The 72,089-nt window shown below is 43.4% G+C and overlaps 2 gene segments (V, D, J or C); both read left to right on the top strand.

The window, feature by feature from the left end:
* The first annotated feature begins 19,606 nt into the window (after positions 1-19,606).
* Positions 19,607-25,618, top strand: LOC131810989 (immunoglobulin lambda variable 5-37-like). The segment is given in 3 exon segments: positions 19,607-19,760; positions 19,911-20,326; positions 25,451-25,618. Coding segments are annotated over 3 exon segments (630 nt in total).
* A 22,847-nt stretch (positions 25,619-48,465) lies between these two features.
* LOC131810988 (probable non-functional immunoglobulin lambda variable 5-48) lies at positions 48,466-49,072 on the top strand. The segment is given in 2 exon segments: positions 48,466-48,511; positions 48,627-49,072. Coding segments are annotated over 2 exon segments (492 nt in total).
* The last annotated feature ends 23,017 nt before the right edge of the window (positions 49,073-72,089 follow it).

Here is a 72,089-nt window from a genome sequence, read left to right as displayed (position 1 = left end):
GATATTTAAAATTGTTTGATATTCTTGTTGGACAGACCTGTTGAGCATGATATCGTGTCCTTCCTCATCTCTTATTATAGTCTTTGGCTTAAAATCTAATGATCTGATATAAGTATTGCCACCCGAGCATGCTAAGTTGTTTTGATGTCTATTAGCATGGTAAGTTGTTTTCCACCCCCTCAATTTAAATCTGGAGGTATCTTTGGGTCTAAAATGATTTTCTTTTAGACCACATATTGGTGAGTTTTTGGTTGTGTTTTTGTTTTGTTTTTTATCCATTCTCATATCCTATGTCTTTCGATTGGGGCATTTAGCCCATTTACATTCAAGGTAACTATTGAAAGGGTACATTCAGAGTAACATTGAAAGATATGAATTTAGTGCTATTGTATTGCCTGTAAGGTGACTGTTACTATATATTGTCTCTGATCCTTTCTGGTCTACTACTTCTAGGTTCTTTATTTGCTTAGAGGACCCCTTTCAATATTTCCTTTAGGGCTGGGTTGTGGTTTACAAATTCTTTTAGGGTTTTTTTTTTTTTTTTGAAGATTTTATCTCTCCTTCTGTTTTCAATGATAGCCTAGCCGGGTATAGTATTCTTGGCTGCATGTTTTCTTCATTTAGTGCTCTGAATATACCATGCCAGTTCTTTCTGGCCTGCCAGGTCTCTGTGGGTAAGTCTGCTGCCAAAATAATATTTTTACCATTGTATGTTACAGACTTCTTATCCCAGACTTCTTTCAGGGTTTTCTCTTTGTCACTAAGACATGTAAGTTTTACTACTAGATGATGGGGTGTGGTCCTATTTTTATTGATTTTGAGGCAGGTTCTCTGTGACTCTTGGATTTGATGCTTGTTCCCTTTGCCATATTAAGGGAATTCTCTACAATAATTCTCTCCAATATGCCTTCTCTCCCCTTGTCTCTCCTCTTCTGGAATCCCATAATTCTAATATTGTTTTGTCTTATGGTATCACTTATTTCTTGAATTCTCTCCTCATGGCCCAGTATTTGTTTGTCTCTGTTTTGCTCAGCTTCTTTATTCTCCATCATTTAGTCTTCTATACCACTAATTCTCTCTTCTGCCTCATTTATCCTGGCAGTACGAGTCTTCATTTTTTATTGCACCTCATTAATATCTTTTTTGATTTCAGCTTGGTTAGATTTTAATTCTTTTATTTCTTCAGAAAAGGCTTTTATTTCTCCAGACAGGGTTTCCCTAATATCTTCTATGCCTTTTTCAAGTTCAGCTAGCACTTTGAGAATCTTCATTCTGAACTCCAGTCCAACATATTACCAAGGTCTGTATATATTAGGTCCTGAGCCTTCAGTACTGCCTCTTGGTTATTTTGTTTGTTTGTTTGTTTTTATTTTTGTGTGTGTGTGGTGAGATTTTCCATCTTGTCGTTTCATCTAGATAAGAATATATGAACGAGAGAATAAAATACTAAAAGGGTGACAAAGACCCCATAAAAAGTATGCTATCCGAATCAGAAGAGACCTAAAATCAGGGGCAGAAGAAAGGGGATAAAATAATTAAAAAAATACACACACACACACACACACATACATACATACATACACAATGGTGAATAAAATAGAGGCACCCACTTGATTTGGGGTGTATTTTGGTCTCTTAGAAGAAAATCCTCACAAAATTTTAAAGAAAGGAAAATTATATATATACAAAAATAAGGGTAAACATGATGAAGGATGGAATATGACTGTAAAGATGAAAATAAAAAGAACTCTAAAAAAGGAATTGATAAGATTAGTTGGTTGGTAAAAGAAAGAGAATTTGCTTAGGCTGGATACTAGAACAAAGCCTCATGCTAGATTTAGGGTATATTTTGATTAGAAGAAATTGTATGCAAAATTTTTTTTTTAAAGAAAACCTTATATGTATATATATATATTTAAAAAGTTAGATACAATGAAGGATGAAATATGACTCTAAGAATGAAGGTTTAAACAGTGTTTTTTTAGAAAGGTATTGTTAAGCCTTGCTGGTCTTGGAAACTCTTTATCTCTTCATCCATTTTGAATGTCAGTCTTGTTGGATAAAGTATTCTTGGCTTCATGTTCTTCTCATTTAGTGCCCTGAATATATCTTGCCAGCCCTTTCTGGCTTGCCAGGTCTCTGTGGACAGGTCTGACGTTATTATGATGGGCTTTCCTCTGTAAGTAAGGAGCCTCTTTGTCCTAGCGGCTTTCAAGAGATTGTATCTACAATTATGATTCCTCAGTTTGACTACGAGGTGGCTTCATGTTTTCTTGGAATCTATAATGTTGGGTGGAGATCATTCGGCCTCTAGTACATGAACACTCATTCCATTCGCGAGATTGGGAAAATTTTCATGAAGAACTTGTTCCACTATATCTTCTAGACTTCTTTCTTTCTCCTCCCCTTCAGGGATTCCAATAATTCTGATGTTGGAATGTTTCATGGCATCATTTATTTCCCTGATTCTGTTTTCATGGCTTCTAAGCTGTTTGTTCCAGGCTTCCTCCTGATCCTTTCTCTCTATCTGTTTGTCCTCCAGATCACTAATTCTATCTTCTGTCTCAGTTACTCTAGCGTTGAGAGAATTTAGATTAGATTGGAACTCATTGAGAGCATTGTGAACCTGATCCATGGTAGCTTTCAGCTCTTCCCTAATATTGAAAACATGATCTCTGGTCGTTTTCAGTTTGGCCCTAATCAATTCCATTTGGTCACCCATGGCTTTCTCCAACCTAGCTATTGCTTGGATAATTGTTAGCCTGAATTCTCTTTCCGACATATTGTCTATGTTGATAGCCGTTAGCTCTGTTGCAGAAGGCCCATCCTCTGTATTTTTCTTCTGTTGGGCATTCCTCCTCCTAGTCATTTTGGTGAGAGATGGCTGAACGGATGTAGCTGGATGTATCGACTGTGGTGCAGTTAAGGTGCACCCTGGAATGCTTCTGAGCAATCAGGGTTCCCCACCCAAATGGGAGAAAAAAGAAAATAAAAATAAAAAGAGAGAGAGAGAGAGAGAGAGGAAAGAAAGGTGAGATAAAAGAGAAGGTTCAGCCCAAATGGGCCCCAAGGTAAGATTTATGAAGTATACAAACAAAAACAGACAAACAAAAAGACTGATAAAAGTATATGACAAGAAAAATATATATATACATAAGCAAATAAAGGAAGAACCTCGTCAAAAAGAACCCCAAGTATAAGATTTATATACTATCAAGACAAACACAAAAACACTGGTGGAAGAAGAAGATGGGAGAGTGGTTATAAATTCTCAGTGTGGGTGAGGAAGGTTGTTTTGATTCTTCCTGGATTCATCTTGATATCTTTGTTAAAGGACTCAACTTTCCTAAGATAAAAGAGGATTAAATATTGATTTACCTATAGGGGTGGCATTGATTGGGGAAAGGGGATTACCTTGAAGTTTAACTCTATATGAATATTAGAAAATAAAAAGAAAAAAGAAAAAACTAGACTAAACTAAACTAAAATTTAGAAAAAAAATTTAAAAATGGAAAAGAAAAACACAGGTGTATGTATCAAAAAGTTCAGGTTAGAAGGTTATTATGGAATTTGATGTGCTGGATATCTCACTGTGATGGTAAATAGGTTAAAAAATTATCTATATTTAAAAAATGAACCAGAATAGTGGGAATGAGTTAAAAATACAAGTTGTCCTATGAAGTTAGTGGTGGTTATTCTCTTGTAGGCTTTTTTTTTTTCTTTTTCTTTTTCTTTCCTGGTTGGTTTTCTGGGGGAGGGGCCTGCCACGTGGGTTTTCAGTCAATGATGCTCCCTGAGTTAAGTCCTCCCGCCCCCCTCAAGGGGGTGGGCTCTGAGGAAACGGGATTTTTCAGCCTTTGTTTGTTCTCTGGAGGTTTTTATGTTTGTTCATTTTTTTTTCTTGCCTTGACCACTTTTGATGGTTTTTGTAGGTTTAGAGGAAAGCAAACTGCATCCTGACCTCCCTCTCAGAGAGAAGCCTCAGCCTGGTACCCTGTGGGTGCTGCAGAGCCCATATAAATTCCCCCTTGGCTGCTGGCAGAGCAGGTTCTGAGTCGCGGTCCCTGGGGATGCAGGATCTTCTGCTTGTACCCAAAACCACATCAGCGGCAGCTGTCTGGGCAGCTCCAGACTGCCAGAGAGGTTCCAAGCAGCGATTGCACACTGAGATTTTCCCGCTGACCTGGGCTGGGAGTGCCTGGTCTTTCTGGGTGTAAGAGCACTGGGCTTGCACGCACCTCTCTCAGGGGAGGGTGTGGGTCACGTGCACGTGTCAGGCTCTGATACAATGGCGCGGGTCGGAGAGCACCAGGCTGGGCTTCGAGCACCTCTCTCAGGGGAGCGTGAGGGGTGCACGCATCTCAGGCTCTGTAGCACAGCTTGGCATTCTGCTATCTGGTGAGGCTCCCAGCCCCTCACAGGAGCTCCGTGTGCATTCTCAGGTGTGCTGGCAGCTCAGGGACCAAGACCTGGTTTCTCTGCTGCACTCTCTCTGGCCCAGCACCAGGGGAGGCTCTCCTTGGCCTGAGGACTTAAGCCCCTGTCCCTAGCCACCCCGATTCCCACGACCACCCCCCCCCCCCCCCCCCCGATCCTTTGCTCTTTCTGAGTGCTTTCAACCAGTCTCCAAGTTAATGCTGGTCCCCAGATGCAGGGCACTCTCGTATTAGGGGTATTACTTTCCAATCGGTCGCCTCTGGTGGCTCCCTCCCCCTTTTGTTTATCTTCAGATATCAGTCTGAGGTTCCCACTCTGCTTTACCTGTCCACTGGCATCTTCTGCCCCTGTAGAGATCCAGACATGTATAATTCTGATCTCAGGCTGAATTTCATGGATGATCGGAATTGTTTGGTAGATAATCAGCTCACTTTAGTGTACAGGTTGAAATAGCGCCTCCTCCTACTTCCCTGCAACCTTGTCTCCAATCTGCGTATTTGTTTGTACTGCAAATGGAAACTGATTTAGGGAAATATCTATTTTTTTAATTTAAAAAATATTTTTTTCAATAGCAAAGAATCTAAGTAAAAATGCAAATAATCTGAACCGTCAAAGATGACATACAGATGGCAAACACACTTGAGAAAAGATGTTCAGCATCATATGTCAGTAGAGAATTGTAAAATAATACAGGAATGAAATAGTGCTACATACCCATTAAAATGGCCCAAATCCCCAAAACAGATGACATCAAAGGCTGTCCAGGACATAGAATGACAGGAACCCTCTTTCATTGGTTGGGAGAATACAGGTTGGTGCAGTCACTTTGGAAAAGGGCTTGGCTATTTCTTTAAAAGTAAAGATTTTCTATCCTGAACAATCCATCAACCATACCCCTTGGTATTTACCTAAAGGAGTTGAAAACAAGGTGAACAAAAAAACCTGCAGAGAGATGTTGACAGTGGCTTTATTCATAACTGTCCAAACCTGGAAGCAGCTAACTGAGATGAATTTCTGTAGGTGATGGAAGAACAAAATTGGGTGTGCCCAAATAATGGAATATTGATCAGCAATAAGAAAATCTGAGCCATCGAGTCTTGAAAAGATGTGGAGAACATTTAGATCCACATTGCTCAGTGAAAGAGCCAATCTGAAATGGCTGGACTCTGTATGACCCTAACCATTAAACATTCTCAAAAAAGAGAAGAGAAGAGAAGAGAAAAGAAGAGAAGAGAAGAGAAGGAAATCTAGGGATACCTGAGGGGCTTGGCTGGTTTTGTGTCCGACTCAGTTTTGTCTCGGATTATGATCCCAGGGTCATGGGATTGGGTCACGTGTGACCCATGAATCGGGCAGGTGAAGTGTGGCATTGTCCTTTTGCTCCCTGAACTGGGTTTTCTGGTGACACCTTTCCTCACCAAAATAGTGGAGATAGCACTGGAGCAGTGCAGACAGTCAGAGACAGACCTCAGTGAGGAGCCACAGCAGGGAATTCTGGGCTGAGTGTGGCCATGAGGCTGAAGCATAAAGAGGATGCAAGGCCTGCCTCCATGGATAGTGGCCAGGGGATCCACAGCAGTGGAGGTGAGGTGTTCTCTGCTCTGGGATCCAGATCCTTCATCCCAGATTGGGGTGGGGGGAGGCAGGACTGGGGCAGAAGAGCACTATGAGACTGTTCTCAGGCCATGGGGCTAGAAAAACATCCTCTGCCTGAATGAGGGCCGAGTGTCTAGCTCAGTGTTCAGTATGGTCCTCCAAGTCCACTCCCCATGACAGATACCAAGCAGAGGAAATGGAGTTGAGGGGCAGGGATCAGAATGCAGTGATCCTTCCACTGGGAGCTGAGGGGTATGAGAGAGAGCATGCTGCTATGCCTTCCTGTGGCTGGAGGTCCTGGGACGTGCAGATGGGGTGATATGTTTGGGTTTTTCTCCAACCTCACTTCTTCCTGACGCCCACTGTCCCAGGCACTTCAACCTGACCTTGGATGCTCCACGTTCATGCATCCTCGTGCCTCCTCCTGAGCCACCCTTGGGGTGTGAAGTTCTGCAAACATCACCAATGAACACTTCTTCACTGTCTTCACTCCCCTTTGCACATTTACACAGGAAAGACAAAGAGGGGCTGGTTTCACCTAAATTGATGCCCAGCTCATCACTTGGGAGTCTGAGGAGATGGTAGGGCATCCACTAACACACAAATTGCGGGCATGATTAAAGGATTGAACGGGGGAGCATGCCTGGACTAAGGGATTCTGCCTCCTGGACCCTTCTCACCCATTCTGTACATGGTGATACTGCCCAGGTTTATGTCCTAGGCTCTTGTCCCTCCTAAGTGTCCCCACCCACATTCAGAACGGCTCACCACACTTGGACACATGCCTTAAACGCGGTCACTGCTTGCTGGTACATAAGGTCAAGGTCCACCATTTCTGGGCTTGGAATTCAGTATTTCTACTTGTTTCTCAGATCTTTAATGCTTTTATGAACTGGGAAGTATCTCATTATGCAATGCTCCACTATGTAAACAGCAGCGCCACCTACAGGTACAGTCAAAGCAGAAACCCTCACTTCACACTATACTCTTCCTCCTTCTCTCCCCAAGTTCTTCCTGCATCACAGTCCTGAACATCTCCTGTGAGCACAACCACCTGCATCCCATCCTCCTGTTTTCCTGCCTCAGTTGTTCTTCCCTGACCACATGGTTTCTTCTGTTCTGTTGTGTCCATCCTTGTCTTCCCCTGTGCACAGTGTTAGCAGATGGTTTCTCCGTGTGTGAAATTGTCGCATCCCTTCACGGTTTGAGCATCTTCACACCCTGCTTTGATTTTTTTCTTCTATGAGCCCGTATAGAGAATGCAGTCACTCCTCTCTTGAGACCTTTATGAAGCCGTCCTGTGAGGAGATCCCAAATATCCCATGGGTGAGATAATCTCATTCTTTTATATGTTTCATGGTTGAAACATACTCTTACAATCTCAGAAGTGTTTATTTCTGGATTACCATTCCCTCCATGTTGTAAGCCTCTCAAATCACAGACGTGTATCCATGTTCTTTAAATCAAACCCAAGACAGTGTTTCACACAGTCATTCAGGTCACTATTGAACGCCAGTGGCACAGGTGTAGATAGTAACCTCGGGACACTGAGGACCCTGCAGGTGGACATGTAAGCAGCAGGGGGCACAACACATCTCTCTGGGCCCTGCCCTGGCACCCTCATAGCTGGGGAAGCCCCCTACCCTCAGGGATGGGCAGAGGCTGAGCTGTCCTCTGTACTCCCTGATGAAATCCAGCAGCCTGGTTCTTCGGGGCCTGGCAAAGGGTCCTATGCAGAGTTCTGTGTGTGTCCCCACAGCTTCTTCCTGCTCCCTTCACCCCCTCCTGGGTCTGACTCAGAGTAAGAAATGCCTTTGGATTCTTCTGTCCTCAGGTCCTGAATCAGTGATCACATGGACTCTGAGAGAGTCTGTTAAGGGGTGCAAATTTGCATAAACAAATTACTTTTCCTGTGGAGTGTAAGAAGTAAAAGACAATGCTGGGACAACCCAATCCAACCGTGGAAACTAGGGTCTGTGTCACCATCAACCAGGCCTAGAATATTCCCCTAATTTTCCTCCTCCATCTATGCTCAGATAGTGCCAAATAAGACTTTTGGATGAGCTCCCAGACATTATCAGTGCCAAGACGAAGAAACACCCAACTTCATTGCCCCATCACCCATGAGTGTCTGTATTAGCAGGCTCTCTGATTCAACCAGAGCTGATTCCCCAGGCCCTCGCTCTCTGCATCTCAGGGAACAACGGTCAGACTCACCTGCACCCAGAGCACTGGCTTCAGTGTAGGGATCTACTGTGTATACTGGTTCCAGCAGATGCTAGAAAGCCCTGCATGGTATCTCTGGTACTATTCAGGCTTAAGAATGAAGATGTGTGGAGAGACAACATGGCAGGGAAGTAGGAGGAGGCGCCCTTTCAACCTGTACCCTAAAGTGAGCTGATTACCTTCCAAAGAACTCCGCGATCACCCACAAAATCAGCCTGAGATCAGAATTATATATGTCTGGATCTCTACTGGAGCAGAAGACGCCAGTGGGCAGGTAAAGCGGAGTGGGAAAGTCCGACTGATATCGGAAGATAAACAAAAGGGGGAGGAAGCCACCAGAGGCGACCCATTAGAAAGTAACATCCCAGTACGAGAGTGCCCTGTGCCTGGGGACCAGCATTAACTCGGGAGTCCGGTAGAAAGCACTCTAAAAGAGCAAAGGATCACCGGGGGGAAATTGCGGGAATCGGGGTCGGGGATTAGGGTCGGGGCTTAAGTCCCCAGACACAGGACAGCCACCCCTGGCGCACAGCCAGAGAGAGTGCTGCAGAGAAACCAGGTTTCGGTCCCTGAACCACCAGTGCACCTGAAAGTGCGTGGCGTCCGGCTCCCGTGAGGGGCTGGGAGCCTCGCCAGCCAACAGAAGCACAGCCTTTTTGCAGTCCCCACGCGAGTGCCCTGCCATGCCATCAGAGTCCGAGTCGTGCCCCACGCCTTCCCCTCAGAGAGGTGCACACAGGTGCCAGCCGGGTGCTCTCAGAGGACCAGAAAGACCAGGCACTCCCAGCCTGAGCCAGTGAAAAAAATCTCAGTGTGCGATTGCTGCTTGGAACTTCTCTGGCAGTCTGGAGCTCCCAGACAGCCGCCGCTGCCAGGGTTTTCGGTACAAGCAAAAAATTCTGAGTTCCCAGGGACCGTGACTGGGAACCTGCTCTGCCAAAGGTCAAGGGGGGATTTATTTGGGCTCTGCAGCCAGACTGAGGCTTATCTCTGAGAGGGAGGTCAGGGTGCAGTTTGCTTTCCTCTAAACCTACAAAAACCATCAAAAACGGTCAAGGTGAGAGAGAAAAACAAAAGTGAACAAATATAAAAACCTCCAGAGAACAAAAGCCTGAAAAAACCAGTTTCCTCAGAGCCCACCCCCTTGAGGGGGGCGGGGGGACTTAACTGAGAGAACAACATTAACTGAAAACCCACGTGGCAGGCCCCTCACCCAGAAAACCAACCAGAAAAGGAAAAAAAAAAAAAAAAAGACGACAAGAGAACAACCCCCACTACTTCATAGGACAATTTTTATTATTAATTCGATCCTACTATTCTGGCTCATTTTTTTATATAGTTAATTTTTTATTATTAACATAATTTTTAACTTATTTACTGTCACAGTGAGATGTCCAGTACATCAAATTCCATAATAACATTCTAACCTGAACTTTTTGATAAATACACCTGTGTTTTCTTTTTGCATTTCTATTTTTTAAATTTCTTTTTAAAAAAATTTGTTTAGTTTAGTCTAGTTTAGTCCTTTTTAAATTTTTATTTTCTAATATTCATATAGAGTTAAACTTCAAGGTAATCCCCTTTCCACAATCAATGCCACCCCTATAGGTAAACCAATTTTTAATCCTTTTATCTTAGGAAAGTTGAGTCCTTTAACAAAGATATCAAGATGCATCCAGGAAGAATCAAAACAGCCTTCCTCACCCACATTGAGAATTTACAACCACTCTCCCATCTTTTTCTTCCACCAGTATTTCTGTGTTTTTGTGTTTGTCCTGATAGTATATAAATCTTACACTTGGGGTTCTTTTTGACGAGGTTCTTCCTTTATTTGCATATATATATATATATATGCAAATATATATATATATTTTTTTCTCTTGTCATATACTTTTATCAGTCTTTTTGTTTGTCTGTTTTTGTTTGTATACTTCATAAATCTTACCTTGGGGCCCATTTGGGCTGAACCTTCTCTTTTATCTCACCTTTCTTTCCTATCTCTCTCCCTCTCTCCTTTTTCCTTTTCCTTTTCTTTTTTCTCTCATATGGATGGGGAACCCAGATTGCTCAGAAGCATTCCAGGGTACACCTGGACTGTACCACAGTCGACACACCCAGCTACACCCGTTCAGCCATCTCTCACCAAAATGACTAGGAGGAGGAATGCCCAACAGAAGAAAAATACAGAGGATGGGCCTTCTGCAACAGAGCTAATGGCTATCAACATAGACAATATGTCGGAAAGAGAATTCAGGCTAACAATTATCCAAGCAATAGCTAGGTTGGAGAAAGCCATGGGTGACCAAAAGGAATTGATTAGGGCCAAACTGAAAACGACCAGAGATCATGTTTTCAATATTAGGGAAGAGCTGAAAGCTACCATGGATCAGGTTCACAATGCTCTCAATGAGTTCCAATCTAATCCAAATTCTCTCAACACTAGAGTAACTGAGACAGAAGATAGAATTAGTGATCTGGAGGACAAACAGATAGAGAGAAAGGATCAGGAGGAAGCCTGGAACAAACAGCTTAGAAGCCATGAAAACAGAATCAGGGAAATAAATGATGCCATGAAACATTCCAACATCAGAATTATTGGAATCCCTGAAGGGGAGGAGAAAGAAAGAAGTCTAGAAGATATAGTGGAACAAGTTCTTCATGAAAATTTTCCAGATCTCGTGAATGGAACCAGCATTCATGTACTAGAGGCCAAAAGTTTTCCCCCCAAGATTACAGATACTCAAAAGTCCTCGAGACACCTAATAGTAAGAATGAAGAATTATAATTGTAGGCAGAAACACTTGAAAGCAGGTAGGACAAAGAAGATCCTTACGTACAGAGGAAAACCCACCAGAATAACGTCAGACCTGTCCACAGAGACCTGGCAAGCCAGAAAGGGCTGGCAAGATATATTCAGGGCACTGAATGAGAAGAACATGCAGCCAAGGATACTTTATCCAGCAAGACTGACATTCAAAATGGAGGGAGAGATAAAGAGTTTCCAAGACCGGTAAGGCTTAAAGACTATGCAACCACCAAGCCGATACTGCAGGAAATATTAAGGGGGCTTCTTTAAAGGAGGAAAAAGCCCAAGAATAGCATTGAACAGAAATATACAGACAATCTACAGAAAGAAAGACTTCAAAGGTAACATGATGTCAATAAAAACGTATCTATCAATAATCACCCTCAATGTGAATGGCCTAAATGCACCCATAAAATGGCACAGAGTTGCAGACTGGATAAAATGATAGGACCCATTCATATATTGTCTACAAGAGACCCATTTTGAAGCTAAACATACACCCAGACTGAAAGTGAAGGGATGGAGAAGCATCTTTCATGCCAATGGGCCTCAAAAGAACGCTGGAAGAGCGATTGTCATATCAGACAAATTAGATTTTAAACTAAAGACTGTAGTCAGAGATACAGAAGGACACTACCTCATTCTTAAAGGGACTATCCACCAAGATGATCTAACAATTGTAAATATCTATGCCCCCAATATGGGAGCAGCCAATTACATAAGAAAACTGTTAATCAAGATAAAGAGTCATATTGATATGAATACACTAATCGTTGGAGATCTTAACACACCTCTCTCAGAAATAGACAGATCATCAAAGCAGAAAATCAGTAAAGAAACAAGAGCATTGAAGGACACATTGGACCAGATGGACCTCATAGATATATACAGAACATTCCACCCTAAAACAACAGAATACTCCTTCTTCTCAAGTGCACATGGAACCTTCTCCAGAATAGATCACATATTGGGTCACAGATCAGGACTCAACCGATACCAAAAGACTGAGATTATCCCCTGCACATTCTCAGATAACAACGCTTTGAAACTGGAGCTCAATCACAAGGAAAAGTTCAGAAGGAACTCAAACACCTGGAAGCTAAAGACCACCTTGCTTAAGAATGCTTGGATCAACCAGGAGATCACGGAAGAACTGAAACAATTCATGGAAACCAATGAGAATGAAGACACTTTGGTCCAAAACCTATGGGATACAGCAAAGGCGGTCCTAAGGGGGAAATACATAGCCATCCAAGCCACCCTCAAAAAAATTGAAAAATCCAGAACACACCAGCTGTCTCTACACCTTAAAGAACTGGAGAATCAACAACAAATCAAACCAACTCCACACATAAGAAGGGAAATCATCAAGATTAGACCTGAGATCGATGAGGTAGAAACCAGAGATACAATAGAACGTATCAATGAAACTAGAAGCTGGTTTTTTGAAAGAATCAATAAGATCGATAAACCAATGGCGATACTAATCCAAAAGAAAAGAGCTCAGATACATAAGCTCAAATACATAAAATTATGAATGAAAAGGGAGAGATCACAACGAACACCAAGGAAGTAGAAACAATCATCAGAAGTTATTATCAACATTTATATGCCAATAAGCTAAGCAACCTACATGAAATGGATACATTCCTGGAAAACTATAAACTCCCAAAATTGAATCAGGAAGAAATTGACAACCTGAATAGACCAATATCTAGTAACAAGATTGAAGCGGTGATCAAAAACCTCCTAAAAAACAAGAGCCCAGGACCTGACGGATTCCCTGGGGAATTCTACCAAACTTTCAAAGAAGAAATAACACCTATTCTCCTGAAGATGTTTCAAAAAATTGAAGCAGAAGGCAAACTTCCTGACTCTTTATATGAAGCCAGCATTACCCTTATCCCCAAACCAGGCAAAGACCCTTACAAATAGGAGAATTTCAGACCAATATCACTGATGAATATGGATGCTAAGATTCTCAACAAGATCCTAGCCAACAGGATGCAACAGCACATTAAAAAGATTATCCACCATGATCAGGTGGGATTCATCCCTGGGCTACAAGGATGGTTCAACATTTGCAAATCAATCAATGTGATAGAACAAATCAATACGAGAAGAGAGAAGAACCACATGGTCCTCTTCAATTGGTTCAGAAAAAGCATTTGACAAAATCCAGCATCCGTTCCTGATTAAAATGCTTCAAAGTATAGGGATAGAGGGAACATTCCTGAACTTCATCAAATATATCTATGAAAGACCCACAGCAAATATTACCCTCAATGGGAAAAAGCTTGTGTCCTTCCCGTTGAGATAAGGAACACGACAAGGATGCCCACTCTCACCACTCTTTTTCAACATAGTAATAGAAGTCCTAGCAACAGCAATCAGACAACAAAGAAATAAAAGGTATCCAAATTGGCAATGAAGAAGTCAAACTCTCTCTCTTCGCAGATGACATGATTCTTTATATGGAAAACCCAAAAGACTCCACCCCCAAACTACTAGAACTCATACAGCAGTTCAGCAATGTGGCAGGATACAAAGTCAATGTACAGAAATCAGTGGCTTTCTTATACACTAACAATGAAAACACAGAAAGGGAAATTAGAGAATCGATTCCATTTACTATAGCACCAAGAACTATAAGATACCTGGGAATAAACCTAACCAAAGAGGTAAAGGATCTGTACTCGAGGAAGTACAGAACACTCATGAAAGAAATTGAAGAAGACACAAAAAGATGGAAGACCATTTCATGCTCTTATATCAGAGGAATAAACATTGTTAAAATGTCTATACTATCTAGAGCAATCTATACTTTTAATGCTATTCTGATCAAAATTCCACTGGTATTCTTCAAAGAGCTGGAGCAAATAATCCAAAACTTTGTATGGAATCAGAAGAGACCCTGAATTGCTAAGAAATGTTGAAAAACAAAAATAAAACTGGGGGCATCACGTTACCTGATTTCAAGCTTTACTACAAAGCTGTGATCACCAAGAAAGCATGGTACTGGCATAAAAACAGACACATAGACCAGTGGAACAGAGTAGAGAGCCCAGATGTGGACCCTCAACTCTATGGTCAAATAATCTTCGACAAAACAGGAAAAAATATACAGTGGAAAAAAGACAGTCTCTTCAATAAATGATGCTGGGAAAACTGGACAGCTATATGTAGAAGAATGAAACTTGACCATTCTCTTACACCATACACAAAGATAAACTCAAAATGGATGAAAGACCTCAAGGTGAGACAAGAATCCATCAGACTCCTAGAGGAGAAGATAGGCAGTAATCTCTTCGATATCAGCCACAGCAACTTCTTTCAAGCTATGTCTTCAAAGGCAAAGGAAACAAAAGCAAAAATAAACTTTTGGGACTTCATCAAAATCAAAAGCTTCTGCACAGCAAAGGAAACAGTCAAGAAAACAAAGAGGCAACCCACGGAATGGGAGAAGATATTTGCAAATGACAGTACAGACAAAAGGTTGATATCCAGGATCTATAATGAACTCATCAAATCAACACACACAAAACAGACAAGCATATCAAAAAATGGGCAGAAGATATGGACAGACACTTCTCCAATAAAGACATACAAATGGCTATCAGACACATGAAAAAATGTTCATCATCACTAGCCATCAGGGAGATTCAAATTAAAACTACATTGAGATATCACCTTACACCATTAGAATGGCCAACATTAGCAAGACAGGAAACATGTGAGGATGTGGAGAAAGGGGAACCCTTTTCCACCGTTGGTGGGAATGCAATTTGGTGCAGCCTCTTTGAAGAACAGTGTGGAGATTTCTCAAGAAATGAAAAATAGAGCTTCCCATGACCCTGCAATTGCACTCCTGTGTATTTACCCCAAAGATACAGATGTAGTGAAAAGAAGGGCCATCTGTACCCCAATGTTCATAGCAGCAATGGCCACGGTCGCCAAACTGTGGAAAGAACCAAGATGCCCTTCAATGGACGAATGGATAAGGAAGATGTGGTGCATATACACTATGGAGTATTCATAATACTCCATAGTGTATATGGAAAGGACGAATCAGAAAGGACGAATACCATCAGGACGAATGATGGATAAGGACGAATACCCAACTTTTGTAGCAACATGGATGGGACTGGAAGAGATTATGCTGAGTGAAATAAGTCAAGCAGAGAGAGTCAAGTATCATATGCTTTCACTTATTTGTGGAGCATAACAAATAGTGTGGAGGACATGGGGAGTTAGAGAGGAGAAGGGAGTTGGGGGAAATTGGAAGGGGAAGTGAACCATGAGAGACTGTGGACTCTGAAAAACAATCTGAGGGTTTTGAGTGGCGGGGGCTGGGAGGTCGGGGTACCAGGCGGTGGGTATTATAAAAGGCATGGATTGCATGGAGCACTGGGTGTGGTGCAAAAAATAATGAATACTGTTATGCTGAAAATAAAAAAAAAAATTGAAAAAAAAAAAAGAATGAAGATGTGATCCATGGTTTCCAGCTGCTTCTCTGGGTCCAAATTTGTCTCAGGCAATGCAGGGCTTCTGCTGACCTCTGGGCTGCAGCCTGAGGACAAGGCTGACTATTACTGTGTGATTGGACAGCAGTGCTTCTCACAGTAACACAGGCTGATGGAGACTGGAGACTGAACCCTCCATTTGCTGTCTTGTTCAATGGCAATTCAAAACTTGCAAAAAAAGTATATATGCAAACTGTAATTGTATTTACTACTTGGTTCATGATGGTTCTACTCTCAATTATCCATTCTGTAATGCCTTGGGTTTAAGAAAAATAGAACAAAAATATCAGCAAATACTTCATTGTGATGATAATGGTGTTTCACGGCTTTTCCTCTGGGATAAAACCAAACTCTGTGTACCTGCCTTTTTTTTTTTTCTCTTGAAATAAGGAGAACTAGCCTTTCTTTGCCATTATCCTCAACATTAACCCAGAGAGCATCCCAACAGGTGGACAGCCTTCTACTGAATGGACTCTGCCTTTCCAGGTGGCAGAGCAGACACACTATCTTCCCTCCCAGGATCCTGTGCTCAGGACTGGCCAAGGTTTACTGTGCCCCATGGATGATGCTCTGGGTTGTGAGATGTCATGTGAGAACCCAGACCTTTGAGGAGTTGGCTTGTAATATTTGCTAGATATCTGAGATTTCAGTTGTGAAGTTATGGAGAGGGGAAATTTGAGGCCTTGAGGCCAGGAATCCACTTATGATCCAAGAGAGTATGGAAGATTCTGCATAATGGCTGGAAAAGGGAGAGCATGTCCCAGAGAAGTTGAGGGAATGGGGTCCATGGATAAGGCTTTGTTATAGCCAACACTACTCAAGGTCCATGGGCACCCCAAATGGATTTTTCTGAGCCCACAGTCAGAGTCTGTGTCCAGCTCACCCCTTTTACTTTATTAGAGCTTCTGTGAGGTCAGGCTGTGGAAGATCCGGATCAGGAACATCCCCCCCTTATGTACATGTGTCAATGCCCCTGTGAAGTTCTTGATGATTCCAGATTTGAGGCCACCATCACCTGCACAGGAGATAAGAAACACGGGGGTTTCACACGAGATTGTTACCAAGGCTCAGATTGAGTCCCTATACTTGTACTTGGGGCAGCATGAAGGACCATCCTCCTTTCCAGCCTCATTCTTCTGATCCAGCTGTGTTATCAGGAACTGTTTTATTATCTCTTGGCTTCATCGTGAGGAGAGACTGATTATCATTGTTATTGAGCTGATACAACCAAATGTCACACAGAGCTCCTGGTCCATGGGCAAATGTAATAACATACTCTCTAGCCCTGTTCCTCTCTTTATTCATCATTCCCATGTTCCTCTCTGTGATCAAATGCAACTCAGATTATGGTTTCTACTGTTATATGCTCTACTGAGATCAGAAAACTTCATTCTTTAGGTTTTGTGGATGTTTATGAGGTCAATAAAGAATAGCATTTTATAGGTATTGGTCCCCCAATGCAATAGAATTACTTTGTTTCCAGAAGCAAAATAGCCCTCATAATTGCTGGGTGATAATGACAAGAAGGGCTGTAGGGAAGGATGTGTAACCCAGGAGAACATGGTGGCCCTCTGCCCAACCTGCACATGATCTCTGTTGTCATTCTGGGCTTTACTGAGAATGTCATGTTATCTGAAATCTAGAGATAATCAGTTTGTCTCTTTATCCTGAGATTTGATGAGTGACAACACACATTGATGTGAGAATAGGTGGAATCCTTTTTTTTTTCTTCAAGACTTTTAGCACATTGAACATGTACGTAGCATGCTAAATCTCATGAGGTTCATATGCCATATATGGATGATGGAGTGCCTGGAATTGTTTCGTGTTCAAGAAGGGAGCAGGACAAGGGACAAAGACAGTAGGATAGTCACCAAGATGGGTTACATCTATGATCTTGTATTGAATATAGATGCAAGCTGTTCTTTTATCTATAGTTTAAGTTAAATATAAATATATATATAAATACATATTTATTTCTCATCTCTTGAATAGGACTATATACTTACATATATATATTATGACATATATATATATATATATATATATATATATATATATATATATATTCTTCTGCCTTCTGTGGTGATGTGGTTTTATCAGGTAATGAAGAGCCGCTAACACTTAGAGTTGCCAAAATATGTGTTTTTTCCATGATTACAAGTGGAAATCCATCTCCCTAAAGAATGAGGAGGACATGGCTGAGAGACCTGGGAAGGGGCTGAAATTCAGGGTTTTGAAATAACGGGAAGAGTGGGAAGATGGGGGCCAGAGAGCAAGGGTTGGAGCTGCATGAAGGATGGGGCCAGAGCATGAAGGCCTCTTTGGGAAGTGCAGCGTTTGGGTTTTCTGCCAAGAGCAATGGAAATGTCACTAGAGGGGGTGCCTGCCTGAGGTCAGTGAGTAAGATCCCTATGCCTGCGTTTAGGAGAGAGTATCTGAGAAAAGCTAGTGATCCTCTTCATAGGAATTTACTAGAAGGCCTTGGAATCTGGATATTTGGAGAACATATGCACAGTGAACCCTGAGTGTAACCCTGGGGGCACTGAGGAAGGGAAAATTTATGGAATCCACTGGTCAGATATTGAACACATCTGGAAAACAATAACATCCCACATTTAACTTCTACTAAACTAAGACAAAACATCAAGAAATATAAATAAATATTTTTAATAAAGAAATATTATGACACCTAAGACAAACTCCTGCCAAGAAATATATGCCACAGATAAGTAGAACCTATAAACTTGGGATTATGAACTCAGTTCCTCTTGACGGGTAAATGTGAAGCCAACAAAATCCATTATTTGTATTTATTTCTTTACCCACCATTAAATCAAATGTAATCTCCATCAACAAGTTTAAGGCAATATTTTCACATGTTTGCTGCATTGTCCTCTTTGGAATATGACACCGAGTGCTTGTATTCCTACAAAATTCCCTGTCTTGCCTTTCCTAGAAACAGTCCATACAATTTCTTCAAAGCATCTCATGTGTCCCCCCACTCTGTATCACCTGACCTGATGCACACGTGGGTCATTCAGTGTTATCTAGAATGTCCTCTAACTATATATGCACATATTTACACATCCCATGGACTAAGCCTCCTCCAGGAGAGAGAACTTACAGGAAGCAAGCACAAGCATCAGAATACTAACAGGTTTCCCCGACTATTGTACAGTCTCTTTACACCACTTAGCTTTTATGAAACATTTACATAAGTACCTGCTTTTACAGATAAAATAAATCTGAAGTGGATTTTCAGTTTTCTATTAATAGAAAAAAGAATGAAAAGCCAAACTAACGTTCATTTGTTTTTCAGGGAGACACTACAAGATAATGCATCACTCAGAAAGCTAGAAGGGAGTCATCCAGCTCCTTCCCTGGGAACTACACATGAGCCTCTCAGTATTAGGACACCAGTACTTTGAACTGTGTATGCTATCATATTTGCTTTATCTCTGTTTATTTTGTATATCTGACACCAAAAAGTACCCTTAGGTATTAGAGAAGCCTGGAAAGCCTTTTTGAGTCTGGAAACATGCAAAAGTTTGTGCACATACATTAATGTTAATAGCTTCTTTATATCATGCCATCTTGGCTTACTAAAAACCCTTGGAATGATGTGCTTTCAGAAAGCAGGAGAAAAGTACTAAGAATTTTTGATGGATGTGCGTATACACAGGGAATAGAGCAGCTGCAGGAATCAGCTGGGCACTTAGGGTTTTGGGATACAGGGACTGCTGCAACCTGTGACCAGCAGGGGGAGATGTGGGACTGCCTTGCGATCCCTATATGGGTGGTTTACTGAGGTACATTCACTCAAGGGAAGTGACCTGGGGACTGGGACCTGCTCTCTTTGATGAGGACTCAGCAGCTGTGTCTTCTCAGGTCTGGCAGAGTCCCATGAGAGGGAGCTGTATGTGGTCTCAGCAGGTGCTTCCCAGGGGGTGAAACCAAATACCGTCCTCTTCAGTGGGTGGTGTGAACTAAGCTCCAACATCAGGGCGCAGGGAGGGGCTGGGCTGACACTGGATGGACCCCATTTGCATGGACAGCCCTGCCTCTGGCACAGGGTGGAGGAGAAAAGGAGGCCTGGGGCAGACCAGCCAGGGTCTGTGTCACCATGGCCTGGATTCCTGTCCTCCTCATGCTCCTGTCTCTCTGCACAGGTAGGGAAAGGCCTCAGGGACACAGGAGCCCCATATGACATTTTCCATGTTCAGGATTTTGAGGCTTTCTGTTTTTTTATTTTCTGTTTGTTTGTTTGTTTTGTTTTTCCCACTTATAGTTCCATCACCCATGAGTGTCTGTATTTGCAGGATCTTTGGCCCAGCCTGTGCTGACCCAGCCGGCCTCACTCTCCGCATCTCCGGGAACAACAGCCAGACTCACCTGCACCTTGAGCAGGGATATCAGTGTTGGTAGTAAATACATGAACTGGTACCAGCAGAAGCCAGGGACCCCTCCCAGGTATCTCCTGTACTACTACTCAGACTCAAGTACACAGCTGGGACCTGGGATTCCCAGTCGCTTCTCTGGCTCCAAGGATACCTCAGCCAATGCAGGGATTCTGCTCATCTCTGGGCTGCAGCCTGAGGACGAGGCTGACTATTACTGTGCAGTGTGGCACAGTGGTGCTGGTCACCGTGACACACAGATATGGGGAAGTGGGACAAATACCTCAGCCTGCTCACAACATTGCACTCTGACTCTCTTCCAAATTAAAATAACTAGAGTAAACACTGACTGTACTTGGAAGTAGCTCCCAGATCACAATATCCTTTCTACCAGGTTCTTATGCAACCTAAGTGATCTCTCTCAGGGGGAAAACAAAACAAAACAAAACAAAACAAAGACAACAAAATAATCATGGTAATGGAGAAACTTTGCCTGGTGATCCAAGTGTAAAACATCAGAGACTGCTGTGCTCGCATTTTTTCTCTCTTTATAAAGACACATAAACTTTCCTTAATTTTCTTGAACAGAGCCTGCAGATCATCCAAGCAGGTGGACAGTCCTCTGCAGCATGGACCCTATTCCTACAGGGCTCAGAACACAGACCCTCCTTCCCTCCATGCTCCTGTGCTTAGGACTGGCTGCGTAGCTCTGTGTCTCAGGAATAAGGTCTAGGATTGGTGTCGAGTGTGGACTCAGAACAGGAGGCATTCTGGGGGCACAACTGACTTGGAACAGATGCTGGATTCTATCATTTCAGCTGTGATGTCAGGAGAGGGTAGTTAGCCCTGGGAGGAACTTTAAGTGTCTGTTTGCAGATCTCTCAGTGGGGCTTGTGGGGGTAAGGGGAAGGCTCCAGCCCTGCTATAAAATGCTGAGCCTGTTCTAGGGAAGGTGGGTGAAGTAGATCCCACAGATGTGAAGGATACGCCCCTGACATTGTCAGGGCCCATAACCCCTGAGGCAGATTTCCTGAGCCCACAGGCACTGACTGTGTCCTTCTCCTTTTTCCTGCCACAATAGGGCTTGTCAGTGATCCACACAGTATGGGGCAATGCAGCACCATGAACACAATCACCCCCACCTGTGCACAAGGATGTTCACCCCATAAGCTTTTCCAGGAATACGTCCTGCTATTTGTGACAACTAGGGTAGACCTGAAAGACATTACCCTAAGTGAAATAAGGCCTACAGGGAAAGACAAATTGTGCTTTTTTTTCTTGTTTATATGTGGAATCTACAGGAAAAATAATAACAAAAACACTGCTGCATATTTTTAGTAATGAGGATGATTTAGAATAGGGTAACACATATAAGGATATAAATATTTGTATGCATACAGCTTCTTAAATATAATCTGATTGTCAACTAATGATTTATAATAATTATAATATACATAACAGTGACACCTGGATGGCTCAGTTGGTTAACCAACTGCCTTCAGCTCAGGTCAAGATCCCAGAGTCCCCGGACTGATTCCTGCATGGGCTCCCAGCTCTAGAGGGAGCTGGCTTCTCCCTCTATCTCCCCTCTCATGTGCTCTCCTACTTGCTCTCTCTCTACTTGCTCTCTCTCTCTCTCAAATAAATAAAATCTTAAAAAAAAAAATATACATAACAGAAAATTTATTGTTTCAATCACTCTTTAATGTGCAAATCAGGGATATGGGGTATACTTCCAATGTTGTGTACCCATTACAACTAGCCACTTCTAGAATTCTTCATCATCCCAAGGAGTAACCGTGTACCCAATAAGGGGATGTGTAACCTGGATCTGGCAAAGGAACAGGGGCTCCGGAAGCCCATGCCAATTCAGCAAGCAACAGAGCGCAGTAGGCAGCATGGATGGGGGCTCTGGGCTGATGTGGCCTGTCCCAGATGGGAGCATTCTTTAGGTTGTGCTTCCTACCCCAGATTGACCATGTGGATGCACTGTGCCTGCCATGACATGGGTATCAATGTGCCCACTGCAGGGTGCCCAGTCATTCTAGCTTTGTGTCCCAAAGTGTGCCACGAAGCACCAGACAGAACATGAGGATCTCATTTGGGGCACCTGCTAGATGAGTCATGCTTATCTCTATCTGAATCTCCTCTAAAATCCATGTCAGCTCTTCTCCAGAGACCTCACAAAGGCCCTGTTATCAGTCTAGGTCCTCCCTGATGGTCAAGGGGAACTTCTGTTTATTTGTTTGTTTGTTTTATTATGTGGAGTTGATCTGTGTATCTCTAGGCCAATATGATACTGCTTTCAATACTATAGCATTATAATTTGAAAGCAGGAAGTATGGTATCTCCAGTTTTGTTCTTTCTCAAGATGTCTGGGCAATTGGAGATCTTTTCTGGCTCTATACATAATTCAACATTTTTTTTTCTATTTTTGAAAATAATGTCACTGGAATTTTCATAGGAAATGCTTTGAATGTATAGATTTCTCTGGGTAACAGGGAAATTTTAATGTTATTTTTGTCATGGACAGCTCTGAATTTAAGAATTACTTGAAGATCACGTGTGAGGTGTAAAGATGTTTCTAAGATGATACCCATGTGTATGGTTCAGAATTTGAGTTGATGATGATGGTCCTAATGAAGCTCGATATACCTATTTAGGGCCTAAGTTAAAGAGGTGGATATTTGCATTTTTTTAATTTGCTGATTTATTTGCTTTAATTCAAAAGTATTTACTGAACAGCAGCTAAGTATCAGCAAGCTCCAAATACTTAGTGCTGCAAGGAGAAAAACAAATTTGTGAAGACCATGGGCTCATGATCAGTTTTTATCTGACTCACTATGAAAGGCAGTGATCAGATATTTTATATGAAGTTCAGAAGGAACCATTAGCATTTGTTTGAATAAGACACAGAGTTGCATGTTAAGTGAGATGATGGATAGAAATAAACAGCATAGACACACACACACACACACACACACACACACACATTTTCCCCTTATCAGAGCAGAATGGACTAGATAACATCACTGGAGAAAATAATTGTGTTAGTATTTATAGCATGAAGGAATTTCTGGATCATGAGACTGAGTGATGTCCTTGAGACCTCCACCCCTAGGTCCCCAAATGTACTGGGATGAACCTACTGTCTGGTGCAGGAGACCCATTCACACCTGGCGTCTCCCCTCATGCCTGGGCATTCCTGGTTACACCCTGAGTGCTGTGTTGTTGACCATCTCCTATGGGTGCTCTCAGAGAGGAGACACAGAAGAACCACATTTCACTTCTTTATAATTCTCTTCTCTCCTTGAAGAATTCCCTGAACATGGTTATTAATGAACTCTGAGCCATCAAGTGCAGAGTGGAGGGTTATGTGGGTTTGTCAGTTAGTTTGGAAGTGTCCTAATATGAGACAGAGGTTGGCTATCTCCTCCAGTAACCCCCCCCCCCCCAAGAGACGGTGAAGGGACTTGCACGCCCTCTATACTTCTCACTGTGTGTAGGATATATCCTTCCTGAGGGGCCACCCACCTCTGGCCCCCAAAACACAACTATCTAAGTAGCAGGAAGAGCATAGGGTGATTCATGCTAAGGAGGCCATGTCTCTGAAACAAGGACTTGGGTGTGTCACCTGCAGCACAGGGAGGGGCCCCTGGGGGATGAGAACCCCATGTACCTATGTGAAGGTTGGTGGTGATCTAGGCAGGCAGAAGTGCAGAGTGTGTAAGGACCTATTTTACTGTCCCTGCTCCCCTTCCACAGGGGACTTAAAAACAAGTCTGAGAAACCAGCTCCAGGTGTGAAGGCCAAGAAAAACAAGGCTGTACCCCCCTCAAGTCTAGCCCTGACATAAGTACAGCCATCTTGGCAAAGCAAAAGCTGGCACCTTGCACTGTAAGAGTCGGTTAGCATAAGAATGGCCATCCTGAAGGCCAGGAAACCATTTTACTGAGAGTCCCTAACCAGCCCACAGGGCGTACTTAGCTTGAAATAGCGTACTTAACTTGAAATAAGAGAAAGTAACTAAAACCTGAAAAACAACTTAATCATATACCACCAGGGTGGTCAGGCGAGGGCGCCACAGGGACCAGATGTTACAGGAAACAAATAGTTAACTTGCAGAGATCACAATCTGGCAAGACAGGAGTCTCCCTTGGTTTGCAAATGTCCTGGTGATTTACAACAAAAAGGCTATCTTTTAAATGGCCCAATTTCCAGAGACAAGTGGCTCAGTTCCTCAAGGCCTAAGGTCGCTCTCCCCACCATAAAACTGAAGGAGGCAGAGGCAGAAGGAAATGTAAATAAAGTTAAATTTCTTCTAAACCTAAATCTCACTTAACCGCCAGGATGGCACCAGCGTGATGCTGGGGTGGCAAAAGGTTAAACAAAGTTAAACTGTCAAAGTGGGGCACAAGATATGTATGTAGCCATGGAGAAGTGCCTTGAAAATGCTATATAAACCCTTTCTTGGCTTTGAGTGCTCAGGGTCCTTGTTGAAAGCCGCTGTGCTGGGCGAATACTTGGACCCCACCCAGCTAGCTGGAAAAAAACCTCGTTGTGTGACTTGCATTATCAATAGTGCTCTCTGTCTAATTGAGGGGTGGTCGACTCTGTACCTTAACAAATGTCCCTCTCTCTACTCAGCTCCAGGATGTCCCTCCAAGCCAGTGGTGAATCTGGACTCTGAGGCAGCAGGGAGTGCTATGGGCTTGTCCCTCTGTGTTTGAGAGGTGGGGTGAGGGATCACCTGGTCACCCTGGCCTGGAACATTGCCTTGTGCTTCAGCTCTGTGCTCACAGGGGCCCAAGAGAGCTTCCCCAACCATTCCCCACACTTAAGTGTCCCCAAATTCATGCCAAGGGGCCCCAAGGAAGGGAATGATTTGTATGAAGGGTTCCTCTCTGCTATTCCAGGAGAGAGGATAAGAAAGGGATTGTACAGTCCTCTCACTTATGAGCTCAGAATCAGAGCCTGGGTATATCCACCAGGCTATCTCCACCAGGTATCTCCACCACCATGGCCAGGACCCTTCTCTTGATCACCCTCCTCACTCTCTGCTCAGGTGACTGGTTCTGGGAAGTAGGGGGAGTGATTATGGGGAACCCCAGGCTATTTCTTGCCTCTTTTTGAGAACCTCTTTTGGACAATCACCAGAGACTCACCTGTGTGGGTCTGTTGCAGGGTCCTGGGCAACTGTACAGGGCCCTGGGCACAGTCTGCACTGATACAGGAAGCCTCCATGTCAGGGTCTGTGGGACAGAAGGTCACTCTCACCTGCACTGTGACCAGCACTGGGAACCTCAACAATGTTGGAGCACGTTTTGTGGGCCGGTACCAACAGACTTCTCACAGTGCCACAAAACTGTGATGCTCAGAACCACTAGCCCTCAGGGTTCCCAGCTTGATTCTCTGGCTCCCACTCTGGGAACACGGCCTTTCTGACCATCTCTATCCTGTAGCCTGAAGCTGAGGTTGATTATTACTGCTCAGCATGGGACCACAGCATCAACAAGGACACAGAGCTGCTGGACCATGGTGACCTGGTACAGAAAGCTGCTCCTATTCCCCATGTCACTGCCTGTGACAAACAGGGAGACTGTGGAGACCCTGGAAGCCTGAGTGCATGACTGTCTGACCACAGAACAACTTTATAGGGAGAGTGACAATAGCTCCTTCTTTTGCTATTCTTTCATAAAACCAAAACAAATGTATTATAATTTGCATGCCATAAAGTTCAGTGCTCTAAAGTATACAATTCAATGGTCTGTAGTATATTTAAGTGAGTTGAGCAACTACCATCAAGATTAAATTGACATTGCCATCACCTGCAGAGAATCCCCTGACCCACCAGCAGTCATGCCAGTGTCCCCTGCACTCAGCACTCTGTGGCCCCCAATTCCCTCCTGTTCACAATGAATTCCTTACTGTGCACATTTCACAGGGACCGAACCCTGGAAAAAAAGTGCCCTTGTATGTGCTCTGTTCATTGTCATGAGGGATGTGTGTATTGTTGTGGGGGCATCACCACCATCTAGAAATATGCAGATTGCTTCATGTATGTACATGTCACTTTGTGTGGGGGGCATGAAAATCTATCTGTAATCTAATTTTAATGCATGGGATGTTGAAATGCTCATGATTTGCCTTTCCAAAGCTGTCTATAAAATAATTATGATTTCAATGTTCTTTTTTAATTTTTATTTCCCAATATCAAATATCCTTTATCAATTTTTTTAGGTTGTTCAAAGTAAATAATTCAGTCAGTGGTTCTTTTATTTGGTTATGAAAAGTAAAATTATGTTATTTAGATTTTTTTCTAGTTTTTCTCTTATGCATTTTTTTTCTTATCATGGGAGGTGGGCTGTTTCTTCTTTCCCTTTTTCCTACTCCCCTGTGCCTGGCAGACACTAAATGTCTCTTTGTCCCTATTTTCTCATCACAGTGGTGTTTTCAGGGCTCCCCACCTCAGGTGCTCACCCCATCTGCCCTACAGCACTGCATCTGAGACCTCCTGACTCCCTCTTGGTGGCCCATTCTGTGGTCAAGGCCCAGGTCTCCTCCTCAGTGTCCTGTGTCTTCACACTCAGAGAACTTTCTCCTCTGATGTTGGTTTAGGACTGCAGCTAGCTCCCACTTTTTTCTCCCACAGACTTCTTGGAAGTCTGAAACCTCACAGAAGCTCATGACTTCTGGGGTTAGGATGGGAGTGAGGACACCAAGGTGTTATGCCCCAATAATGGGTCCATGATTAAAGGAGCGAGACTGATACAAAGCGAAGGCCAAGCAAAGCTTTATTTTGTGCCAAGCATCAAGAATCTAACCGAACATTCAGGGTCGCACCTCTTACAAGAGAGGGTGACCCTTCTCTGTTTCACAGACTAGCTTTTAAGGGCAAAGGCCATGCGGTTGGGTCTGGCCATGCACAGGTGGCCAATGAGATTGTAACACACACAGGAAACTCCACAGTGATGCTAGGTGACCAATTGAGTTACAATTTACCCTAGTAGACATTTGAACCAGCCTATTACACCTTGATTGAGATTGGCGCCAAAAAGGCTCCCAAAGGGCGGGGTCCATACTCCTTGGTAACCAGAGAGACAGTATGCATACCCTCCCACGACCCCCACTCCCCCCACCCCCACCCCACCCCCGCCCCACTGATCGATGTCTCCACCTGGCCTGACCCACCTTTGTATCTGGGCTTTGTTACCTGAAGCTGGTTTCAGGGACTTGTCTCCAAGTAAATTCCATGGGGAAGGGGAGCAGGGACAGTTTCTAAATAGGTCCTTACACAAGGTCTGGTCTGTTTGAACATTTATGTTTTCATTTACAGGATGGGAGAAGTTGGTTTATGAGCTAACACATGTGTTAATAGGGTGTGAGGCCTATATAATTTCCTGTCTTCCTAATTGTGAAGGTGTTTTTAAGATATAATTTATGTGCAGTTCAATTATTTTGCATATATATGTGTATATATATATATGTGTGTGTGTGTGTGTGTGTGTGTATATATATATGTATATACATATATATGTATATAAAATTACTAGAACACATGCTTGAGAGAGGTTTCAGTTATCCACTCAGGGAGTGAGTAAGTGGCTGTGGATCAGAAGAGTGGGTTGGTTGTCAAAGGACTGTATCATATCAATTTCATAGAACGTTTATAGTTATGTTATTTATTATCATCCCATTTACTATGAAAAATAATAAAATTTGACTAAAAATACCTTAAATGCACCTGGGAACTAATGCAATCAATAAGATCAATAAACCATTGGCCACACTAATCCAAAAGAAAAGAGAGAAGGCCCAAATTAATAAAATTATGAATGAAAAAGGAAATATCACAACTAACACCAAGGAAGTAGAAACAATCATTAGAAGTTATTATCAACATTTATATGCCAATAAGCGAAGCAACCTAGATGAAATGGATGCATTCCTGGAAAACTATAATCTCCCAAAATTGAACCAGGAAGAAATTGACAACCTGAATAGACCAATATCTAGTAACAAGATTGAAGCAGTGATCAAAAACCTCTCAAAAAACAAGAGCCCAGGACCTGACGGATTCCCTGGGGAATTCTACCAAACTTTCAAAGAAAAAATAACACCTATTCTCCTGAAGATGTTTCAAAAAAATTGAAGCAGAAGGAAAACTTCCAGACTCTTTTTATGAAGCCAGCATTACCCTGATTCCCCAAACCAGGCAAAGACCCCACCAAAAAGGAGAATTTCAGACCAATATAACTGATTAATATGGATGTTAAGATTCTCAACAAGAACCTAGCAAATAGGATCCAACAACATATTAAAAAGATTATCCACCATGACCAGGTGGGATTCATCCCTGGGCTACAAGGATGGTTCAACATTTGCAAATCAATCAATGTGATAGAACAAATCAATAAGAGAAGAGAGAAGAACCACATGGTCCTCTCAGTTGATGCAGAAAAAGCATTTGACAAAATTCAGCATCCATTCCTGATTAAAACGCTTCAAAGTATAGGGATAGAGGGAACATTCCTGAACTTCATCAAATCTATCTATGAAAGACCCACAGCAAATATCATCCTCAATGGGAAAAAGCTCACAGCCTTCCCATTGAGATTGGGAACACGACAAGGATGCCCACTCTCACCACTCTTTTTCAACATAGTATTAGAAGTCCTAGCAACAGCAATCAGAGAACAAAGAGAAATAAAGGTATCCAAATTGGCAAAGAAGAAGTGAAACTCTCTTTCTTTGCAGATGACATGATACTTTATATGGAAAACCCAAAAGACTCTACCCCCAAACTACTAGAACTCATACAGCAGTTCAGCAACGTGGCAGGATAAAAAGTCAATGTACAGAAATCAGTGGCTTTCTTATACACTAACAATGAAAATACAGAAAGGGAAATTAGAGAATCGATTCCATTTACTATAGCACCAAGAACCATAAGATACCTGGGAATAAACCTAACCAAAGAGGTAAAGGATCTGTACTCAAGGAACTACAGAACACTCATGAAAGAAATTGAAGAAGACACAAAAAGATGGAAGACCATTCCATGCTCTTGGATCGGAAGAATAAACATTGTTAAAATGTCTATACTGCCTAGAGCAATCTATACTTTTAATGCCATTCTGATAAAAATTCCACCGGTATTTTTCAAAGAGCTGGAGCAAATAATCCAGAAATTTGTATGAAATTTGAAGAGACCCTGAATTGCTAAGGAAATGTTGAAAAAGAAAGACAAAACTGGGGGCATCACGTTTCCAGATTTCAAGCTTTACTACAAAGCTGTGATCACCAAGACAGCATGGTACTGGAATAAAAACGACATATAGACCAGTGGAACAGAGTAGAGAGCCCAGATATGGATCCTCAACTCTATGGTCAAACAATCTTCAATAAAGCAGGAAAAAATATACAGTGGAAAAAAGACAGTCTCCTCAATAAATGGTGCTGGGAAAATTGGACAGCTATATGTAGAAGAATGAAACTCAACCATTCTCTTACACCGCACACAAAGATAAACACAAAGTGGATTAAAGACCTCAACGTGAAACAGGAATCCATCATAATCCTAGAGGAGAACATAGGCAGTAACCTCGTTGATATCAGCCACAGCAACTTTTTCAAGATATGTCTCCAAAGGCAAAGGAAACAAAAGTGAAAATGAACTTTTGGGACTTCAGGGAACTAATACAAAATAATGTCTGTAAGGGTAATATTCAAGAATTAAGGGGACGCATGGTTGGCTCAGTGGGTTAAAGCGTGTGCCTTTGACTTGGGTCATGCTCCCAGGATTCTGGGATTTCATCAGACTCTCTGCTCAGCGGGGAGCCTGCTTCCTCATCTCTCTCTCAGCCTGCCTCTCTGCCTGTTTGTGATCTCTGTCTGTCAAATAAATTTAAAAAAAAATCTTAAAAAAAAAAAAGAATAAGTGAGAATCCACCAAAGTAATCAAGGACAAAAGATATGTTGTATCTGTCAGCATGATATTCTCATGGCAAAGACAGAGATAAAGGCAAGGAATATGCCATGGGAGCTCGTGACCCTAACAGGAGACCCTGACAACAACAACAATAACCAGTAAGTCAACTTGTAAGGGTAATCCAAGTACAATTACTTCTAGAGTTGAACCAATGGGCTTCTCTGGGGAAATTTAAGCCTTGAGCTTGGTTCAACTACATTATGTCCCAGTAGTGAAACCAGGTAAAAGGCAGAAGCAAACTGAAATTTCACATAATCCTGAAAACCCTCCTTATATAAATGTTTTCGTTAGTTGTCTACCCGAGGGCATTGATTCTCTGGAAAAATGGAGGATCAACCCCAAATCCCACATAGCTGACCTAATCATTCTACCACCCTGGATAGTAAATCCAGGAATGGATCCTAGAAGGATCCACCTAAAAGGTCACAAAGTCCTTCCAAGAGTGCTGGAGAGTGTGCCAAGTTCTGTTGGCAAATGTGTCTGAGGTAAGTACGGGGCACAGGTTGGCTTCCTGAGAGCTCAGGGTCTGGACCAGAAAGACTAGGGAAATCTAACAATGACCTTTGCCAACTAGGACAAGCAGGATCCTCACTGTGACTTTCCTGCACTTGGCCACCAGGGCCCCAAGATCCTTCAGCTCAGATTTCATGCATGTCTCATACTTCATCCTCCATGGAATCAGAGTAAAACGTCTAGACCTGATATTCATGGGAAGAGAGATGGACATGATGATCAGATAACAGAAACACATTGGAAATAGACCAGACCTTGGAACTGAAGTCACCAAGGTCACTGGAGATGTGATCTGATGAAAGATGTCCCCCTGACACATTGTCTCAGGTCACCCTGCAGGCATTGTTGTGTGTGAGTTTTCAGTATCTGCTCCTTTCAAGATCTTCCAGGGGACATGTGAGAAACTCTGGGGCAGTGAGAAATAGGAAGCTGATTTGCATGAAGCACCTTCTCCTCATAACAGATCTGGAGATATAAAAAGGTCCAGAACACCCCACTCCCACCTAAAAATCTGTGAGGGCCACATACTGCAGGAGCCCCTAAAATGGCCTGGACCTTGTTTCTTCTTGGACTCATTGCATATGGCTCAGGTTAGGTGTAGGGAATCTGTCCATGGGAGGGTCTAAAGGGCTTCTTTTTTCCCCATAACAACAGCTTTCTCTCATGTTGGTAATAGGAACAGACTCTCAGAATGTGGTGATCCAGAAGCTGTCACTGTCAGTGTCTCCAGGAGGGACAGTCACACTCAGTTGTGGTCTCAGCTCTGGCTCAGTCTCTGCAACTAACTCCCCTCACTAGTTCCAGCAGACCCCAGGGCAGTCTCCCTGCATGCTCATCCACAGCGCAAGCAGCCACCCCTTTGGGATCCCTGATTGCTTCCCAGCTCTGGGAACAAAGACATCCTCACTATCACGATGGTCGAGGTTGAGGATGAGGCCAACTATCACTGCTTACTGTCTGTGGGACCTCTTTACACAGTGATTTAAATCTATGAGGAAGTGTAAATGGAACCCCCTGAAGGACTCAGAACGGCTCAGCCTTAGAGACAGGAGAGAAGTTGGTTGTGGTAATGGTCACCACCACCATGGGAAGGGAAGCTCCTTGGCCTCATCCTCCTCTTCCTTGGTTCAAGGTCATGTGTCCTTCATCCTGGTTATCCCAGCGTGTGTCCATCTCTCCCCTGTGACATTTTCAGACTGTGCTTCTGAGATGCCTAAATTATAACCATTACCACTATTTCTGCTTCTGTACCTTCGCTTGCTAACCCATGAAGAGATGGAAAAATACCAGCAGACTTTCTATGGACACTCTGTAACCACACATCCCCTACCCAGCTCTGGGCTGAGAGATAACGGCCATCTGGTGCCAGAGAAACCCCCACCCAGAATTGAATGTGACAGAATGACTGCTTCCAGACCCCCCACCTGGCTCTGGGCTGAGAGATAACAACCATCTGCTGCCCCGCGGCTTGGCAGGAAGACCCCGGCCAATCCTGAGGTGACACATACCTTAGCAGTGCCAACTAAGCAGTTTGAAGAATGACAGCCCTTTCACCTAACCAATAATCTGTTCCCAGCCTTTTCCTGCTCTGTAGCGCGCCAGTCATATTATAGAGTTCCTTTTTGATTTTCCTGCGGTATGTGGCAATTTGTTACAAGATACTATGTTGTATGCTAAGTCCCTGCCTCCCCAAAAAATAGTGTATAAAAAGTGTTGTGATCCTGAGCTCGGGACCTCTTAGTGTCACCAGCAATGAGTGCGCGGAGGTCCAGGTTCGAACTCGTAATAAACGACCCTTGCTGTTTGGCTTTGACTCTGGACTCTGGTGGTCGTCTTTTGGGGGTCTCAGAATTTGGGCACAAAATATGGGGGCTCGTCCGGGATAGACTCCCAGACCCATCAGACACCTAGTCAACGGGTCGCTGAAAACCGATCGGTAAGTGAGCCGGCTCTGTCCCTGTCTCTGTCTCTGTATTGTCTGTTATTCTTGGATCCATAATCTGAATCTGTTTCCAGAAGTCTGAGGTTGGAACTGGCAAATAGTCCTGGCGGACGCGCTATAGGGCTGCCAGTGGGCCGGTGGGAGACGTCCTCCAGACCCGGGTCTGGGGCTGTTTACTCAGCCCATCTGGGTAGCCTCGGTGCAGCTGGAAGCGCACCTAGGTCTGATTACCTGGCCCATTCGATTAGCCACAGAGTGGCTCTGAAGCACGCCTGTGAATTGTGTTTCTGTGTTGTGTGTCCCCTGCACCTGGGGCTGTTTACCCAGCCCATCTGAATTAGCTGCGGAGCTCATTTCCTGTGTAAGTGGCTATAACTGGAGCCAACTGGCGTTGGTCTAACTCGGGACAGAGACCATAGGGAATATGCTCAAGCAGCTGCCAAAACTCCCCTTGTTTCAGGGAAGTTTCCCTGTCTTCTCTGGCCCAACTTGGACTGCTTAACCCCTCCACCCCTCTTGCTGATAGGAAAACATGATGTCTGCTTCTCTGTTGGAGTTGATAAGCTCTAAAACTGGGAATTCTTTATCTGTCTTCTGGCAGCACTTTGTTTCTTCTGTCTCCCCCTTCTCATGCTTATGCACCAACGTGTGTGCAGCCTGCATGACTAGCCTCTAGATCATACACCATGGCTTCTTCTCTCTTCACTGTCAAGGAGCAAGAAGAGCAGCCCCTGGACCTAACACCCCCCACTCCAGATCTTCCCATCTGTGTCTCAGGTAAACATTAAAAATGGAGTGGGTCCAGGTGAAATGTAAATCAGTATTGGAACTAAGTTAAGTTTGTTGGTTTAATTAAGACAGACATGTCTTTGAAGTTACAGCAGTAAATGTGAAGCTTTTATTCTATCAAAGTTTACTGAAGGTCAAATAAGCTCGTGTTGTTTGTTAATATCTGTTAGCAATGAAATGACTAAACTGATGGTTAGTTTTCTGTCTCAAAGTTTTAATGGGTAATTGCTGAAGTAGCTTTCAAAATCTTTGGTAACCTGAAACTTTAAAGTTTTGGTTGGATGACAAATAAAGGAAGCAACTCTGTTGAAAAAATAGATGATATCTAAGAAAGATTTAAGGAATGGAAATGCATTTTAATAAAGATAAAAGGTAATTTTGTCCTAAATAGATGGTTGTTTGGAAGAAAATGACTTGGGACAAAACCTGAATGCAAAAGGAAGTTGCGGAAGGTTTGTGAAGGGAAATCTTTGGAATGGAATTCAGGATGGTCAGGACAGACTAAGATTAAAATGAATGAGTTTTAACCAAATGGGATAAAATGCTAGAGTGCTGCTTGCTGGAACTAGGTTTGTGCTTTTGAAATCTGTTGGAAAACATGTTTTGTGCTTAACTGATTGATAAATTTGCCATCTAAAGAATTGTTTTTGGGATTATGGACATTGGGGAGGGTATGTGATTTGGTGAGTGCTGTGAAGTGTGTAAACCTGGTGATTCACAGACCTGTACCCCTGGGGATAAAAATATATGTTTATAAAAAATAAAAAATTAAAAAAAAAAAAAAAGAATTGTTTTCACTGTTCACAATTCGTTAGTACTTAGCCATCACTAGAGGTTAAGGTATTTCTAAAAGTACAAAATTCTGTTAAGTGTAATTAAGATTGATGGAAATGAGAAAAAGCAACTCTGTATGTAAAAAGTAGGAGATATTTAATAAGAGAGAAAAACAGCCCCAAGGCCACTGTCGGAACCAGACCCAATAGTAAAGAATGGAAGAGGAGACTGATCGCCTCCCATTAGCCAGGGATACCCAAAGCGGAGGGTGTCCAACCTGTTTGAATCTGAAGAGTGCCTGACTGTGTGAATGTGTCTGTATGGCTCCACCGCTTTGGCTATGGAGTCTGAGTGGGCTGCAGCCTGAGTCTCGTGGGGCGTCATATGGCATAACGGTCATCTACTCCACAGAGTAGCCTGGCCCGGGGTTTATATGGACAGACCTTAGCTAAGACGCTCCTAAGTTCCCTTGAGGGATGCGAGCAGGACAGCATCTGAAAGATCCCCCTCCCTTTGTTTGCGATGTCATGCATGATGGGAGGGAAACCCAGAAAACTCTTATCTTAAGACTGCACACTTAAAAAGGAAAGAAAGACACTGGTATAGGAAGGCTGTTTTTCTCTCTGTTTAAAAGGACAAAGTTTTCTTAGATTAATTGATCTACTGTTAAGAAGATGCAACATGGAGGCTTAAGTGGGTAGAAGAATAAATGAAACAAGATGGGATTGGGAGGGAGACAAACCATAAATGACTCTTAATCTCACAAAACAAACTGAGGGTTGCCGGGGGGAGGGGGTTGGGGAGAAGGGGGTGGGATTATGGACATTGGGGAGGGTATGTGATTTGGTGAGTGCTGTGAAGTGTGTAAACCTGGTGATTCACAGACCTGGGGATAAAAATATATGTATATAAAAAATATATGTTTATAAAAAATAAAAAATTTAAAAAAAAAAAAAGTAGGAAAAAAAAATAAATTAAAAAAAAAAAAAAAAAAAGAAAATGTAAATGGTTTTCTCTTTGCCTGCCCAGAAAACCCAGTTTCTATGTTTTGTTTTATCAGGTGTTTAACATCCCTAATTATATTTAGGCATGTGTTTTAAAACCTTCTAAGGTTTTAGCAATTGCTGACAAGATTTAAACCAATTATAAACCTTGGGTTAGATTTGGGTAAATGCTATATCTGCTCTAGATGTTCAATCAATACATTTACTAGAGTTCAATGTTTTGATAAGAGTCATCACTTGATATTTGACCATATCTATTCTGAGTTTTGTCATTTGTAATTGTTCTGATTCTCTTGTAAGATGAATTCTGCCTTAAAGGAAATTCATATGGGAAGAATTTCAGGACAAATGCAGGTCTTTGATATGTTGAAATCCTGGGAACTAAAATAGGTAAAAATTTACAGAAGTAAAAGCTGCATTCGGACTAAACCAGAATTAGTAACATGGGACTAAATGAACTAAAAGATTATAGTGTTGTGTCTCTTAATGTTTTGTTTTATTTTTTAAATATTTTATTTATTTGACAGAGAGAGAGAGAGAGATCACAAGTAGGCAGAGAGACAGGCAGAGAGAGAGAAGCAGGCTCCCAGCTGAGCAGAGACCCCAATGTGGGGCTCAATCCCAGGACCCTGGGATCATGACCTGAGCCGAAGGCAGAGGCTTAACCCATTGAGCCACCAAGGCGCCCCTGTTTTGTTTTCTTTTAAACATTGCTGGTTCTCTAATGTTTGCTCCTCCAGACTAGGGAAACTTTTCCCTAAGTTATCTATAACTTATAGAGATGTAAAAGTACTCATTTGTAAGTGAATCAAGGCATTCAACTTTTCTCTCTATCTGAACCCTCTGAAGCCAAAAGTTCTCAGTAAGTACTTTCTTCAGTGGCAATCAGTCATTTGCATAAGTTCGATAAGGATATAAGGATCTGTTCTCCTAGTAACAGGACCAGCAGGCTGGACAAGGGGGCGCACTCAATGGGAGGCAAACCCACACCTCCCCGATTCCACCATTGTGCTGCCCCTGAGGGAAATAGGACCCCCTAATGACACTGGTAACCCTAGACTCCAGTATTGGCCTTTTTCCACTAGTGATCTGTATAATTGGAAAGCTCAAAATGCCCGCTTTTCTGATAACCCCCGAGACTTAATTTCCCTTTTGGACAGTGTAATGTTTACCCATCAGCCCACCTGGGATGAGCAACTTCTCCGGATCCTGTTCACCACGGAGGAATGATCAGCCTACCTGGGATGACTGTCAGCAACTTCTCCGGATCCTGTTCACCACAGAGGAACGGGAAAGAATCCAGGTGGAAGCCAGAAGGCTGGTCCCAGGAGACGATGATCAGCCCACTGTCAACCCTGACCTGATTAACACTGCTTTTCCTCTCACCAGACCCCCTCAGGATGGCTGGGACTACATCACGGCAGAAGGTAGGGGAAGGCTATGAATTTATCGCCAGACTCTAATGGCAGGTCTCCAGGCCGCTGCTCACAAGCCCACTAATTTGGCCAAGGTGTATACTATATTACAGGGAAAAACAGAGAGTCCAGCAGGGTATCTGGGAAAATTAATGAAAGCCTTTAGGCAGCTTACCCCCATGGACCCTGAAGCTCCTGAGAGTCAGGCAGCAGTGGTTATGTCCTTTGTGAACCAGGCAGCCCCAGACATTAAGAAAAAATTACAGAAATTGGAGGACTTAAAAGGGAAACAGATCCAGGATCTACTTAGGATTGCCCAGAAGGTTTTTAACAATTGAGAGGCACCGGGAGAAAGGCAGTCATAGGCCATGGAGAAGATGACTAAAGTCTTGGGGGCAGTAGTATAGCAGGATAGCCCCCCCCCCCCCCCCCCCCGTGCAAAGGCGGGTCCTCTCCGCACCCCTTATGGCAGGACTTAGAGCCGGGGCATAGCCAAGGCAGCCTTGACCCAACACCTGGGTCCATGGCGACGGCCAGTAGCTTACCTGTCTAAGAAGCTGGATTTAGTAGCAGCCGGATGGCCACCGTGCCTCCGGATGATAGCAGCTACTCCCTTGATGGTAAAGGAACTATGGGACAGGAGCTATGGATTACTACCCCACATGCCATCAAGGGCATCCTCAAGCAGCCGCCTGACCGCTGGCTCAGCAATGCCAGACTCACTCACTATCAGGGACTGTTGCTTTACCCTCTCAGAATTATTTTCTTGCCACCAACCGCCCTTAATCCTGCGTCACTTCTGCCCGACCCCGACCTGGGTGCACCGCTCCATGACTGCACCGAGATTTTGGCCCAAGTGCATGGAGCAAGAGAAGATTTGAAGGACCAGCCACTGCCAGATGCAGACATCGTGTGGTTTACTGATGGGAGCAGTTTCGTCCATCAAGGTCAGAGGTACGCGGGGGCAGCTGTGGTATCAGAGACTGAAATAGTATGGGCAGAGCCTCTGCCTCCGGGAACTTCAGCCCAGAGAGCAGAACTAATAGCCCTGGCCCAAGCCCTAAAGATGGGAAAAGATCAAAAGCTGACTTGTATACTGATAGCCGCTATGCTTTTGCCACCTCTCATGTGCATGGGGCAATATATATATAGAGAGAGGGCTCCTCACAGCAGAGGAGATGTGGACAGAGGGGAAGGACATTAAAAACAAGGAGGAAATCTTAGCCTTGCTAGCCACCCTTTGGGAACCCAAGAAATTGGCAATTGTACACTGCCAGGATACCAGAAATCAATGGACCTGGTCTCCCGCAGTAACAACCTGGCTGACCAGATGGCTAAGAAAATAGCTCAGGCCCCAATGCGGTCACTAGTTATGCAGCTGCCTGACCCAGGACCTCGAGACTTGCCTCCAGCACCGGAATACTCTGAAGATCTCTAATGGATAAAAAAAACTCCCTATGACCCAGATCCTTGATGGCTGGTGGAGAGACTCCAAATGTAACATTGTGCTTCCTGAAAAACTGGGCAGGTGGGTGCTGGAATGGATTCACCGCTGCATCCACTTAGGTACAAGAAGAATGCAGGATCTAGTAAGATAAACAGGGCTGAGAATTAGAAAAGTTTCAGATATGATTGATCAGATTGTGGAAAGTTGCATAGTCTGCCAGCTTAACAATACAGATAACAATTCCCAGAATGCAGGGACAAGGCAGAGAGGAGACCGGCCGGGAATCTACTGGGAGGTTGATTTTACTGAGGTAAAGCCTGGAAAATATGGATATAAGTACCTGTAAGTCTTTGTAGACACCTTCTCAGGATGGACTGAGGCCTTCCCCACAAAAGGTGAAATGGCACAGATTGTGGCTAAGAAAATTTTAGAGGAAATCCTACCCAGGTATGGCTTCCTAGTCATGATAGGATCTGACAATGGACCAGCCTTCGTTTCAAAGGTAAGTCAGGGACTGGCTTCTATCGTGGGGGCAGATTGGAAATTGCATTGTGCTTATAGACCTCAACGTTCAGGACAAGTAGAAAGGATGAATCAAACATTAAAGGAGACCCTGACCAAATTGACCATGGAGACTGGCGCAAATTGGGTAGCCCTTCTCCCCTACACTCTGTTTAAGGTTCATAATCCCCCCTACAAACTGGGCCTTACCCCTTATGAAATAATGCATGGCAGGCCACCACCTATAATTCCTAACCTGAGAGAAAAGTTAGTTACACATGAAAAAGGTGATGATTTTGAACTTTCGTTTTTGTTGCAAGCTCTTCAGAAAGTTCAAGACAAGGTCTGGCCAAAATTGAGAGAGCTATCTGAGATGGGACCTCCACTGACTCCCCACCAGCACCAGCCTGGGGACTGGGTTCTCGTGAAGCGCCACCGACAGAAGAACCTGGAACCCAGGTGGAAGGGGCCATTCCAAGTCATCTTAACGACACCCACAGCTCTCAATTTGGACGGAGTGGCTACCTGGATCCACTATACCCACGCCAAGCTGGTGGACCCATTCCCAGACCTCATCAAGCCCTGAAGAGAAGAGGCGGCCTGGACAATTGACCGGACCAAGGACAATCCCTTAAAACTTAAACTGCGCTGCCAAAAAATAAGACTGTAACTATGGCTTCTTTGTTTTTGCTGTTTTTAGCTTGTGCCCATACATTTATAGGTATCCCTGTAGCTATAGTATCCCAGAACCCCCACCAACTGTTTTGGCTGTCCTGGGAAATCACCCCTAAAGGGGGGGGCATAGTTCTAGCTACCAAGGAGGCACCAGGGGGAACTTGGTGGCCAGATTTATCTGTGGATCTCTGCACCCTAGCAATAGGAACATAGGATATCCACAACCACTATAACCCTATCATCCTGCCTGAATGTGAAGGCTCAGCTAACTGTTACCATAAAAAAAAAAAAAAAGTTATTGCCAGATTTATGGGCCGAATGGAGCATTGGGTTAATGATGGGGGGGGGGGTTGTGGGACGCCCATGAGAAGATATTTGTTACAAAAGTGGCCCCTCTATGTGTGCCCTCAGGAAGGGAGGTTGAAAAGTGAAGAAAAAAGATGTGGGGGGGGGGGCTTGGAACAGGCGTAGCTGTGCTAGCAAATCAGAAAAGTTATGAGTCCAAACAGGGCTGGTTTGAATCTTGGTACAACTTTTCCCCGTGACTGACGATCCTGCTGACAGCCCTAGCGGGACCCTTGGTTATAATTCTGTTTGCCTTAACCACAGGACCCTGTTTTATTAATAGGTTAGTTACTTTTGTTAAGGATAGGATCAACACAGTACAGCTCATGGTTCTTAGAGCTCAGTACCAAGCTATTGATCCAAAGGTAGCAGAATCAGGCGTGTAAAGTCAAGATTGAATATAACATGTCCAACTGAAAGGGGGGAATGAGATGCTTAGAAAATAAAATTATGGCCATTACCACTATTTCTGCTTCTGTACCTTCGCTTGCTAACCCATGAGGAGATGGAAAAATACCAGCAAACTTTCTATGGACACTCTGTAACCACACAGCCCCCGCCCAGAATTGAACCTGGCAGAGTGGCCGCTCCCGGACCCCCACCCTGCTCTGGGCTGAGAGATAACAGCCATCTGGTGCCAGAGAAACCCGCACACAGAATTGGATGTGACAAAATGACTGCTCCCGGACCCCCCACCCAGCTCTGGGTGCAAGAGATAATAACCATTTGGCACCCCACGGCTTGACAGGGAGACCCCAGCCAATCCTGAGGTGACTCATACCCTAGCGGTGCCAAGCAAGAAGTTTGAAGAATGACAGACAGCCCTTAGACCTAACCAATAATCCGTTCCCAGCCTTTTCCCGCTTTGTAGCGCGCCAGTCATATTATAGAGTTGCTTTATGATTTTCTTGCGGTATGTGGCAATTTGTTACAAGATACTATAATGTATGCTAAGTCCCTGCCTCCCCAAAAATAGTGTATAAAAGGTGTTGTGATCCCGATCACAGGACCTCTTAACATCACCAGCAACGAGTGCGTGGAGGTCCAGGTTCGAACTCGAAATAAATGACCCTTGCTCTTTGGCTTTGACTCTGGACTCTGGTGGTCATATTTGGGGGGTCTCGGAATTTGGCCACAATAGTGACAAGCCTGAGCTGTAGGAAAATGACCCTTCTGGGTGCTTTGAGGAGAGGGTTTGTGAGGGAAGTAGGTGATTGTGCTCATAAGCCTATTACTTAAGGTCCCTGTGAGTCTAGAGATTTGGTGAATATTTGCACATATAGTGTATTTGGTTTTGGGGCCCAGTGAGAACATGATTTCTGCACCCCCTTTCCCAGGCATGTGGAAACAATAATAAAGCAACCCATTAATCTCACCACTGAAGGAAAGCAATGGGTACAAACTATAAATGGAACATAAATTTAGCTACAATATAAACAGTTGGTGAGGCAACAGAGACAGAATCCTGACAAGAATTTCAAAGCAGGAATACTCAGAAACCAATGAATTTAGGAGATACACATCACTTCCAAACACGAAGGTATATGTCAACTATTCACCATTAGTCAGTCACATGATCTTTGAAAGGTTTGCTGAATTACTGCCTCAATAGGTCACTGAGCTTACTTCCTGGAAAATGTCCAGTCTTACCATTCCCGGAAGATCCTGTACAAGCCCCTCCAATCAGTTCTACTGTCCTCTGATCAGTGATTTTGGTATGATGCATTCACCATTTACAGTAACTTCTCTGAGGCTGGTGAACACTATTTGGTGATTTTTATACATTGTTGCCATTTCCAGAGAGTGAGAAATCATAGTGATCATATGCAGTATATATAAAACATAGGATCTAGAGATCAGACAAGGGAGTGAGAAAAGACAGGGATCTGGTGAGCTGCTGAAAACCACTGGGCTCTCAGGGCTTTGGTCCATAGTGAGGTAGGTGTGTTGTGATCAGCAGGGGCCATTGTGGGACTGCCCTGTTGTCCCCAAACAGTTGCTCAGTGGGGACCTTTCACTCAAGGGAGCCTGGCCTGTGTGCTGGGCTCTGTGCTCCTTGATGTGTACTCAGCAGCTGTGTCCTCTCTGGTCTGGCGCAGTCCCCTGAGCAGGAACTTGTGTGTAGTCTTAGCAAACTAAATACTCTTCAATGTGTGGTGTGAACTGAGATCCTGCACCAGGGCTCATGGAGGGGCTAAATAGTCACTGGATGGATCCCACTTGCATGGATAGGCCTTCCTGTGACAGAGGATGGATAATAAAAAGAGGTCTGGGCCAGCACAAACCACTCTGGGGATCAGGGGTTGTATCACCATGGTGTGAATACCTGTCCTCCTTGTATTCCTGTCTCACTAGACAGGTAAGGATATTGGGTGGCCCAAAGGGCTCTTTCCATGCTCAGCACTTGAGAATTTTTTCCACCATTACAATGCCGCCACTCTTGAGTGTCTGTGTTTGCAGTTTTCCTGTCCCAGCCTGTGTTGACCCAGCTGACCTCCCTCTCTGTATCTAGGGAACAAAAGCCAGATTCACATGCAATCTCAGCAGTGGATTCAGTGTTGGCAATTATATCATGTTCTGGTACTACCAGCAGCCAGAGAGCCCTCCCTGGTATCTCCTGTACTGCTACTCAGACTCAATTACAGTGCTGGGATCTGATGCCCCCAGCTGATTCTCTGGATCCAATGATGTCTTGGCCAATGCAGGACCTCTGCTCATCTCTGGGATGCAGTCTGAGAATGAGGCTGGCTATTCCTGTGCTACAGAACATAGCGGTGGAAGCAGCTGTCATTACTCACAGTGTTGCAGACACAGAGGAAGTGATACAAAAAAATCCTTTGGCTCATAGGCTTTATCTTTGAGCCTCTTTAAATGAGAAGCTTCTCTGGAAGCTCCTGGAGGGGCGACTCCTCTGTGGAAGATGTGTCTTTGAGGAGGAAGGAGTGAAACCAAGATTATGCTGTTACCTGAGACAGTGCAGGAGCTTCCCAGAAGCACACCCAGCTGAGGGAATTGAGCCCAACTGCTCATGCTCCAGGTCTGGAGAACTTGATCAATGCTAAACACCTATATATGAAAAGCATAGCCCTTCCTCCCAGTTGTGTCTCCTTACTACTGTCAATAAGCAGAAATGTACTGTCCATTTCAGGATCCTTCTATCTAGAGTAAGAATCCCCAGTTGAGCCAGATTAATAGGAGAAAATCAAATTTAATACTGTACGTATGGGAATCCACACAGAGAAGGAAATCCCAACCTTACTCAGGCAAAATGAGGTATATATGTTTTTCTGAACTACACAGAAGGTAGGGTTGATTATTCAATGCAAAGAAATGGGATTTATAGACAGAGGAATGGGAGTAAATGTTTGGTAGACAAATGTGTGTGGATCCCTTGAGAAACAATGGAACACAGAGGACCCCTACCAAACAGGCCTTGCTGGGTCTCTCCCTGTCTTCCCCACCTAGTTCATGTCCTAGTGTAGTTGACTGTGGTGGGAGATCTGTTCCCAGAGGAGTTGCTCTGCTTAAATTCCCTTAGTCCATTGAGGGGGAGTTAAAGGGCTTTTCCTTAGACTGCTGGGTTTTAACTGTCTTTGACCTCAAAATAATCTTCATGCCATAGGCATCCTTTGTGGAGTGCCCTGCCCTTACCCCCTACAGTTCTCTCCTGATTCTTCCCTGAAGTCTCATACATTCACAGTTGAGCAGGGAGATTGTTTCATCTTGTTGACCTAGTTTCTTAGTCTGAAAGCAGGTCAGTTCAGTCTATCTCATTTCAGGTGTCTGTGATGCAGATAGGCTCTCAAAAAGTCCATATTGGGGAAGCAATCAGATAATTGACCAGCTGCATTTTTATAGAAATTAAAATGAAACATAGGCTAATGTTTGGAACAAATTATAAGCCCTGTGCCCATGTCTTGGGTGCTACTTATGCAGGTTGGGTGGGTCTGAGGACTCAGAGACGATCCCCCAGGAGGAGCCAAGAGGTTCCTTGACTTCACACACCATAGACATCAAACATAAGCCAAAAGACAGAGATCAGGGTTCATGGAAGACATCGAACAGATGCAGAATGTCTGGGAGATTCAGAAAAGAAAAGAAAAGAGTCTCAGCTTTGCTTGGGGTCTGGAGATTTTACTGAGGATTGTGGTCTGGTGCACAAGTCTTCTCAGGCATCTGGGAACTGGTTAAAACAAGAGGGAGTCTTCCAGTGTCCTCCATAAGTCACTTATGCCCTGGAGCCAGTAGCCTCAGAGAATCAGTGGTCTGGAAAGCACTCCCCTTAGATGTTCTTTATTGAGCTGGAAGACTTCAGAGAATCTGCACACACCTTGGCCTTCACAGGGAGGATGTATTCATCTGTAAGGCCTGTGCAGGGTGGGGGTGGAGGTCCTCGCAAGAATACCATCAGGAAAAGGAACAAGAAAGACAGTCCTTCATGGGGTCCCTTCAGGATCCCTGTCTCACTGTCAGTGAGAATATTTGTAGATGTGGGTTTGGAAGCATCTTCAGATGGAGTGAGGGCAGGACATGGCAATGTGATGGCTTGCCCTGGTTTGCAGTTTGGATATTCTTGGTGGTATTTTTGAGTGGCCCATGGAGGAACACACAGGAAGATTGTCTGCATATGAGTCCCTGGGGTATTTCCCTCAGGTTACAATTTCCCTCAGGTTACAGTTCGCATGGCTTCAGGAAGATGGATGGGCTTACTTCTCAAATGATTTAGAATGTCAGGTGAGAGAGAGAAAAAAAGGAATGTCAGGTGAGAGAAAAATACAATTTTTAAAAAGATTTTATATATTTATTTATTTGATAGACAGAGATCACAAGTAGGCAGAGAGGCAAGTAGAGAGAGAGAGAAGGGGAAGAAGTCTCTCTGCTGAACAGAGAGCTCGATGCAAGGCTAGATCCCAGGACCCTGAGCCCATGATCTGAACCGAAGGCAGAGGCTTAACCCACTGAGCCACCCAGGCGCCTGAAAATACAATTGTTACCTTGATTACAACTAGCAGCATGTTTGACCTCTATGCTCTTAGGTCATTGCCACACACAGCCTCATATGACTGAGCTTCTGTAGAAGTCTGCCTGTGTGCTGACAAAACAGATCCTAGGAGGGAATCAATGTCCACAGTGTGTATGGAACTGTTATTTCAAGCCATTGGAAATAATGACAGATTTTCAGTGTGTAACCCCTCTGTGAATGTACATGAAGGCTTCTACACACACAGTGCAGAGATGTGCTTCCCATCTCCTCCATGATGTGGGAACCTGAGCTGAATGAGAGAGAAGTCTGGAAACATGGATCTGTCACATAAAAGAAAATACCTAGCATCCAGCAGAGAAGGAAGCATATATCATGGAGACCCATCAGACTCTGGACTTGATCCTAATCTAAAAGGAATTTCAAAGAATATATCCAAATAGAAATTTTTACACAAAAAGGATGCCAAGAACATCAAAGACAATAGTCTTGAGACATACAAGTAAAAACATGAATTAAAAGCATTGGGGAAAAAGTAGGAACACAGATTGATGACTTTTTGCTTAGTGGTTTTAGTTTTTGCTTTATTGTGCATAATGCATGCACAAATGCTGCCCATTGAACACACACATCTTGAACATATACATCTTGATGAGTTTGGGGATATGGGACACCTGTGAAATCATCTTCAACACAATCAAGGTACTAAACTTATGCATCCCCTCCAAATGTTCTTGCGTTCTTGTGTATATGTATTTTCTTTGTTATATGAATGCATTACTTGTGAACAAGTTTCTTAACATATTTTAAAGTACATTCTATTATATTGCTAACAAGAGATGATATGCATAACTGAAACTTTCTACACATTGAGCAACAATTTTCCATTTCCCTTCCCCAGTTCCTGATAATCATTATTCTATGCTCCTCTGATTTTCCCTATTTTGAATATTCATATGAGGGGAACCTCATAGGATTTGCCCATCACTGACTAGCAAAGAGACAGAGGGCAAAAGAGACAGAAAGAGAGAGAGAAAAGCCAGGAGAGGGACCTGGATTTCTATTCTGTTTGCACACCAAACTTTCCCCTGGTAAGTATAGCTTCCAGATGGTAGAGACTAGAGAGAATGTTCTCATTGGTCACAAAGCCAAGATAGTAGGATACAGAATGAAAAGAAGAAAACAACCTCATTCATTCTTTCTATGGCTAAGGTTTGGGTCTCTTGTAGGCGCATTTATATCTAAGGCAGATGTGCCATGGGGTTGGGGATTGTGTGGTGCTTTACAATATACCTCATTGCACTGATGTAGTCTTCAGGATGGCAAATGACCTAGTTCAGTCTAATGTGTTCCCTGAAAACTTACCCATGAGCTTATTTTTTTGAAATGAGCATTTTAACAGATTTTAAGTGTTTGACTTGTGTCACCACTGTTGTACTTTGGTTTCCAAGATGTCCCTTAGCAGCAGCCTGTGACCCACATTAGAACTTCTCCAAACTGGTTCCAGTCTGGTGAGAACCTTCCACTCATCAATCTGTGGGGATCACTGCAACAGAAGTCTTCTAGGGCCTATGTGTGCTGTCTGCCTAATGGTAAGTCCTTTTTGGACACATGACAATAAAGATGCAAAGGAAAACAAACATCATCTCTGGGAGGAAATGGAAGAATAAATAAATATGATGGAATAAATGGTATTCTATATGATGTAATAAACCATAAACATTTGAAAATAAAATCAATGTCATCTTCAATGGCATGATTATGAAATTCCTGAAGACAAATTTTAGGAAATGTAAAAGTCCTGTACATGGAAAGCTACAAAACACTCTGAGAGAAATTAATAAAAACTTGAATAAATGACTACATAGTCCTTGCTTGTGGCTCAAAATGCCGAATTTGGCTAAGGTAATGATTCTAAGTTTTTCAGTCTGTAGCTGGTATCAGTAGCTCCTGGGCACCAAAGAAACAAGTGGAATAACATGTCACAAATGGAGATACAAAAATTTGAAAGAAAATTTTAGAAAACAGAAAAGCACGTATTAATCTCAAGAAGTACACACTCTTACCAAATGGGGCCTGTTGTAGGAATGCAAGGGCACTTTAATAGTCCAAAATGAATCAATATAATATCTTATGTTAACCAGCTAAAGAAGAAAAAGCCATGATCTTATCAATCAATACAGACAGCGCTTTCACATAATTCAAAACCTAATCATGAAAATTAATGGGAATCAATAAATGATTAAAAATGATAAAATTTTTCAGAGAACGAGAAAACAGAACAGCACAAGTTCAGCTTGATAAAGAAAATTGTAAAGCTATACAAAACTAAAAACTATAAAACACATGCATCTCACACACACAGAGGTGAAGCACTGAAAATTCTCCTCCTCAGGTAGGGCCAAGGCGATCATGTTCAACCTCAACGCTGCTGTTTGACATTGGACAGGATGTTCCGAGCAGAACCACAAGGCAAGAAAAACAATGAAAGGCATAAGACTAAAAAGAATAAGAAACAGTCATCCCTACTTTTAGATGAGGGAATGATCTGTAGGGAAAATACAAAGGAAGCTACAAATATATATGTAAATATATAAATTCAAAGAGCGATGAGTAGTTTGGGGAAGGCATAGATTACAAGGTCGACATCAAAAGATCATTTAGATGTGTATATGCTGGCAGTAAACACATGAAAGATAATAAAAATAACACTTAAACCCACTCTACCAGGAATTACGTAGTTGAATATTTAACAAAACATGTACAGGCCATGGATGCTGAAATGCTGGTACATGTAATCAAAGTTGATCTAAAATGATGGAGAGACATGTTCTGTTCATGAATTAGAAGACCCATATAGTCAAGATGTCAATTTTTCCCAAATTGTATGAAAGTCTAATTCCATTCCCATCCCAACAAGAGACATTGGTATGGATGGAAGATACACATGCTGGCCCAATGTAACATAATAGAAAGTACAGAAACTGACTCAAAAAGAATGCATAAGCATTTTTGACAAAGTTGCAGAAGACTTTCAGAGTTAGAAATATGGACTTTTGGAAAAGTGACTACAGGACAATCAGATATCCATAGAGAAAAATGAATCTCACCCCAAACTCTCACTTTATTTAAAAAAAAAAATTACCAAGAGATTATAGACCTAAGTATAAAACATAAACTTCTAAAAAAAAAAGGAGGAAATACTTAGGTTCTAGGGTTTGTATAAACATGTTTTATCATCTGCACAACCCATAAAAATTGGTAAAATGGACTTCATCACTGATAACTTAATTGTTTCTATTTATTTGTAAATTAGCAAGTCAATAAAATTAGCTAAAAATAGTAGATTAAAATAAAACTCAATTTTTGGACAGTAGTTGAAATCTATTGCTATAATGCACAGGAGCTGTAAAACATTCACAAGGTAAGTATATTCCAAATTGCATATCAATGCAATGATATGATGTCTGCAGTATCTTCTGCCAGGTGCCAACATTTACCACTTAATTGAGGTAAATGTTTGCATCTCACATAGATCAGGACTCCTTCTGAGAGTGAAAAATGCTACAGTAATCATGAGCAGCACTATGGGATCACATTATCCTTGATTCAGATCACTGGTGGATGAATCCACAAGAATATGATGAACCAAGAAAACAGACTGTGTTCAGGGTTTAAGGCCATGGTGAGGTGTGTGCTGTGCAGCCAGCAGGAGGTAGTGTGGGGACGGCCCTTTGAATCCTACAAAGAGGCTCAGTGAAAACCACTCATTCAAAGGAGCCTTCAACTGGAAACTGGGCCCTGTGCCCCCTGTTAGGAATTAGGGTTGTGTCCTCCCTGGCCTGGCAGAGTTCCCTGAGCAGGGACCTGTGTGTGGTCTCAGCAGGTGCTTCCTACTGGGGTTTTCCCCAGGGCTGAGTTCAACCTACCCTCCTCAGTGTGCGGTGTGAGCTGAGCTCCAGCACCAGGCCTCAGGGAGGAGCTAGGCAATCACTGGATGGACCCCATTTGCAGGGACAGCCCCTCCTTGACAGAGGATGGAGGAGAAAAGGAGGCTTGGGCCAGCCCAAGCCATTGCTGGGGCCAGGGTCTATGTCACCATGGCCTGGGTTCCTGTCCTCCTCATGTTCCTGTCTCAAATCACAGGTAGGGACAGGGCTCGGGGACACAGGGGTCCCAAATGTCTCTTCCCATTGTTCAGCATTTTGATATATTTTGTTCTGCTTTCAGTTCCATCACCCATGAGTGTCTGTATTTGTAGGTTCCCTGTCCAAGCCTGTGCTGACCCAGCCACCCTCTGTGTCTGCATCTCCAGGAACAACAGCCAGACTCACCTGCACCCTGAGCAGTGGTTTCAGTATTGGCAGCTACTGCATTTACTGGTATCCGCAGAAGCAAGGGAGCCCTCCCCAGTATCTCTTGTACTACTACTCAGACTCCATTACAGAGCTGGGACCTGGGATCCCCAGCCACTTCTCTGGCTCCAAAGACACCTCGGCCAATGCAGGGCTTCTGCTCATCTCTGGGCTGCAGCCTGAGGGTGAGGCTAACTGTTACTGTGCAGTCTGGCACAGTGATGCTGGTCACAGGGACACACACAGATGGGGAAGTGGGACAAATACCACAGCCTGCTCAGACCCTTGTGCTGCTATGACTCTCTTCCAATTTAAAATAAGTAGAGTTCACACTGACTGTACTTGGAAGTAACTTGTAGATGATGATATCTTTCTACCTAGTTTCCTATGCAATCTAAGTGATCTCTCAGAGGAAAAAATAAATAAATAAATAAATAAATAAAAAGACAATTAAAAACTCATGGGAATGCAGAAACTTTGCCTGCTGATTGAAAGTGTGAAAATCAGAGCCTATTGAGCTGGCATTTGTTCCCTCTTTAATAAAGACATAAACTTTCCTTAGTTTTCCTGCTCAGAGCCGAAAGACCATCCCAGCAGGCGGATAGTGTTCCATAGCCTGGACCCTGTTCCTCCAGGGCTCAGAGCAGAGACCTTCCTTCCCTCCAGGTCCTGTGCTCAGGGATGGCTAAGCTCTGTGTCTCAGGAACAAGGCACTAAGGATGGTGCAGAGTGAGGACTCAGAACAGGAGGCATTCCAGGTTCACAGCGGGCCTGGCACAGGGACTGGGATCTATCACTTGAGCTGTGATGTCAGGAGAGGGTAGTTAGTCCTGGGAGGAACTATGAGTATCAGTTAACAGATGTCTCATTGGGGCTTGTGAGGGTAAGGGTAAGACTCTAGCATTGCTATAAAATGCTGAGACTACTCTAGGGAAGGTGGGTGAAGTAGATCCCACAGATGTGAAGGACACACAGCTGACACTGTCAGGGCCAGTGTGCACCCCTGCCGCAGATTTCCTGAACCCACAGGCTCTGGCTGTGTCCTCTTCCCCTTTCCTCCCACAGTGGGGCTTTTCAGGGATCCACACAGTAGGGGTCTATGGAGCACCATGAACAAATCTCCCCCACCAGTGCAAAAAGGAAGTCCACCCCATGAGTCTTGCCAGGAAGATGTCCTGCTATTTGTGACAAAATGGTTGGAACTGCAGGACATTATACTAAGTGAAATAAGACCTACAGGGAGAGTCAAATGCTGTTTTATCTCATTTATATGTGGAGTCTACAGAAAAAAATTGCTACACATTTTTAGTAATGAGGATGTTTTAGAATAAGGTAACACATATAAGTATGTAAAGGAGATTTGTATGCATACACCTTTTTAATATAATTTGATGCTCAACTAATAATCTATAATTATATATGTATATATCAGAAACTTCCCTATTTCAATCATTCATCAATGTGCAAGTCAGAGATATTGAATACACTCCCAACATTGTGTACTCATCACAACTAGACATTTCTAGAACTTTTTCATCATCCCAAGCAGTAACTGCACCCAACAGGAAAATGGGTTACCTGGATATGGCAGAGGAACCAAGGTTCCAGGAGCCCATGTCAATGCAGGAAGCAGCAGAGAGCATCGATGGGGGCTCTCGGCAGATGTGGCCTGTCCCACCTCAAGAGCATCATTTGGGCTGTGCTTCCTACCCCAGTGGCCATGTGGACGCACTGTGGACGCACTGTGCCTCATGGCATGGGCATCAATGTACGCACTGTAGGGTGTCCAGTGATTTCAGCTTTGACTCCCAAAATGTGCCAGGAAACCTCAGTGAGATCAGGAGGATCTCATTTGGGGCATCTGGTATATGATTCATGTATATTTCTATCTGAAACACCATGTAAGGTCTCCTCCAGAGTCCTCCCAAAGTCCCTGTTTTCAGCCTATGTCCTCCCTGATGGTCAAAGGGAACTTGTATTTTTTCTGTTTTTGTTTTTTAATTTTTTTATTGTATTCTGTGGAATTGATCTGTGTGTCTCTAGGCCAGTGTGATGTTGTTTTCAATACTATAGCATCGTAATATAATTTGAAAGCGAGAAGTATGGTGTTTCCAGCTTTGTTCTTCTTTCTCAAGATTGCTTTGGCAATTTGAGGACTTTCGTGACGCCACACAAAACCCAGGATTTTTTTTTCAATTTCTGAGAATAATGTCACTTGAATTTTCATAGGAAACGCATCGAATGTATAGATTGCTTTAGGTAACAGGGGCCTTTTTTTTAATTTTATTTTTTGTGGAAAGCACTGTAATTAGGAACTATATGGAGATTTTCTACATGTCTAAGACAACACCAATATCTGTGGTTAAGAATGAGTTGATAATGATGGTCTGAATGAAGCTGGAGATAGACATTTTAGCCATAATTTAAAGAGGTGGATATTTGTATTTTTTTTCATTTGCTGATTTATTTATTTTAATTCAGAAGCATTTACTGAGCACCAGCTAAGTATCAGCAAGCTCCACATACTTAGAGCTGCAAGGAGAAAAACAATATTGTGAAGGACATGGACACATGTTCGGTTTTTATCTGACCTGCTATGAAAGACAGTGATCAGATATTTCATGTGAAGTTCAGAAGGGACCGTTAAGCATTTGTAGGGATAGGTCATACTGTTCGATGTTAACTGAGAGTTGTTGAACAGAAATATATTTTATTTATATAACATATAAGTATAAACTGCCATTGTCAGTGCAGAATGGATTAGTTAACTTCACTGGGGAAAATAATTGTGTTAATATATACAGCATGAGTGCAACTATGTCTGGCACTTTGAAGGACTAGAGAGGGATCTGGTGAGCAATTAAAATACATCTCACACTGAGGACAGGGGGTTTATGGCACCAGGAATTTCTAGGCCATGAGACTGAGTGATGTGCTTGAAACTCCCACCCCTCTGCATGTCCCCAAATGTACAGTGCCATCTGAATAAGACTAGTAGTGTCTTGTGCATGAGGCTCATTCACTCCTAGTGTCTCCCCTCAGGGCTGGGGGCTCCTGGTTGCATATTGGGAATGCTGTGTTGTTGACCATCTCCTGTGGGTGCTCTCAGAGAGGAGACACAGAAGAACATTTCGCTCTTTATAATTCTGGTCTCTCCTTGAAGAATTCCTTGTATATGGTTAATAATGAACTCTGCCCCATCAAAAACAGAGCAGAAGGTTATGGGGGCTGTTTGGCTTTGGTGGGAAGTGTCCTGTCCTGAGATTGGCTGCCCCCCTGCAGTCCCCCCGTAGAGCCTGGGAAGGGAAATGAGCGCCCTCTGCACTTCTCTCTGGGTTCAGGACACATCCTTCTTGAGGGGCTATTCACCTGTGGCCCCAACAACCATTTAAGTGTTGGGAGGAGCACAATGTGATTCATGCTGAGGAGGCCATGTCTCTGAAGCAAGGGCTGAGGAATGGTGGCACCTGTAGCACAGGAAGAAGCCCCTGGGGAATGAGAAGCCCCCACCTTTGTGTGGGGGTGGGTGATGAGTCAGGGAGGTTGAGGTCCAGAGTATCCCCTTCTCTCTCTGCTCAGTGCCAGGATGTCCATCTCAGTCAGTGGTGAGTCTGGAGTCTGAGACAGCAGGGGACACTGTCGGCTTGTCTCTGCGCTCTGTGAGTTGGGATGCGAGATCAGCTGGGCACCCAGGCCTGGAGCCTTGCCTTGTGCCCTCTGTTCTATGCTCACTGGGGCCCAGCAAAGGTTCCCCAGGCCTGCCCAAACTCAGGTTTCCCCAAATTCAGGCCCCAGGGTAGGGAGTGATTTGCATGAAGGGCCCTCTCTGCTCTTCCAGAAGGGGAGAGGATAAGAGGCTTTGTGCAGGCCTCTCACTTGTGGGCTCAGAAGCAGAGCGTGGGTCATATCCACGATGGCCTGAACCCTTCTCTTCATCACCCCCCTCACTCTCTGCTCTGCTGACTGGCTCTGGGAAGTAGGGGGAGTGATTATGAGGACTCCTGGGGATTTCTTTCCACTTTTTGAGAACACCTTGTGGACAGTATCTTGAGACTCACCTGTGTGTGCCCCCATTGCTCTGTTGCAGGGTCCCGGGCACAGTCTGCCCTGACCCATGTCGGGGTCTGTGGGACAGAGGGTCACCCTCACCTGACTGGAAACAGCAACAATGTTGGACATGTTATGTGGACTGGTACCAATGGATTTCTCATGGTTTGCCCAAAATTGTGGTGCTGGGAACCACTAGGCCTTCAGGAAGCCCCGCTCTGTTCTCTGGGTCTGACACTGGGGATGTAGCCTCTCTGACCGTCTCTGACCTGCAGCCTGAGAACGAGGCTGATGATTACTGCTCAGCATGGGATGACATCAACAAGGACACGAGCTGCAGACCCGTGGGACCCGAGACAAAATCCTGCCTCTGTTCTCCATAGTCACCCCTATGACTATGTGTGACAAGCAAACAGGGAGACTGTGGAGACCTTGGAGGGTCTGAGTGTCTGACTAAGCACAGAACAACTTTATAGGGAGAGTGACAGTAGCTTCCTCTTATATTTTCCCCCTAAAAACAAAACAAATGCATTAAGATAATGTGCATGCCATGAAGATCACTGATTTAAAGTGTACAATTCAGTGGTCTGTAGTATATTTAAAGGAGTTGAGAAGCGACCATCATGATTCAACTTACATTTCCATCACCTGCAGAGAATCCCTTGACCCACCAGTGGTCAGGCCAGTGTCCTCCTGCACTCAGCCCTCTGTGGCTCCCAAGTCCCTCCTGTCTGCATTGTGTTCCCTACTGTGCACATTTCACAGGAACTGAACCGAAGAACATGTGCCCTTGGAAGTGCTCCCTTCAGTGACATGAGGAGTGTGTGCATGGATGTGGGGACATCACCATCATGTGTAAGTGTGCATATCACTTCATGTATGTACAGGTCACCCCTGTGTGGAGGGTATGGAAATCTATCTGTAAGGTCCTAATTTTAATGCACAAGATGTTGAAATGTTCCATAAAATACTTAAGGATTCCAATATTTTTTATTTTTATTTTCCAATTTCAAATATCCCTTATCTATCTTTTTTAGGTTGGTTCAAATGAATAATTCAGTCAGTAGTGGTTTTATTCTGTTATGAACAATAATATTACATGTTATGAAGGTTTTTTTTAAATTTTTTCAGCGTAACAGTATTCATTATTTTTGCACCACACCCAGTGCTCCAAGCAATACGTGCCCTCTTCAATACCCACCACCTGGTTCCCCCAACCTCCCACCCCCCACTCCTTCAGACCCCTCAGATTGTTTTTCAGAGTCTATAGTCTATAGTCTCTCATGGTTCACCTCCCCTTTCAATTTCCCTCAACTCCCTTCTCCTCTCCATCTCCCCTTGTCCTCCATGCTGTTTGTTATGCTCCACAAATAAGTGAAACCATATGATAATTGACTCTCTCTGCTTGACTTATTTCACTCAGCATAATCTCTTCCAGTCCCGTCCACGTTGCTACAAAAGTTGGGTATTCATCCTTTTGATGGAGGCATAATACTCCATAGTGTATATGGGCCACATCTTCCTTATTTTTTTTCTAGATTTTGTCTCATACATTTTTTTTCTTTAATTATGGTGGGGGATGGTGGTCTGTTGTTCCTTTCCCTTGTCCCTCCTCCCCTAGGACTGGCAGACATTAATGTCTCTTTGGCCCTATTTTCCCATCACAGTATTATTTCCAGGACTCACCACCTAAGGTGCTCACCCCATCTGCCTACAGCACTGCATCTGAGACCTCCTGTCTCCCTCCTAGATGCCCATTCTGTGGTCAGGGCCCAGGTCTCTTCCTTGCTGTCCTGTGTCTTCACACTCAGGGAACTTTCTCCTCTGATGTTGGTTCAGTCCTGCTGCTAACTTTCCCTTCTGTCTCCCACAGACTGTTCTGGAACTGACTTTTCTTTCCACTGAAGCTCAAGACTTCTACGGTTAGCAAGGGAGTGAGGAAACCAAGGTCTCTGGTCTGTTTGTGCATCTATGCATTCTTTTGTTTTCATTTACAGGATGGGAGAAGTTGGTGTATGAGCTCTTTATATGTTAATACGGTGTGAATCCTCTGTAGTTTCCTCTGTCCTAATTGTGAAGGTATCTTTAAGACGCATAATTTCTGTGCAGTGCAAGCATTTTACAGATATATTTTTAAAAGTATTAACAATTATGAATACTTTTAGAAAGATATTTTCTTCCCTAATACCATGGATGAAATTGGATCATCTCAAAGAGCATATATTGAAGGTGTAGCCCTTCAGGCCAAAGAATGTAACCATATTTGATAATGGGGTTGTCCCAGATGTAATTAGGAAAGATGAGAAGATAATGGGTTGGGGTGACCTCCTAATCTGATATGACTGGTGTGTGTGTGTGTGTGTGTGTGTGTAACAAAACAGCCAGAGGGAGACCATGAGGGTGCCATGGGGACATGGAGGCAGAAACTGTGGTCCTGGAGCTGCAAACAGGACATGACAAAAATTGGCCTCAAAGCTCCAATAGTTAGAGCAAGGCAAGGAGGATTCCCCTGCAGGTTTCAGACAGAACGTGGCCAGGCCCTGCAAACTGGGGGACTGTGTGAGAACCACAGAAATGCATTTCTACTGTTGAAGCCACCTGCTCTATGGTTCTTTCTTATGGCAACCATGGAAAAATAATATACCTAAAAGTCAACATATACAAATATAGGAAATGCTACTAATAAGTGGAGAAATACAACTTAACAATGAAATCATTTCTCAGTCATAAAGTTGGAATATATTAAGATTGATTTTATCTTCTGTAATACATGTGCTGAAATAGAAATTCATGCATTGATGGTGAGAATATAAGTTAGTGAATCAATATGGCAACATAAATTTTAAATATTTATCAAACATTAAATATATGTATGGTTTATATCAGTTACCTTTTTAGAAATCAATTATTAATGAAAATTATCTTAGCAGTACACTCAAAAATGAATATACAGGCATATCTAGTTCAGAGATATTACAATAATAATAATTGAGACCAATGTAGATATTTGTCCATGGAAATGTGGCCAAATTATGGCAAATTATCCTATAGAATGATCATAAAGTATGAATCAAAATAAGAGATATCTTCATGCTTATCAAACAAATATCCTTGATTATATTTTATATGTAAAAGGTAGTCATGGAATGCTGAACTACACAAATACAGGCTTGTGTTATTATATATATATATACATATTTTAATATTTATCGAGATCACATTCTTGAGAGTGTTATCAGTTATGCATTCAGGGAATACAAGGTTGTGGGACAGAGGAGTGGGTTGTGAGTAGATGGTATCATATCAATTTTATAGAGCATTTATAGTAATGTTATTTAATAACATTCCTTAATATTTAATAACATTCCTTTTTACTGAGAAACATTATAAAATAGACTAAAAATACCTTAAATGCATCAGATAAGCAATACAATATAACTTCTGTAAGGATACTATTTAAGAATAAGTGAGGGGGAGGAGTCAAGATGGCGGAGAAGTAGCAAGCTGAGACTGCTTCAGCTAGCCGGAGATCATGTAGATAGCTTATCTAAAGATTGCAAACACCTGAAAATCCATCGGCAGATCGAGAGAAGAAGAACAGCAATTCTGGAAACAAAAACAACCACTTTCTGAAAGGTAGGACCGGCGGAGAAGTGAATCCAAAGCGACGGGAAGATAGACCCCGGGGGGAGGGGCCGGCTCCCGGCAAGCAGCGGAGCAACCGTGCACAAAATCAGGACTTTTAAAAGTCTGTTCCGCTGAGGGACATCGCTCCAGAGGCTAAACCGGGGCGAAACCCACGCGGGGTCAGCGTGGCCTCAGGTCCCGCAGGGTCACAGAAGGATCGGGGGTGTCTGAGTGTCGCAGAGCTTGCGGGTATTGGAACGGGAAAGCCGGCTACAGAGACAGAGCCGACAGTAAGCTCGCAGCTCGGTGTTACCTTGAACCGGTCGCAGGCTCGGTGAGCTCGGAGCGCGGCCGGAGGTCAGGCAGACGGGAGTAACTGGGCGCTGTTCTCTGAGGGCGCACTGAGGAGTGGGGCCCTGGGCTCTCGGCTCCTCCAGGCCGGAGACCAGGAGGCCGCCATTTGTATTCCCGTCCTCCAGAACTCTACGGAAAGCGCTCAGGGAACAAAAGCTCCTGAAAGCAAACCCGAGCAGATTACTCACCCCGGCCCCGGGTAAGGGCGGTGTAATTCCACATGGGGCAGACACTTGAGAATCACTACAACAGGCCACTCCCCCAGAAGATCAACAAGAAATCCAGCCGAGACCAAGTTCACCTACCAAGGAGTGCGGTTTCAATACCAAGGAGAGCAGCAGAATTCCAGAGGAGGAGAAAGCCAAACACGGAACTCATGGCTTTTTTCCTAGGATTTTTTTTAGTCTTGCAGTTAATTTGATTTTTTCTTTTTCATTTTTTTTTTTCTCGCCTTCGGGTAAAATTTTTTTTTTAACTGTTACCTTTTTCTTTTTTAACGATTTTTTACTAGTTTATCTAATATATATATTTTTTCTTTTTTACATTTTTCTTAGGTGTTTTCTTTTTTTAAAAATTCTTTTCTTTTCTTTTCTTTTTTTTTTCTTTCTTTTCTTTTTGTTTTTTTTTTCTTTCTTCCTTTTTGAACCTCTTTTTATCCCCTTTCTCCCCACTCACGATTTTGGATCTCTTCTAATTTGGTTAAAGCATATTTTCCTGGGGTTGTTGCCACCCTTTTAGTATTTTACTTGCCCCTTCATTTACTCTTATCTGGACAAAATGACAAGACATAAAAATTCAACACAAAAAAAAGAACAAGAGGCAGTACCGAAGGCTAGGGACCTAATCAATACAGACATTGGTAATATGTCAGATCTAGAGTTCAGAATGACAATTCTCAAGGTTCTAGCCGGGCTCGAAAAAGGCATGGAAGATATTAGAGAAACCCTCTCGAGAGATATAAAAGCCCTTTCTGAAGAAATAAAAGAACTAAAATCTAACCAAGGTGAAATCAAAAAAGCTATTAATGAGGTGCAATCAAAAAGGGAGGCTCTAACTGCTAGGATAAATGAGGCAGAAGAAAGAATTAGTGATATAGAAGACCAAATGACAGAGAATAAAGAAGCTGAGCAAAAGAGGGACAAACAGCTACTGGACCACGAGGGGAGAATTCGAGAGATAAGTGACACCATAAGACGAAACAACATTAGAATAATTGGGATTCCAGAAGAAGAAGAAAGTGAGAGGGGAGCAGAAGGTATACTGGAGAGAATTATTGGGGAGAATTTCCCCAATATGGCAAAGGGAACGAGCATCAAAATTCAGGAGGTTCAGAGAACGCCCCTCAAAATCAATAAGAATAGGCCCACACCCCGTCACCTAATAGTAAAATTTACAAGTCTCAATGACAAAGAGAAAATCCTGAAAGCAGCCCGGGAAAAGAAGTCTGTAACATACAATGGTAAAAATATTAGATTGGCAGCTGACTTATCCACAGAGACCTGGCAGGCCAGAAAGAGCTGGCATGATATTTTCAGAGCACTAAACGAGAAAAACATGCAGCCAAGAATACTATATCCAGCTAGGCTATCATTGAAAATAGAAGGAGAGATTAAAAGCTTCCAGGACAAACAACAACTGAAAGAATTTGCAAACACCAAACCAGCTCTACAGGAAATATTGAAAGGGGTCCTCTAAGCAAAGAGAGAGCCTACAAGTGGTAGATCAGAAAGGAACAGAGACCATATACAGTAACAGTCACCTTACAGGCAATACAATGGCACTAAATTCATATCTCTCAATAGTTACCCTGAATGTGAATGGGCTAAATGCCCCTGTCAAAAGACACAGGGTATCAGAATGGATAAAAAAACAAAACCCATCTATATGTTGCCTCCAAGAAACACATTTTAAGCCCGAAGACACCTCCAGATTTAAAGTGAGGGGGTGGAAAAGAATTTACCATGCTAATGGACATCAGAAGAAAGCAGGAGTGGCAATCCTTATATCAGATCAATTAGATTTTAAGCCAAAGACTATAATAAGAGATGAGGAAGGACACTATATCATACTCAAAGGGTCTGTCCAACAAGAAGATTTAACAATTTTAAATATCTATGCCCCCAATGTGGGAGCAGCCAACTATATAAACCAATTAATAACAAAATCAAAGAAACACATCAACAATAATACAATAATAGTAGGGGACTTTAACACTCCCCTCACTGAAATGGACAGGTCATCCAAGCAAAAGATCAGCAAGGAAATAAAGGCCTTAAACGACACACTGGACCAGATGGACATCACAGATATATTCAGAACATTTCATCCCAAAGCAACAGAATACACATTCTTCTCTAGTGCACATGGAACATTCTCCAGAATAGATCACATCCTCGGTCCTAAATCAGGACTCAACCGGTATCAAAAGATTGGGATCATTCCCTGCATATTTTCAGACCACAATGCTCTAAAGCTAGAACTCAACCACAAAAGGAAGTTTGGAAAGAACCCAAATACATGGAGACTAAACAGTATCCTTCTAAAGAATGAATGGGTCAACCGGGAAATTAAAGAAGAATTGAAAAAAATCATGGAAACAAATGATAATGAAAATACAACGGTTCAAAATCTGTGGGACACAACAAAGGCAGTCCTGAGAGGAAAATATATAGCGGTACAAGCCTTTCTCAAGAAACAAGAAAGGTCTCAGGTACACAACCTAACCCTACACCTAAAGGAGCTGGAGAAAGAACAAGAAAGAAACCCTAAGCCCAGCAGGAGAAGAGAAATCATAAAGATCAGAGCAGAAATCAATGAAATAGAAACCAAAAAAACAATAGAACAGATCAACGAAACTAGGAGCTGGTTCTTTGAAAGAATTAATAAAATTGATAAACCCCTGGCCCGACTTATCAAAAAGAAAAGAGAAAGGACCCAAATAAATAAAATCATGAATGAAAGAGGAGAGATCAAAACTAACACCAAAGAAATACAAACTATTATAAGAACATACTATGAGCAACTCTACGGCAATAAATTTGACAATCTGGAAGAAATGGATGCATTCCTAGAAACATATAAACTACCACAACTGAGCCAGGAAGAAATAGAAAGCCTGAACAGACCCATAACCAGTAAGGAGATTGAAACAGTCATTAAAAATCTCCAAACAAACAAAAGCCCGGGGCCAGACGGCTTCCCGGGGGAATTCTACCAAACATTTAAAGAAGAACTAATTCCTATTCTCCTGAAACTGTTCCAAAAAATAGAAATGGAAGGAAAACTTCCAAACTCATTTTATGAGGCCAGCATCACCTTGATCCCAAAACCAGACAAGGATCCCACCAAAAAAGAGAGCTATAGACCGATATCCTTGATGAACACAGATGCGAAAATACTCAACAAAATACTAGCCAATAGGATTCAACAGTACATTAAAGGGATTATTCACCACGACCAAGTGGGATTTATTCCAGGGCTGCAAGGTTGGTTCAACATCCGCAAATCAGTCAATGTGATACAACACATCAATAAAAGAAAGAACAAGAACCATATGATACTCTCAATAGATGCTGAAAAAGCATTTGACAAAGTACAACATCCCTTCCTGATCAAAACTCTTCAAAGTGTAGGGATAGAGGGCGCATACCTCAATATCATCAAAGCCATCTATGAAAAACCCACCGCAAATATCATTCTCAATAGAGAAAAACTGAAAGCTTTTCCGCTAAGGTCAGGAACACGGCAGGGATGTCCATTATCACCACTGCTATTCAACATAGTACTAGAGGTCCTAGCCTCAGCAATCAGACAACAAAAGGAAATTAAAGGCATCCAAATCGGCAAAGAAGAAGTCAAATTATCACTCTTCGCAGATGATATGATACTATATGTGGAAAACCCAAAAGACTCCACTCCAAAACTGCTAGAACTTATACAGGAATTCAGTAAAGTGTCAGGATATAAAATCAATGCACAGAAATCAGTTGCATTTCTCTACACCAACAGCAAGACAGAAGAAAGAGATATTAAGGAGTCAATCCCATTTACAATTGCATCCAAAACCATAAGATACCTAGGAATAAACCTAACCAAAGAGACACAGAATCTATACTCAGAAAACTATAAAGTACTCATGAAAGAAATTGAGGAATACACAAAGAAATGGAAAAATGTGCCATGCTCCTGGATTGGAAGAATAAATATTGTGAAAATGTCTATGCTACCTAAAGCAATTTACACATTTAATGCAATTCCTATCAAAGTACCATCCATCTTTTTCAAAGAAATGGAACAAATAATGCTAAAATTTATATGGAACCAGAAAATACCTCGAATAGCCAAAGGGATATTGAAAAAGAAAGCCAACGTTGGTGGCATCACAATTCCGGACTTCAGGCTCTATTACAAAGCTGTCATCATCAAGACAGCATGGTACTGGCACAAAAACAGACACATAGATCAATGGAACAGAATAGAGAGCCCAGAAATAGACCCTCAAATCTATGGTCAACTAATCTTCGACAAAGCAGGAAAGAATGTCCAATGGAAAAAAGACAGCCTTTTCAATAAATGGTGCTGGGAAAATTGGACAGCCACATGCAGAAAAATGAAATTGGACCATTTCCTTACACCACACACAAAAATAGACTCAAAATGGATGAAGGACCTCAATGTACAAAAGGAATCCATCAAAATCCTTGAGGAGAACACGGGCAGCAACCTCTTCGACCTCTGCTGCAGCAACATCTTCCTAGGAACAACGCAAAAGGCAAGGGAAGCAAGGGAAAAAATGAACTACTGGGATTTCATCAAGATCAAAAGCTTTTGCACAGCAAAGGAAACAGTTAACAAAATCAAAAGACAACTGACAGAATGGGAGAAGATATTTGCAAATGACATATCAGATAAAGGACTAGTGTCCAGAATCTATAAAGAACTTAGCAAACTCAACACCCAAAGAACAAATAATCCAATCAAGAAATGGGCAGAGGACATGAACAGACATTTCTGCAAAGAAGACATCCAGATGGCGAACAGACACATGAAAAAGTGCTCCATATCACTCGGCATCAGGGAAATACAAATCAAAAGCACAATGAGATATCACCTCACACCAGTCAGAATGGCTAAAATCAACAAGTCAGGAAATGACAGATGCTGGCGAGGATGCGGAGAAAGGGGAACCCTCCTACACTGTTGGTGGGAATGCAAGCTGGTGCAGCCACTCTGGAAAACAGCATGGAGGTTCCTCAAAATGTTGAAAATAGAACTGCCCTATGACCCAGCAATTGCACTATTGGGTATTTACCCTAAAGATACAAATGTAGTGATCCAAAGGGGCACATGCACCCGAATGTTTATAGCAGCAATGTCCACAATAGCCAAACTATGGAAAGAACCTAGATGCCCATCAACAGATGAATGGATCAAGAAGATGTGGTATATATACACAATGGAATACTATGCAGCCATCAAAAGAAATGAAATCTTGCCATTTGCAACAACATGGATGGAACTAGAGCGTATCATGCTTAGCGAAATAAGTCAAGCAGAGAAAGACAACTATCATATGATCTCCCTGATATGAGGAAGTGGTGATGCAACATGGAGGCTTAAGTGGGTAGAAGAAGAATAAATGAAACAAGATGGGATTGGGAGGGAGACAAACCATAAGTGACTCTTAATCTCACAAAACAAACTGAGGGTTGCCGAGGGGAGGGGGTTTGGGAGAAGGGGTTGGGATTATGGACATTGGGGAGGGCATGTGATTTGGTGAGTGCTGTGAAGTGTGTAAACCTGGTGATTCACAGACCTGTACCCCTGGGGATAAAAATATATGTTTATAAAAAATAAAAAAATTATATAAAAAAAAAAGAATAAGTGAGAATCCACCAAAGTAATCAAGGAAAAAAGACATGTTGTCATGCTAGTAGCTACATGATATTATCATGACAAAGACAGAGATAATACAAGTTATATGCCATGAAGGCTGGTGAACCTACGGGGAGACCCTGAGAATGACAACAATAACCAAATAAGTCAACCTGTAAGTGTAACCCAGGTAGAATTATTACTAGGGTTGAACCAGTGGGCTTGTCTGGGGGATTTTAAGCCTTGAGCTTGGTTCAAGTGCATTATGTCCCAGTACTAAAACCAGGGACAAGGCAGAAGCAAGTTCAAATATTAAGTGATCCTGAAATATCTCCTAACATAAATGTTTCATTTAGTTGTCTACCTGAGGGCATTGGTGCTCTGGGAAAATGGATGGCAGAACCCCAAACCCCACAGAGCTGACCTACTCATTCTACTGCCCTGGATGGTGACATCAAAAAGGTCCACCTGCAAATGTCACAAAGCCCTTCCAGGAGTGCTGGGGAATGGGTCATGTGTTGTGGGGGGGCGGTGTCTGAGATCAGCAGGGGCACAGGTGGGCTGCTCCTAAGAGTTCAGGTTCTGGGCCAGGAAGAGTAGGAAAATTTATCACTGACCTTTGCCCACTAGGGCAAGCAGGGTCCTCACTGTGTGTGACCTTTATGCACCTGGGCCCCCAGGGACCACAAGAGCCCTCAGCTCAGATCCACTCATGCCTCATATTTCATCCTCCACTTTCATCACAGAGAAAATTGTCTAAACCTGATATTTGTGGAAAGATAGATTGATAGGATAATGAGATAACAGAAAACCATTTGCTTTATGAACTCAAGCTGTAATGTTCCCTGGGCAAAAGATAGGACACAGGAGAGACTGTCTCCATGCCAGCAAATGGCCTCAGCAGGGAGAGCTCTGGGGCTTCTCTACCATGGTCTAGTTTCTTCTCTGTACCTCCTCACTGAGTGAATAGAGGGTTTCCTTTAGGGAAAAGTGAAAGGGCAGGGCAGTGAGGAAGAGCATTGGCTCTACTTTTTGTTCCTGTCATCTTGGTACAGGTGGTTGTCATCAAATCTTTCTGTCATCTTCTGACCTGTTTTCTAGGGTTCTAAGTCAGAGGAAGCTCATTGTGTCCTCCGCAGAGGTTAAGAATTTTTCTTTTTTTTTTAGAAAAAAGAAATGGTTTATAATTTATATTAAAATAAAGGGTGTGTTGCCTTTTAGCAAATCAATGGAGGGAAAACAACCCAAATGAAAAGTATCAGTTGTGAAAATTACAGGAAGATCTAATTTATGAACATAGCTAATATTTGCACAAATGACTCAAAAAATGAGCTACTAGAATCCTTGTTATCTGGGAACCCCGATCATTTTGGCTCAGGTCATGATCCTGGGGTCCTGGGATCAATCTCCACATTGGGCTCCCTGCTCAGTGGGGAACATGCTTCTTCCTCTTTCTCTGCTACCCTCCCCACTTGTCTCTCTTGCACTCTCTTTTGCTCCCTCTCATCAAATGAATTCTTTAAAAAAATCCATTTTATCTTAGGGAAAATTTATCTCGACTGTGAGGGAGAATTGGGGCTGAGACTGGGTTGTGTGCAGTCTCTCAGTGTAAGGAATATGGAATGTGGAGGATCATATATCATGTGGCATGGACCATGGATCATATTCCCAAACAGGGTAGAGCTCCTGAGTTCCTAGTGCTGGTTCCATGATCCTCTCTGGAAGAAAACAGTGAGGTCACTAAACACACCATGGAGAACACAGTCATCTCAGAGTGACCTGGTCAGCCTGCATCAGCATCCTCTCAGAGTTACAAGCACTGCCCAGAGGAAGCTCCTCCCAGATTCATGAAGGACTCACAGGACCCACAGGGGGCGCTGCTTTATCTACTTCCTGCATGTAAGTGGCCCCTGGACACCTACATGCTACTCCCACCTCTAACCTATCAACCCCACCATTCTGCTCTGGCGGCAGATCCCCACCCAGATCTGCCCCATGGAAAAATGAATCAGACCCTGGTGTCTGGGGAATGCCTGGGAAAATGTATCCAGGTGGGCACCCTCAGGGACCCTTGTGCTGGTTATGACATTTATATCCTTAGGATGAAATATGCCATAAGGTATGAGCCCTTTATCTACCATAATTTCAGTCTTTATTTAATACCGATCTTTTTCACTTATTCCAATATTTTATAGTGACTTATGTAAACTGGTATCATTCATGTTTTCAACTTTCCAGTTCTTTCGAGTATGAATACTGTTCCTTACCTCAACATTTGATAGATATAAAACTACCTATTGTTTTCTAAAGTATTGGGAATGCATTAGTTTAATAGGAACATCATTGATATAAGGATTTTTCTCTGAAATGAGTTAGGGCTCTCAAACATATGAAGAGAAAGGGAAAATAATCATGCAGGATTTATGAAACCAATAATTTCTTACTGATTCAAACCTGAATAACAATCACTTTTATATCTCAAAAGAATCCCAGCCTTCAGCCTAATCGTCCCCTATTTCTGGACATCTTTTACCAACCTTCCACTACCCTTACCTGCCAGTCCCTTCACCAGGCTTCCCTGTCCCTCTGATCCTCTCTGAGGGAACCCACATTTCCACAAAGGGAAATGGAGTTCAGAAAACTCCATGAGGGCCACACCCACTTGTTTATCCAGTGTCTTTTTCATTTATGATAAAGATGTACATGTCCATATTTTGTTACGCCTGATGTAGCAAACTGTGTCGTACTTACATTGTAACCCTCTGAATTTATCCACAAAACTTCAGGTACATTGAATTTACTTCATATAATTGATGGCTTCGTAAAACAAAGGGTATTCCCCCAAGCCTGGCAATGCTGCTCAGTGTGATGCCCCCATCCCTGGTTGGCTCCCACTTAGTAAGTGCAGACAGGGTTCACAACTGAGTCAGGGGAGACCACCATCCCTACATTCCTCAGACATGGGCCTTGAGATTGTCTGTGTCCTCATTTCTGGAGGAGTGTCGGCTCATATCTTACAAGGAGACAAGAAGGAATATCCCTGAGAGGGGAAGAACTAGTTCATTCGGGATGAACTAGAAGCAGGGCCAAGAGGTGGAGAACACACCCAACTCCTCATTCAGGTCTTCGGCTTCCCAACAAGGAACCTTCGGATGGAGGTCACCAAGGTCATTGAGGATGTAATTATTCTAGAAAGCAGACAAGAGATATGTCAATAGACAGGAATCTGATGAACTACAGAAACCAGAGGGGCTCTCAGATGTTAAGCTCTTTGTGAGGTGTTTACCCTGCAACCAGCAGGGGATGTTGTGGTACTGCCCTGTGGACCCTACTTAGCTGCTCATTGAGGACCATTTACTCAAAGGGTTACAGGCCTTTGTGCTGGGCCCTGTACTCACTGCTTTGGACCTAGAAGCTGTGTCCTCTCTGGCCTGGCACAGTCCACTGAGGAGGGGCCTGTGTGTGGTCTCAGCAGTGTTTCCTTGCAGGGATGACCCAAGGGTTGAAACCAACCACCATCTTCCTCAGTGTGCCGTGTGGGCTGTGCTCCAACACTTGGGCTCAAGGAGGGGCTGGATAGTCAATGGATGGGTCCCATTTGCATGGACAGACCTTCCTGTGACACATGGCGATGAAGAAAAGGTGGCCTGGGTGTTTGCCCAGCTCACTGTAGGGAACAGGCGGTAGGTGACCATGGCCTGGACTCTAATCTTCCTCTTGCTCCTCTGTCACTGCACAGATAAATAAAAGGTTTTGTGGATACAGGGAGTCTTCAGGCCTGTGTGAGCAGCACTGTGACAATTTTGGAGCTAATTTACTGTTTCTCCCCCATCACCCATGAGTTTGTGTTTGCAGGCTCCATGTCCCAGCTTGTGGTGAATCAGCCACCATCCCTCTCTGCATCCCTGGGATCATCAGCCAGAACCACCTGCGGCCTGAGCGGTGGCTACAATGTTGTCAGTTATTCTATAACTTGGTTCCAGCAGAAGGCAGGGAGCCCTCCCTAGTATCTCCTGTGGTTCTACTCAGACTCAGATAAGCACCAGGGCTCAGGGGTCCCCAGCTACTTCTCTGGCTCCAAAGATGCTTCTGCCAATGCAGGGCTTCTCCTCATCTCGGAGCTGTGCTCTGAGGGCAACGCTGACTATTTTGGAGCTACAGATCATGGCAGTGGGAGCAGCTACCATTACTCACAGTGTCTCAGATAATGGGAATTGAGACAAAAATCCTGGACACACACACACCTTGTCTCCCAGTCTCTCTTCAGTGAGAAACGAATGCAGAGACACCTATGGGGGCACAGTTTTTTAGAAAGATTTGCCTTTAAATTGAGGAAAGAGAGACACTCATGTTTGAATTGAAAGTGATCTAGCATAGGACATCCCAGGAATACAGGGACAGATGAGTTATCAGAGCCAAACTGCCCATCTCTGTGGGGTCTGGAGGAGGTGCACAGGAATAAATACTACGTCTATACCTGAACTTGCTGTCTTGTGTCACTACTCATGCATCCACAGCTGGTGTATTGACAATAACTCTGGTCACAGACACAGTCTCCACTCTCTGAACCAGTTACACATGAGCTTGGACCATATTCTACAGACTCTCCCTGATGACACCCTCCACACTCTCCTCCTCATCTCAACTCTGCCCCGGCTTCCTTCAGGCTTCAGTCTCTTCCTCTGGCAGTTCAGGTCTGAGATCTCTCTCCATGTTAGGATTTTAGAGAAAATTAGAAATGATCCTGCTGTAGTTTCCAGTAGAGTGTCCACCTCTAGGGAGGAGAATGGCCAGAAAGCAGGACTGCACACAACCCCTCATATTCTCCCGCAGGCTTCTGTCCCTCAAGAAGACCTGGAGTTCTGATTCGGGGACTTGTTAACAGGTCTGCTCTCAAATGAGTCCTCACTGCCTAAATAAATACTCCACTATGGAAATGGTCTTTGAGATATTGGCCTTTAAATCCAGTCTCTCTCTCTCTCTCTCTCTCTCTCTCTCTCTCTCACACACACACACACACACACACACACCACAGCTCCCTCCTCTCTCTGAGGGTACAGTGTCCTGGATTCTGCAGTTTCCAGGATTCGCTGTCTCTCCAGAGGTCAGGTTAACTTGTGCTCACCCAGCCATCCTCAGTGTCACAATACCCAGGTGGGAGAATCCCCACCAGCTGGAAACAACAGGTACAGCAAATGTGACTGGGTTCTTTTCACCAGGGCAGCCAGGATGTGCTCTGACCACCTTCTATCCTGATGATAATATGCTCAGGCATGCCAGGGAGAGTCTCTGTCCCCGTGGGAAGCTCAGCCCCCAACCACCTCTGGACTCCAGTCAGTGCCTGAGGTTGCTCAGTATGTTGACTCTGGGACCTGGGGAGCTCAAGGCCCATAGGGATGTGTGATACAACACCTCTGTACTTTCTGGGCTGGTATGTCACTCTGTTAGTCATCCCAGTGACTTCTCCAGCCAGTCTGGACTTCTGCTGAAAACTCTTGTGTCTCAAACAGGGTAACAGGGTCTCTGGCCTCAGGGACACAGTCCTCTTATTCCCACTTCACCACTCTGATGTCACTTTGACAGGAACTTCTGGGTCTGAGTGGCCTTTGGTAATAGTAAATCATTCCTGTAGTCATGAGTGGCTGAATGAGCAATTGTTTTATCCTGAAAATGCCCAACACAAGTTGCAGGGACTGTAGGTGTACCCACTCGAGAGAGAACTAATCACTGAAATGACTCTGAAATTCATGTGAACCATCCTTTCATGGTGTTCACTGGACATCAGATCAGGACTATGCTCCATAGAGAACCAGACCCATGATTGAAAACTCATAACAGAAATAATAATAATAATAATAATAATAATAAATCAAACTATTTTAGTAAAAATTGATAGATTCCTATTGAATGAAAAGCATAGGCATTCCATTTCCATTGTTGTTCCATTCATGATTTAATCACAATTTCCACCCATATTATCTCTGTAATGAGAACAGATCTGGGAAAATATACTCATGATTTCACCTGCAACTTCACAATGGCACTAGCTTTGAGATTTAATCAAACTTAATAAGGTGAATTTTGTATAAAATGTCAAGAGTCAGGAGTGCTGGGAAGTTCAATCAGGTAAGCATCTCCCTTCAGTTCAGGTCATGATCCCAGGATCCTGGAATCTAGCCCTGGGTCTGGTTCCTTCTCATGGAGAGCCTGCTGCTTCACCACTTCCTCCTTGTTCTGTTCTGTTCTGTTCTGTTCTCTTCTCTCTCTCTCTCTCTCTCTCTCTCTTTCTCTCTCTTCAAATAGAAAACTAAAATCTTAAAAAAATTGCAAGAATCAATTTTAAGTGCATGGTTGGCTAAGTAATGACTAGTATGTAAACTCTGTCACTGGATCCCTATAAAAGGATCTGGATCTATTATTTTTTTCCTCCTAGAACTTTCAGAACATATTCCCTTTGTGCTCTGAGCTCAATGGCACACACAGCCTTACTTGGCAGGGCTCCTGTCCATGTACTGGAGAATATATCCTGGCACAGAATCACTGTCCACAGTACATGCAGACCTGTTTCTTCAAGACGGTAGGAAGAGTGACAGATGACAAAGATGTTCAATGTGTAACCTTCTAGGAATGCACATGACAGCTTCTAACACGACCTGCGGAGAAGCCTTTCCTGTCCCCTCAGTACTGTGGGAACCTCCGAGGAAGGAGAGCTCTGTATATCAGGGAAGATTCACATAAAGAAGGAAACCAGAGTCCTGCACAAAAGGGACCATGGGTCCATGTGGACTCATCACTGCTCTGGGTTTGATGATGATTTAATAGGGGTTTGTGTAGAGACACCTCCTCAGCCCCGACCCATGAACAGCCAAGATAGTGGTGGAAAGACTCACAGTAGGTGTCTGAGTGAGGCATAAAGTCGGCCCCAAGCTGTGACAGTCCAAACAAAGGAAAAGTTTGTTTGGCCCTAAGGCAAGGGAGAGTAGACATAACAGTGGTGATATAGCTGCCTCTGAGGGAATCTGGTCTCTATATCATACAATGGTAAGACTGGGACTGGAGACCTGAGGAACCAAGGCCAGTATCTGAGGGATCAGGGGAGATCAGAGCTGGGCCTGCCACCTGGCACTGCTGTGCTTTCTACTCAGAGCTCACAGCTGGGACCTCTTTAAACACTGTTCCCACATAGCCACTCCCCTGCCTTCCCAATCCTGACATCTTTTAACAGAGAGACTTGATCCAGGGCCAGTGAGGGGTCAGAGAGCTGAGGTCTCATTTGTATAGATGGGCGCTCCCTCCCTAAGAGGATGAAGAGGGGGTGGGAGAGATTAAGGGAAGCATGTCTCTCTCCCTGCCAGGGTACTGGGCCCAGTCTGAGCTGCCCTCAGCATCTGGAGCCCTAGGCCAGAGGGTCACCCACTCCTGCCCTGGAAGCAGCTACAACATCAGGGCTTATTCTCTGAACTGGTACCAACAACCCCCAGAAATGGACCTCAATATCTTCATCTATGATAATAGCAATTGACCTTCAGGTGTGCCCTATTGATTCTGTGGCTCCAAGTCTCAGAGTTTGGGCTCCCTGACGATCACTGGGCTCTGAGCTGAGGACAAGGCTGATTATATGATAGTAGCCTCCATGCTCACATGGTGCTCCAGACCTGTGGGGATGTGAGACTAAAACCTGAGGTCCCCACATTGATGGGTCTCCCTCTCCAACCTTGACTCATATGACATGGCACTTGTTTTATTTTTCTTTACAACAACTGAGTCCATATGAACTTCGTCCAAAGATCTTGTCCTTGTCTTCTCAGATTTTGCTTCAAAATCCCTTTCTTGGTCACAGCACACTGTTTTGATGTTTTTGGTGATTTTTGATTTGATGATTTTGGTGTTTTTGTTTTTGATTTTTTGTTTTGTTTTTTTTTTCTTTTTTTTTTTTTCTTTTTTGCCTTTTTAACGGAACAGAAATTGCTTGATGCTATTGCAAATGCTCTGGGGATAGGATCTCTAAGGTATGCTACTCTGCTTGTGCTGCAATTGCACAATACCAGAGTCTAGACGGCTTAAGCAACAGAAATGTATTTTCTTATACCTCTGGATGCTGGATGTCCATGTTCAAGGGGGTGGCAGGTTCGAGTTCCACCTTGGCCTGCAGATGGTTGCATTCCTCCTGGGTCCTCACATGGCCTTTGTTTTTTGCCTGTGTGGTCACCTCTGTATCTTCTTTCACTTTGTATAAAGGCACAAGGCCATTTTTATGAGGGAATCAGTCTTATATCACTTACCTTAATTCTTTCTTCCTTTCTTTGAAAGGAAGAGAGAGTAGGGGGGGGGGGGTCAGAGGGAGAAGGTGAGAGAGAACCTTAATCAAGCGCCATGCCCAGTGCACAGCCCAGCACCTGGGTGGATCTCACATTCCTGAGATCATGACCTGAGCTAAAATCAAGAGTCGGATGTTTAACCCACTGAGTCACCCAGGAACCCCATCAATTACTTTTTAAAATTCTTTATTTCCAAATAAACCCAGAGATTATTACGGTGTCTGCATAGGATTTTGAGGGGAAACAGTTGAGTCTAGATCAAGAAGTCAGGGCAGAACCAGTGACAGAAGGTCAAGCTGTGTCTGACTCAGGGTAATTGTGCAGATAATGTGCATCCACACCATTTAGTGAACATCTACTATGTGAGAGACCTAGATCCAATACATCTTCTGTAATTGTTATTCATGGTATATGTTGCAAATGCTTATCACAGCAGATTCAGTCCGTGTGTGTGTGTGTGTGTGTGTGTGTGTGTGTGTGTAAGGTTCAGTGAGTGGGAGAGAGAGAGAGAGAAAAAAAGTACACTTTTCTGATGGTTTTCTATGAGAAAGCAGATTCTGGAGACAGTCGGAGGCCCCCAGATCTCTCCCATGACACCTCCTCAGAACAAGTCATCACTAAAGGTCCTTCTTATCTAATGGGTGGCCCAGGTCATATTCTGAAGTGAGGGTCCCCAAGGGGACAGAAGACAGTGTGAAAACCCCTTCCCGGTCACTCTTCCCTGTCTTATCCCCTGAAAGTTCATTTTTCGGGTCTCTTGGGAAACTCAACACCCACTTCCCTTTACTACTCAGGATCCCCCTCCAGCCTGACCCTTGTCCTCTTCATGGAGACCCCTCCCCCTCAGTTCTGGGCTCTAGCCCCATGTCCTGAAGGGATAGCTGTGGTGAGTGGTGGGTCCCAGGAAGCTGATCTCTATCTTTCTAATGGTAGAGGTCTGGACATTAGGCACTTGAACCAAGTTTAAGGTTTAAAGTTCCCTAGAGAACCCCCTGGCTCAACCCTGGTAATACGTCTGCTTGGTTTACGTTACAGGTGAGTGATTAGACATTGTTTTTACTCTAAGAGTCTACTGCTAGGTGCCTCACCACCCTGGTACCTGTCCTAGTTTCTGATCTATGTCCTTGCCATGAGAATAGTGTTGCATCA

This window comes from Mustela lutreola, chromosome 11 (assembly GCF_030435805.1).
Source record: "Mustela lutreola isolate mMusLut2 chromosome 11, mMusLut2.pri, whole genome shotgun sequence".
Classification (NCBI taxonomy): Eukaryota; Metazoa; Chordata; class Mammalia; order Carnivora; family Mustelidae; genus Mustela; species Mustela lutreola.
This window is presented reverse-complemented; position numbering and strand designations above follow the sequence as displayed.